This window comes from Numenius arquata, chromosome 1 (assembly GCF_964106895.1).
Source record: "Numenius arquata chromosome 1, bNumArq3.hap1.1, whole genome shotgun sequence".
NCBI classification, from domain to species: domain Eukaryota; kingdom Metazoa; phylum Chordata; class Aves; order Charadriiformes; family Scolopacidae; genus Numenius; species Numenius arquata.
In genome coordinates this window covers 100763723-100829741 of record NC_133576.1, presented here as the reverse complement: position 1 = coordinate 100829741, position 66019 = coordinate 100763723, and the positions used below count along the sequence as shown (strand labels likewise).

The 66019-nt window shown below is 55.6% G+C and overlaps 16 protein-coding genes across 16 annotated transcripts; all 16 read left to right on the top strand.

Moving 5' to 3' along the window:
* Positions 1–16069: 16069 nt before the first annotated feature.
* On the top strand, positions 16070–16957 carry LOC141466136 (inositol 1,4,5-trisphosphate receptor-interacting protein-like 1). The gene has a single exon (XM_074149865.1). It carries the CDS (start codon positions 16070–16072, stop codon positions 16955–16957), a length of 888 nt encoding a protein of 295 aa, XP_074005966.1.
* Positions 16958–19145: 2188 nt separating this feature from the next.
* On the top strand, positions 19146–20033 carry LOC141466125 (inositol 1,4,5-trisphosphate receptor-interacting protein-like 1). The gene has a single exon (XM_074149853.1). It carries the CDS (start codon positions 19146–19148, stop codon positions 20031–20033), a length of 888 nt encoding a protein of 295 aa, XP_074005954.1.
* Positions 20034–22221: 2188 nt separating this feature from the next.
* On the top strand, positions 22222–23109 carry LOC141466115 (inositol 1,4,5-trisphosphate receptor-interacting protein-like 1). The gene has a single exon (XM_074149841.1). It carries the CDS (start codon positions 22222–22224, stop codon positions 23107–23109), a length of 888 nt encoding a protein of 295 aa, XP_074005942.1.
* A 2193-nt stretch (positions 23110–25302) lies between these two features.
* LOC141466104 (inositol 1,4,5-trisphosphate receptor-interacting protein-like 1) lies at positions 25303–26190 on the top strand. Its single transcript, XM_074149831.1, has one exon. The coding sequence runs from the start codon at positions 25303–25305 to the stop codon at positions 26188–26190; it is 888 nt and encodes a 295-aa protein (XP_074005932.1).
* Positions 26191–28368: 2178 nt separating this feature from the next.
* LOC141466093 (inositol 1,4,5-trisphosphate receptor-interacting protein-like 1) lies at positions 28369–29256 on the top strand. Its single transcript, XM_074149820.1, has one exon. It carries the CDS (start codon positions 28369–28371, stop codon positions 29254–29256), a length of 888 nt encoding a protein of 295 aa, XP_074005921.1.
* A 2178-nt stretch (positions 29257–31434) lies between these two features.
* On the top strand, positions 31435–32322 carry LOC141466082 (inositol 1,4,5-trisphosphate receptor-interacting protein-like 1). The gene has a single exon (XM_074149809.1). It carries the CDS (start codon positions 31435–31437, stop codon positions 32320–32322), a length of 888 nt encoding a protein of 295 aa, XP_074005910.1.
* A 2188-nt stretch (positions 32323–34510) lies between these two features.
* On the top strand, positions 34511–35398 carry LOC141466074 (inositol 1,4,5-trisphosphate receptor-interacting protein-like 1). The gene has a single exon (XM_074149797.1). The coding sequence runs from the start codon at positions 34511–34513 to the stop codon at positions 35396–35398; it is 888 nt and encodes a 295-aa protein (XP_074005898.1).
* Positions 35399–37581: 2183 nt separating this feature from the next.
* LOC141466063 (inositol 1,4,5-trisphosphate receptor-interacting protein-like 1) lies at positions 37582–38469 on the top strand. Its single transcript, XM_074149786.1, has one exon. It carries the CDS (start codon positions 37582–37584, stop codon positions 38467–38469), a length of 888 nt encoding a protein of 295 aa, XP_074005887.1.
* A 2183-nt stretch (positions 38470–40652) lies between these two features.
* Positions 40653–41540, top strand: LOC141466056 (inositol 1,4,5-trisphosphate receptor-interacting protein-like 1). Its single transcript, XM_074149772.1, has one exon. The coding sequence runs from the start codon at positions 40653–40655 to the stop codon at positions 41538–41540; it is 888 nt and encodes a 295-aa protein (XP_074005873.1).
* A 2188-nt stretch (positions 41541–43728) lies between these two features.
* On the top strand, positions 43729–44616 carry LOC141466045 (inositol 1,4,5-trisphosphate receptor-interacting protein-like 1). Its single transcript, XM_074149761.1, has one exon. The coding sequence runs from the start codon at positions 43729–43731 to the stop codon at positions 44614–44616; it is 888 nt and encodes a 295-aa protein (XP_074005862.1).
* A 2193-nt stretch (positions 44617–46809) lies between these two features.
* LOC141466036 (inositol 1,4,5-trisphosphate receptor-interacting protein-like 1) lies at positions 46810–47697 on the top strand. Its single transcript, XM_074149750.1, has one exon. The coding sequence runs from the start codon at positions 46810–46812 to the stop codon at positions 47695–47697; it is 888 nt and encodes a 295-aa protein (XP_074005851.1).
* Positions 47698–49885: 2188 nt separating this feature from the next.
* LOC141466024 (inositol 1,4,5-trisphosphate receptor-interacting protein-like 1) lies at positions 49886–50773 on the top strand. Its single transcript, XM_074149739.1, has one exon. It carries the CDS (start codon positions 49886–49888, stop codon positions 50771–50773), a length of 888 nt encoding a protein of 295 aa, XP_074005840.1.
* A 2178-nt stretch (positions 50774–52951) lies between these two features.
* LOC141466015 (inositol 1,4,5-trisphosphate receptor-interacting protein-like 1) lies at positions 52952–53839 on the top strand. The gene has a single exon (XM_074149730.1). It carries the CDS (start codon positions 52952–52954, stop codon positions 53837–53839), a length of 888 nt encoding a protein of 295 aa, XP_074005831.1.
* Positions 53840–56032: 2193 nt separating this feature from the next.
* Positions 56033–56920, top strand: LOC141466006 (inositol 1,4,5-trisphosphate receptor-interacting protein-like 1). The gene has a single exon (XM_074149718.1). It carries the CDS (start codon positions 56033–56035, stop codon positions 56918–56920), a length of 888 nt encoding a protein of 295 aa, XP_074005819.1.
* Positions 56921–59098: 2178 nt separating this feature from the next.
* On the top strand, positions 59099–59986 carry LOC141465997 (inositol 1,4,5-trisphosphate receptor-interacting protein-like 1). Its single transcript, XM_074149707.1, has one exon. The coding sequence runs from the start codon at positions 59099–59101 to the stop codon at positions 59984–59986; it is 888 nt and encodes a 295-aa protein (XP_074005808.1).
* A 2183-nt stretch (positions 59987–62169) lies between these two features.
* Positions 62170–63057, top strand: LOC141465987 (inositol 1,4,5-trisphosphate receptor-interacting protein-like 1). Its single transcript, XM_074149695.1, has one exon. It carries the CDS (start codon positions 62170–62172, stop codon positions 63055–63057), a length of 888 nt encoding a protein of 295 aa, XP_074005796.1.
* The last annotated feature ends 2962 nt before the right edge of the window (positions 63058–66019 follow it).

The following is a 66019-nucleotide window of genomic DNA, read 5'->3' as shown; positions in this document are numbered from 1 at the left end:
ATATTTGTAGTAAAAGGATCAAAGGATAAGTAAAAAGTACTGAAAGGAAGGTGAGAATTGCTGGTGGGTATTGGGAAAAAAGCAGGGGAAAAGGACCAATAACTTAATGAAGAAGGAAAATTTTTAGTGTTGCAAATTGAGCCAGAATGAGAGGACATGCGAGAGAAGAGTAGACAGAGATATAAAAATTTTAAGAAAAAGATTAAAAAATCAAGTAAACCATTATATAAAAAGGAAATTAATAGACTTTAAATGAAAAAAATGAAAAGGAAGTAAAGGTAAAACATAATGAAAATGACTGATATAACTGGTAGTTTCTTGTAGCATATGTCATTGTTATTGATAATTAACAGGAAGAAATTGTCAGTGTGTTGCATGCACCTGCACTGAGTATAGGTGGAAAAGTTTTGGCCACTGTGATGAGAGGCTGGGTATGTCCTGTACTGAACAGCGCCAGTTCCAGTGGTCTCCAGTGGACCCACTGCAGGGCACAGCTGATCCCATCAACAATATTAGTGTCACCTCTGGGAAAAAGTATCTAAGAAATGGTAAAATGCTGCCCAGAAGAGTGAGGAAAAAAAAAAGAAGAACGATGAACAACCCAAGGTCAGGGGAGAAGGAGGGGGATGAGGTGCTCCAGGTGCCAGAGCAGAAATTCCCTTGCAGCCCATAGAGAAGACCATGGTGAAATAAATTGCTCCCCTGCAGCCCATGGACGTCCATGGTAGAGCAGATATCCACACTCAGTCCTTCAAGGACCCCACACTGGAGCAAGTGGACATTCCCTGGAGAGAGCCTGAGGAGAGTCCATGCTGGAGCAGGCTTATCCTAAAGGGCTGCAGTGCATAGGGAGGACCCACACTGGAGAATGGAGAAAGTGTGAGGAGGAAGGAGCAGCAGAGAACTGCTTGCAACCCCCCATTCCCCATCTTCATTCCCCCCAGAGGAAATGAAGTTAAACCATATACATTGGAGGGGTGGGATGGGAGAAGAAGATGAGCCTTGAAAAAAAAGGGGGAAGGTGAAAGGAAAGTGTGTTTTAGTTTTTATTTCTTATCCCCAAACCTATTTTAATTGTCAAGAAATTAAATTAATTTTCTCCATGTCAAATTTGTTTTGCCCGTGTCATGGTATAACCCCAGCCAGCAGCTATGACCATGCAGCCGCTCGTGCAGTTCTTCCCCTTCCCCAAAAGGGCAGGGAGAAGAGGGTGAAAAAGATGGGAAAGAGAAAAAACCTCCTGGGTTGGGATAAAGACAGTTTAATAGAACAATAACAGAAAATGAAAAACAACAACAATAATAACAATAACGGTAAAAAAAATACAAGGCACAAGTCACTCTCATCACCCGGTAAATTGGTGAATTGGCACCTACCCGAGCAGTGATCCTGAATATCCAGAATCACAGAATCACAGAATCTTCTCAGTTGGAAGGGACCTTTGAGATCGAGTCCAACCACAAAAAAAACCCAACCCAACCCAAACCAAACCAAAAACCAAACACCAAAACCAAAATAAAAACAAAAAAAGAAACCACACAAAACAAACACCCACAGCCACACACCACGTACACCCACAAACAGATGCAAACCAACAATCTCGGGCACTAGAGCATGCCATGAAGTGCCACGTCTACGCGTTTCTTAAATACCTCCAGGGATGGCAACTCCACCACCTCCCTGGGCAGGCTGTTCCAGTGCCTGACCACTCTCTCAGTAAAGAAATTCTTCCTAATATCTAATCTCAACCTCCCCTGCCCCAACTTCAGACCATTTCCTCTGGTCCTGCCATTATTCCCTTGGGAGAAGAGGCCAACACCCACCTCTCTACAACCTCCTTTCAGGTAGCTGTAGAGGGCAATGAGGTCCCCCCTCAGCCTCCTCTTCTCCAAACTAAACATGCCCAGTTCCCTCAGCCTCTCCTCATAGGACTTGTTCTCCAGACCCCTCACCAGCTTGGTGGCTCTCCTCTGGACACGCTCCAGCAGTTCAATGTCCTTCCTGTAGTGAGGGGCCCAGAACTGAACACAGTACTCGAGGTGAGGCCTCACCAGGGCCAAGTACAGAGGCACGATGACTTCCCTGCTCCTGCTGGCCACGCAATTCCTGATACAGGCCAGGATGCCGTTGGCCTTCTTGGCTGCCTGGGCACACTGCTGGCTCATGTTCAGCCGGCTGTCCACCAACACCCCCAGGTCCTTTTCTGCCAGCTCCCTGAGTACCCTTGGGTGAATCCCATCCGGCCCCATAGACTTATGCGTGTCCAGGTGCATAAGCAAATCATTAACTACTTCCTCCTGGATTACAGGGGGGTTGTTCTGCTCTCCATCCTTATCTTCCAGCCCAGGAGGCTGAACACCCTGGGGGTAGCTGGTCTGACTATTGAAGACAGAGGCAAAGAAGGCATTAAGTATCTCAGACTTCTCCTCATCCTTGGTCGCAGTGTTTCCCCCCTGCATCCAGTAGGGGATGGAGATTCTCCCTGACTCTCTTTTTGTTGACGTATTTATAAAAACTTTTTTTGTTGTCCCTTATATTAATGGCCAGGTTGAATTCCAGCTGGGCTTTTGCCTTCCTAATTTTTTCTCTGTATAACCTAACAATATCTCTGTACTCCTCCTGAGTTGCCTGTCCCTTCATCCGAAGGTGGTTAACCTTCCTTTTTTCCCCTAAGTCCCATCAAAAGCTCTTTGTTCAACCAGGCCGGCCATTTTCCCCACCTTTTAATTTTGCAACTCATGGGAACAGCCTGCTCCTGGGCCTTTAGGATTTCCTTCTTGAAGAGTATCCAGCCTTCCTGGCCCCCTTTGCCCCGAAGGATTATCTCCCAAGGGACCCTCCCAACCAGGGTTCTGAACAGGTTAAAGTCCACCCTCCAGAAGTTCAAGGTGGAGGTTTTGCTAACCCCCTTCCTTACCTCACTAAGAATTGAAAACTTGACCATTTCATGATCGCTAAGACCAAGATGGCCTCCGACCTCCACATCTCCCACTAGTCATTCTTAGTTTGTGAAAAGTAGGTCTAGCGAGGCACCTCCCCTGGTAGGCTCTCCTACCAGTTGTGTCAGGAAGTTATCTTCCATACACTCAAGGAACCTCCTAGACTGCCTGCTCTCTGCTGTGTTATATTTCCAGCAGATATCCAGTAGGTTGAAGTCCCCAACCAGAACAAGGGCTGGCGATTGCGAGACTTCAGCCAGCCGCTTATAGAATACTTCATCAACTGCTCATCCTGGTTGGGTGGTCTATAGCGGACTCGCAGCACAAAATCCCCCTTGTAAGCCTTCCCCTTCATCCTTACCCATAAACACTCCATCGTCACTGGAATCAAGCTCTATACAGTAGTATCCCCCTCCTCCCAGCTAACCCTGTTTATATATTGAGCATGACTTACATGGTACAGAGTATTCCATTGGGCATTCCATCATTCTACCTATGCTCCTTATCAGCTTCTATGGCAAGCTGAAAAAAGTCCTTGAAAAATATAAACAACAACTGGCAACAACTAAAACAGTGTGCATCATTGATATTCTTTTCCTACCAAATTTGAGCAACTAGGTCCAGTGGGAGGTGTCCCTGCCCATGGCAAGGAGTTGGAACTAGATAATCTTCAATCTTCTAACCTAAACCATTCTATGATACTATGATTCAAATCTGAAACACATCAACCACTAGAAAAAAAAAATAAAAAAAATAACTGTATCCCAGCTGAAACTAGGACAGTCCATGATGACAACTGGTAAGGGATCTCTCTGTCTGTATCTCAGCCCACAAGCCTTTTTATCTTATTTTGTCCCCCTGTCCTGTTGAGGAAGAGGAATGAGAGAGCAGCTGGGTTGGTTTCTGGCAACTGGCCAAGGTCAACCCACCTCAGCACCATATAATTACACAGTGCCACAATGACTAGCTGTGTATTTCCCCCTTTCTCATGTGTGTATGCTGCTTGATCTCATTCTGGGTAGATAAATGCATGTACTAGAAAGCATTTAGATATATTTCTCATCTGCTTTATATTCTACACAGTAAACCAAACCTTTGTTTACATTTACAAGGCACAAGAAATATGTATCCCCCAACTTCACACTTACTGTTCTCTCACACCTGCAGTCAAATTTATCCCTATTTGTAAAATAACATTTGAAGCTGGCTACATAATTAGTGCATAACGACAGATTTGGAGAAGTAAGATGAAATCTTAAGACTGATTCTCTACTGCTTTGTCCATAATGGGATGAAATGCACCACAGCAAAGGCGACAGACCACAGGGAAAACGAAAAGTAACAAAATGCAGCTTCCCACCTTCAGCTGCAAGCTCTGTCTCCCGATTAGATACCATAAAATGATCTATATGAATCTGAGAGATAACATTATTAACACACTGCTAAATTAAAAATTGTTTATGTTGGTCATCTTAAATGAGAGAAAAACATTTTTTACCCATTGGGGGAAGAAAAATTGTCTTTTCTTCAAATGCGTTCAGCATGCCTAGCCTAATCCCTGACTGGGGACTCTACACATTACTACAATTCAAATGTTGAATCATAATAATTATGTTAGAGAATTAAAAAGCAGTATTGGGACTAATTTTGTATCCTTCCACTTGAAAATCCAGGCTCCCTTAGTTATCTTCAGTCAAGCCATACAAGACTCAGAGGGAGCCATAAAAGGAACTAAAAATAACCTTACATAGCTTTTCTAGGCATAAAAATGTCATACTTTCACCTCAGAATCTTCCTGGGACAGAATTAAATTCTGTTTGTGTCCCACTTGGACAATGAAAAATTTCTTTTCTAAAACCTTCTTTCTAGAATTAGATTTTACATACAATTAAGAACAAATGCACATAACCTGCTTTAAACTTTGTGTAGACTCATAAATAAAGTGGCAGTCTGAACAGGTGTCAGTTACAGGTGCGCGAGTGTAGTGAGTCATAAGATGGCTAAGTGGCAAATATTCACAAGCCAAGAGCAAGTGGGGTTCTTCAGTAGGAGTGTGTAAGTAGATATGTTTTATATTAGACTTCAGACCCTTCCTTTGTTGACTTTATTCATCATAATTAAACTGATTTTACATGAAAAAAGAGGATGCTTTTGTGTTAAGCCATGATAACCTTTATGTAAAACCTCTTGAATTTTAAATAGAACTACAATACGATTTATGTTTTCTAAAGATAAACTTCTGCTTTCTCCATGTGAGGGCTAACTGAGCACTACTGTTATACCCTAGTTTTCCATTACTAGAAGTCCTTTGAAATAGTGGAGTTACAGCAACAAAAAATGTTAATGATGAGGAAAATTAACCCCTTATTGGAGCATATATGCTAAAATTTCGATTACTATGTCCTCAAAATATAATATCAGTAAGCACTACAAAATTAATGTATTCATTTTCAAAGGTAAATTATGTTCTAATATTAGTTATTTATCAATATTAATAACAACTATTATAATAATGAAAAAGTAGTCTAGAACCTTAAAAAAAGGTTAAAAAAGCAGAAAGAGAAAGGCAGGACAGAAAAAGGCACATAATATGACTTTGAAGGACAGTCTAATGCTCCAAACACAAAACAACAATGCTTCACACATTTATGCACCATGGCAATTTTATAAACATGTCAGTTTTCCTTCTCATTGCATTCTGTACCTCTCCAAATGAATTTATATTCTTCAATTGTGCTTCATTTCCATTTTGAAAGAGAAAAAGAATTTCCTGCGTGAAAATACTCCAGAAAGACTTCCAGGGCTAGCTTTATGATAAAGACATTTTCAAATCAAACACAATTATTGTAATACATTCCACATTAGATTGTGGTACTTTTGTATCTAGATTAGCATCAAATTAGTTGTATTGAACAGTTTTATTCTGCCAGTTAGAAATTAATCATTATTATTGTGTTGGGTTTTATGATCCCATGAATAGTGCACAAAGTAAGACACGTAAGCCAGTCTCTTCAGGTTAGAATAGAAAATAGCTAATGTATGCAATCTTGCAAGATTGTCCCCCTACCAAGATTAATAGAAGTACTTAGAAAGATTCTTTACAACATGTGAAAACGTTGAGATAGGAGAGGTGGTTTTACCCCGTTCTTCTTCTTCAAAAAAGTATTGTTAAAACCAAAATCTGCTATTTTACATGTAGACTGGTAGATATTAATAGAAATGTTTGTGTGGGTTATTTACATACAAAGTATTGAATTTCCTCATTGGTTTCCAATTCCTTTCAAGTCCAATGTCTTTCTGGGTGGGGTTTTTTTGGTGGAGCTTTATTTTGAAAGAAAAATCTTAGTAATTTTTAAAAGAAAATGAATGCATGCTACACCCTTGAGGAAGAATATTTGAGTAATCTTTCTTTCTTTTTTTTTTTTTTTATTTCTTGTAAGATAGTTTTTACATTTGAAGCTATAAAACTCTGAGACTTTCTTAAAGCATTCAGTCTTTTATTTGCAGATCCTGGGAATTAGGTAGTCCTGAGAATGTAAGGCCTGATTTTTTAAGGCCTTATGATTCATATAATCATTTCCACCTGTAAAAAGGGAATAAAATGTTAGCTTCTGCAGAACAGGTATGATTTTTTTTTCAGTCAGTTATATCAGGACAGTATGCTGCATCCACTTTGAAATCTTTTGCAATAGTCATAATGAATACATAGCCTGCAGTCAAACCCGTAACATTTAAAAAATTGGTACATCCAGCACTTCCATTGAATCTATTAATACGTCTTTGCTGTTTGGCTCAGGTACTGACTTGCAGAGGAGATTATCTCTAGGAGAAGGTGGAAAGAGGTGAGAAAACAGAATCAAAACTTTTATACGTATGTATGTATACATGTATATGTATGAATTTATGAATGTTACTTCTACAAACACCCTCCTAGATACGCAGTTTTCCACCACCTCCAAGTGCCTGCATCTTAAGATCTAATCAACTGGAACATATATTTAGTGTTAGTCAATTTACAGGAATACCGTGGAGATCAATTTATCACAAATTGTTCATTGATTTCCATAATTGACATGCGTTCTCTAAATCATGCAAATGGGAATTACATTACCAGTGTCTTTAGTAGTTTGAACTACTTTCTATAAAAGACAACAGTATAAATAAATTAGCAGTAACACTATTTAAAACTGGTATTACTATAGCACTTTTTCTTGACATTGATAATACAGCATGAGTCATAGTGAGCATCTGAAAACAGTGCATGCCTTAGCTATCTACCTAGAAGTAAGATTATACTACAGTCAAAAGGCCCTTGATTCACTTGCTCACAAATATGAACACTTGAAGTTATTTTTGAGATCTTAGGGTGTTTTCTTGGCTTTTAGCTGCCAGTCCACCACTGCTGGTTTGCTTTCCCTGTCAGCTGCTTACACTGAAAATCTTGTGGGCAAACAGGAAAAAAAATCCAAGAAAGTATTTTTTGTACGATTGAAATCTTGAGAGTTCATCCAAATAGTTATTATTACTTCAGATTCAGTTGTTAAAGAACAAAGAGGGGAAAAAAAAGAAAAGAAGAAATTAGTATTAATATTCAAAAAAAGTTTAATAATAGACAACAGTACTTTGTTCTCTTGATTGTCCTTGAAATGTGTTTTGTCTAATTCTGAGACTATTTAACTGACTATTTGTGAACTGTTTAAACGCATGGTGTCCCCAGTGCTAGCCTGGGCCTCTGGCATTATCGTCTCTTGCCTCTACTCCTCTTTACAGCATTCTGTGTTCCTGTTTTTCAAGGCTTCTGCTATCATAAAAAGACTTCTGTACTACACCACCACATTAGAGTTGTGTCTCACTCTGCACACAATAGTTGCTTGTTTCTCCTATTAAATACAAAACTATGGCTCTGCCATACAAATATAAGCCGAAACAAAACAGTTTAGACATAGCTAAAAACTGTGTTACAGATGAACTATGTAAAAATGAGTTCTAGGTATTTATAAAAGGTTCAGAACAAGAACATCTGACAAGCCTCATTCCTAAAGCCTTGCAAAAGCAGTACAAAGACTAAGAAAGGCAATATTGTATTACTTGATTACATGGATCCATAGCCTTAAATGAAGTCCCCTCCATTTAGGGGTTCTCAGAGGGGTTCAGTGGTGTTCTCAGTATCTGGTTACTATAACATGCCCATGCACAGTGGCAGGTATGTAGGGCTTGGTTCAACTGTCTTGTATGGGAATTTAGTGTCATTTGAGGTATCCTGGATTATGAATCTTGTTATCAACCAGCCAGTGTAGAGGAATGTGGTGGGTTAACCTGGGCTGGCCACCAGGTGCTCAACAAGTCACTCTGTCACTCTCCCTCCTCAACAGAACAGGGGAGAAAATATAATGGGTCAAGATAAAGACACGGAGATCACTCAGCAATTACTGTCACAAGTGAAACAGGTGCTACTTGGGGAAGATTAATTTATTGCCAACTAATAACAGAGTAGGAAAATAAGAAAAAAAGAAAAAATCTAAAAAGCCAGTTTTCCCCCATCTCTCCTTTCTTCCCAGGCTCAACTTTACTCCGCATTCTTCTACCTCTTCCCTCCTGAGCAGTGCAGGGACATGAGGAATGGGGGTTGCAGTCAGATCATTACATGTTGTCTCTTCCGCCCCTTCCTCCTCATGCTTGTTCTCTGCTCCAGCGTGGAGTCCTACCCACAGGATACAGCCCTTCATGAACTGCTCCAGCATGGGTCCCTCAGTGGCCACAGGTCCTGTGAGAAAATCTGCTCCTGCATGGGGTTCTCTCCATGGGCCACAGCTTCTGTCTGGACTCTGCTTTGGCATGGGCTCTTCATGGGCTGCAGTTTCCTTCAGGACACATCCACCTGCTCCACGGTCCTTCACAGGCTGCAGGTGGCTATCTGTTCCACCAGGGACCTCCATGAGCTATAGAGCAACAACCTGCATCACCATGGGTTTCACCACGGGCTGCAGCGGAATCTCTGCTCTGGTGCCTGAGTCTTCTCCTCCCCTTCCTTCTTTGCTTACCTTAGTGTTTGCAGGGCTCTTTCTCTCGCATTTTCTCACTCCTCCCCCCTAGATGCTGTTGTGCAGTGTTTTCTGCCTCTTCTTAAATATGTTATCACAAACGTACTACCAAATTCACTGACTGGCTTAGCTCCACTTGCAGCCAGCTGGAACTGGTTCTGTCAGATATGGAGGGCAGCTTTGCACGGAAGCCACCGCTGCAGCCCTTCCACTACCAAAACCTTGCCACGTAAACTGAATACAAGGTGCAAAGGTTACCACAGAGCCTGCATCATATTTTCCAGTGCCAAGGAGATGTCTTGGATACACTAGGTCACTTTAATTAGCGCTTGACACTTACGATATGGCACAAACAAAGCCCATAGGCAACACGGTTAATGAAAACTGTTTAGCTGACCAAACTTATTTTATGATGAGACAAATAACTCAGGAAGCTCAGTTGGTTATATTGATTAGAGGCTTGGTTTACTTGCCTCAACTTTGGAGGTTAGCGGCATTTTAGATTCTCTGGGCAAATACAAGATACTGCATCGGTTTGGCAGATGTGATAGAGGACCCTCAGTACCTACTTCTTTAATAACCAGGAGTGGAGACTAGTCCTGCTACAGCTGAATAATGTCGGTGCCTTAAAATTGGAAAAGATTCCTTCCTTTCTTTCTTTCTTTCTTTTTTTAAACTCCCTCTTTCCCCAAAATACTTAAATCCAATAATAAAAAGCTCATTAGAATTGAAAGAGGTTATACATCTCTTCCATTTTAGAAGAGTACTCTTACCACCAAGTTATAAAATCAGGCTTACATATGCTCACAAGTCAAGTTAATATTTAATTACTTTATGCATAGTGGAGCCGCTTTCGCATAAGGAATTGAGAGGATATGTCTCTCCTGAATAACCTTCAGACTAATAATTAGTTAATCTCAATGGAAATGTAGTCTCAGGTCCTTGAATTTAAGAACAAAGTGAGCCTATGTCTGTCATGCCTTTCATGATAGCTATCAACATGAACCTATTGGATGAAAAGGTGGTAAGAGTACCATCACATTTTTTTTTTTTTCAGAAAAATACAGAACAGGTTCAATATTTGACTCATGAGAGACAGTTGAAATTGTCCTAAGCATTACTAGCTTGCATGAGTGTGTTTCCTTCCCCACAGTGAGTTTGCTACTAATACAACAGTAATATAATATATACAAAATAACAAGGTATGGATGTATGGACTGCTCTTGAACAGCTTTGTTTGTTAGGAACCAGCAAGTTATATCAGTAATCCCTGATTTACCTTTCAGAGACTTTTTACCACTACAATATTTTTACTGTATACAATACAAGGGGAAAAAGACCTTTCATATGCAATTTCATTTGAGTCTCAAGACTTATTATCAGAATTTTATTCAGCATGTTACTTTGTTTGAAGACAATGGCAAAATACAAACTGATACTGATTTGTGAAACACCACATCAAGCCTTTTAAATCCTTTTTCTTACATTAAATATAATCTTGTAACTTAATGTTCCTAATTCTTCAGTCTAACATACTGTGATTATTTACATCTACAGAAAGTGAGTGTAAAGTGGAAAAAAGTATATACTATCTTCTTTTGCTAGTATGTATACTTTTTTAGGAATAAAAAACTACATGAGACAACAGAGGATTACATTCCCTCTATCTGATTCTGTAATATCTCCCAAGAATTTGTGTTAGATCTTGTAATAATGGATGAGAAGGATTGAGGAACATTAGTCAAGATTGTCAACGTGCAAGGAATCACCAAGGCAAGGTATTATATTCATATTTCATTAAGATAAAAATAGTTCCTTTACACTAAAACTTGTGAAGATTGATCACTAGAGGCAAACTATTTTATGAAAGAGATTTTCAAAGGTATAAACAATTTTATGCTACCGGTTCCCATTTACTTTCAATAAGAGTTAGGTGCCTGGCTGGTCTTTGTGTCTTATAAAAGCTCTAAGTGGTGGTTGCATTTTAGCCCTGCACTACTCTTCAGTCTATTAAATAAAATTTAATTGTCATTCTTATAATCAGTCCAGGTAATTTTGGATATTATTGACTAATGTACTGCCAAGTATTTTTAAGATTGCTATAGGAGTATTCTATGTAAACAAAAGACATCTAATTCTGATAAAGAACCTTTTAGTGACAAGAAATGTATGAAATGTCTATTTTAATCTAATCTGCTTTAATGTAATCTGGTACTTCTGAGAAAGATTACTTTATGGCCATTTACTGGTTTCATTTCCTATGCGTGACTCAAGAGGAGTGGTAAGCAAGCAATAAAGTCAGGATACAGAACTTTCCTTAGATACCCAGTGCAAAGAACAGAAAACCCATGAAAACCATAATATAAACCTATGAAGAATCAAAATGATGAAAGTACAAATAAAAAATATCACATACTTGCATAAATACTTGCATAGAAAATGTTACTAAGTATCATAAAGAATACATTTTTAATCCTCAAGACCAGTAAGCAAATACATAGGAAGCAGCTTTTCTTCAGCACAACATTAATTTCCATTGATTATTCTATGACCGTACATGAGAGTCAGCGCAAAAAGGAGAGCTGACAGTCACTGCTGACATATGCTTTGAGGCAACAGGTGAAAAGGGATGTAGATGAATAAAAAATACATTGAAAATTAATCAGCTGAGGTTAGACCTACAATATTAACATACTTTGACTCTATAGAGATAGACTCCAGTGATGAAGAAGTGGAGTGTTTATGGGTAAGGGTGAAAGGGAAGGCTAACAAAGGTGATTTTGTGCTGGGAGTCTGCTATAGACCACCCAACCAGGATGAGCAGGTTGATGAGGTATTCTATAAGCGGCTGGCTGAAGTCTCGCAAACGCCAGCCCTTGTTCTAGTTGGGGACTTCAACTTACCAGACATCTGCTGGAAATATAACACAGCAGAGAGCAGGCAGTCTAGGAGGTTCCTCGAGTGTATGGAAGATAACTTCCTGACACAAATGGTAGGTGAGCCTACCAGGGGAGGTGCCTTGCTAGACCTACTGTTCACAAACAAAGAAGGGCTAGTTGGGGACGTGGAGGTCGGAGACAGTCTTGGGCTTAGTGATCATGAAATGGTTAAGTTTTCCATTCATAGTGAGGTAAGGAAGGGGATTAACAAAACCTCCATCTTGGACTTCCGGTGGGCAGACTTTAACCTGTTCAGAACCCTGGTTGGGAGAGTCCCGTGGGAGGTAGTCCTGAGAGACAAAGGAGCCCAGGAAAGCTGGACGCTCTTCAAGAGGGAAATCCTAAAGGCCCAGGAGCAGGCTGTCCCCATGAGGCGCAAAATTAAAGGGCGGGGAAAATGGCCGGCCTGGATGAACAAAGAGCTCTTGATGGGACTTAAGGAAAAAAGGAAGGTTTACCACCTTTGGAAGAGGGGACAGGCAACTCGGGAGGAGTACAGAGATTGTGTTAGGTCATACAGAGAAAAAATCAGGAAGGCAAAAGCCCAGCTGGAACTCAACCTGGCCATTAATATAAGGGACAACAAAAAAAGTTTCTATAAATACATCAACAAAAAGAGAGTGACAGAGAATGTCCATCCCTTACTGGATGCGGGGGGAAACCTTGCAACCAAGGATGAGGAGAAGGCTGAGATACTTAATGCCTTCTTTGCCTCTGTCTTTAATAGTCAGACCAGCTACCCCCAGGGTGTTCAGCTTCTTGGGCTGGAAGATAAGAATGGAGAACAGAACAACTCCCCTGTAATCCAGGAGGAAGTAGTTAATGATTTGCTTATGCACCTGGACACGCATAAGTCTATGGGGCCGGATGGGATTCACCCAAAGGTTCTCAGGGAGCTGGCAGGAGAGCTCACCAAGCCTCTCTCCATTATTTATCAACAATCCTGGTCAACAGGAGAGGTGCCAGATGACTGGAGGGTGGCCAATGTGACGCCCATCTACAAGAAGGGCCAGAAGGAGGATCCTGGAAACTACAGGCCTGTCAGCCTGACCTCAGTACTGGGAAAGATCATGGAGAGGATCATCCTGAGTGAGCTCTCAAGGCACGTGCAGGGCAGCCGAGGGATCAGGGCCAGCCAGCATGGGTTTATGAGAGGGAGGTCCTGCTAAACCAACTTGATCTCTTTCTATGACCATGTGACCCGCCTTCTCAATGCGGGGAAGGCTGTGGATGTTGTCTACCTGGACTTTGGTAAGGCCTTCGACACCGTCCCTCACGGCATTCTCCTGGAGAAACTGGAGAATCATGGCATAGACAAGTGTACCCTCCGCTGGATAAAAAACTGGTTGGATGGCCGTGCCCAGAGAGTTGTAACTAATGGGGTGATATCCAGTTGGCAGCCGGTCATCAGTGGTGTCCCTCAGGGCTCAGTTTTGGGGCCAGTCTTGTTTAATATCTTCATTGATGATCTAGATAAGGGGATTGAGTGCACCCTCAGTAAGTTTGCAGATGACACCAAGCTAGGTGGGAGTGTTGATCTGCTTGAGGGTTGGCAGGCTCTACAGAGGGATCTGGACAGGTTGGACCAATGGGCCAAGGCCAATGGGATGAGGTTTAATAAGGCCAAGTGCCAGGTCCTGCATTTCAGCCACAACAACCCCAAGCAATGCTACAGGCTTGGGGCTGAGTGGCTGGAAAGCTGCCCAGCAGAAAAGGATCTGGGAGTGTTAGCGGACAGCCGGCTTAACATGAGCCAGCAGTGTGCCCAGGCAGCCAAGAAGGCCAACGGCATCCTGGCCTGTATCAGGAATTGCGTGGCCAGCAGGAGCAGGGAAGTCATTGTGCCTCTGTACTCGGCCCTGGTGAGGCCTCACCTCGAGTACTGTGTTCAGTTTTGGGCCCCTCACTACAGGAAAGACATTGAAGTGCTGGAGCGTGTCCAGAGGAGAGCCACCAAGATGGTGAGGGGTCTGGAGAACAAGTCCTATGAGGAGAGGCTGAGGGAACTGGGCATGTTTAGTTTGGAGAAGAGGAGGCTGAGGGGAGACCTCATTGCCCTCTACAACTACCTGAAAGGAAACTGTAGAGAGGCGGGGGTTGGCCTCTTCTCCCAAGGGAATAACGACAGGACCAGAGGAAATGGTATGAAGCTGCGGCAAGGGAGGTTTAGATTAGATATTAGGAAGAATTACTTTACTGAAAGAGTGGTCAAGCACTGGAACAGCCTGCCCAGGGAGATGGTGGAGTAACCATCCCTGGAGGTATTTAAGAAGCGTGTAGACGTGGCTCTTCAGGGCATGCTCTAGTGCCTGGGATTGTTGGTTTGTGGTGGGGTGTTGTGTGTGAGGTTGTGGGTGTGGGGTTTAGTTGGTGGGTGCTTTTTTTTTTTCTTTTTTTGGGGGGGGGTGTGTTGTTTGTTTGGTTTTGTGTGTTGTGTTTTTTTGTTTGTGTGTGGGTTTTTTTTTTTTTTTAATGTGGTTGGACTCGATGATCTCAAAGGTCCCTTCCAACCACTAAGATTCTGTGATTCTGTGACATTTCCCAGCCTTGTACAGCCCTCAACATACTAGCCTATCTCAACTGGGAAGGGACCCACAAGGATCACCAAGTCCAACGCTCTGCTCCTCACAGGACCACCTAAACTTCAACCTTAGGACTGAGAGCCTCGTCCAGACGCTCCTTGAACACTGACAGCCTTGGCGCCGTGACCACTCCCCTATGGAGGCTCTTCCAGTGACCGACCCACCACTCGCTTACTCAAGAACCTCTTCCGACAATCCAGTCTGAACTTCCCCCGAGGCAGCTTCATGCCATTGCCTTGTGTCCTATCGCTGCTCACCAGAGCGAGCAGATCAGTAGCTCCCGCTGCGCTGCCCGCCTTGAGCAAGTTGTCGACTGCCATGAGGGCACCCCTCAGCCTTCTCTTCCCCAAGCTGAACGAGCCAAGTGACCTCAGGCGCTCCTCCTAAGTCTTGCCCTCCAGGCCTTTCACCACCTGCGTCACCCTCCTCTGGACGCACTCCCATAGTCTGATGTCCTTCTTATCTTGAGGCCTGATGGCAACAGGCGGGGAGAGCCTAACCCAAAGGGGAAGAAGGATCCTGGCACAAGAGTTAGCAGGGCTCCTTAAAAGGAGGCTTTAAACTAGGTTTGAAGGGGGGCGGGCATGAAACTGGGATTACTGAAGTGGAGCCATGGGGTGACAATTCCGTGACAAAACTGCACAGAAAAACGGAGCGGGGGCCGCACCAGTGCAGTGCAGAGCGGGACGATCCCCTCTCTCGACGAGCCAGCTGGGCTGTGCCTGCTGGATGCAGCCCAGGACACGCTTGGCCCTTTGGGCTTCCACAGCACACTCTGCACTCATCTTCCACTTCTATCATTCTGTCATTCCAGGATTTCTGTTTAAGGTTGCCCGTAGGGAGCCAGGGTTTGGACTTGATGCTCCTCATGCGTCCCCTCCACTCAGGATTGTCTATGATCATGAGGTTGCCATGGGCACGCAGCTGAGAATAAACCCAGACTATAGCCCCACAGCAGCTCCTGCGGAGAGAGGTCCCTCTTAAGCAGGAGCCCAGGGCAGCTGGCAGTCGCTGAGCCGGGCTGGGGGCCATGGCAGGGGCTGGTTGCCGCACGGGACTGTGATGCGCTCTGGCGCCTGGGACACCTGCGGTAACGCGTCACAATGGGGGCGACTATAAAGGGCCCCATCCGGCAGCGCTGAGCCAGTAGAGCCCGGGATGATGGTGAGTGGGCTGGCGGGGGGAGGCTGGGCTGGAACAGGGCCGGGGCGGAGACACCGGCCCCTGGGGCGCGGGGTGGGTTCTCACACGCCAGCGAGGGCCCAGCTGCTGGCGGGAGCCCCTTGAGCACGGTGTCGCCACCGCCGCTGCCGGCTCTGGGCGCAGGCCTTGCTGCCTCCCTGCTGCCTCCCAACTCTCCTACCTTCCTCCCAGCTCCCTGCGGCTCCCGGCCCCGCTCCCCCTGCTGCCAGCTCCCTCCCAGCCCCACTGAGACCCTTCTCTCTCTCCTCCTGCAGGCCATGGCTGCCACAGGGCTGTTGCTCATCCAGGCTCTGCAAAGCTTCTTCCAGCAGATGCTGGGTGCTCGGCTGGACGAGGCCACGCCAGAGCACATGGAGCAGCGCGAGATGTCCCTGCGAGAGCAGGTGACCCAGCTACTGCAGGGGCTGGAGCAGGCTGCCTCTGCCTGGGCAGCCCTGCTCGTCCCTGCTCTGCAGCAATGGCACTTCTGGGCCACCGCTGCACTTCTTCTCCTCCTCCTATTGGGGCTTGGCTGCTGGCTCAGCAAAAGGAGCTGCCGGCCAGGCAACAGCAGCACGGAGGGCACCACCACCGACCAGGCTGAACGAGAGGAGTCACAAGAAAAGGCCAGGGTTGCTCTGCATGGGCGCAGGATTTCGGCCCAGCACCTCCTGGACCTCTCCGAATCCTTCACAATGGTGGAGGAGCTGGTTGATGAACTTCTGCGGATCTGCGGAAAACTCTCGAGGAACAGTTTCATGCCACAGCCGAGGCCAGTCATTGGGGTGAGCAGCACCTTAGGGGCTTGGAGTGGCTGTGAGGAGGATGCCATCTACCGCCTGCTCGTGCCCCTGAAGCCCCCGCGTGGCCATGCCTTCCACGTGGACACGGGCACCGCCAGCAAGGACACGCCAGAGAGGAAGGCCAGCCTCCGCGTAGAGCTGCAGTGCACGTGCATGAGGGAGCAGCTGGCCGAGGACATGCTGTGCTTCCTCCACCACCCCCAGAAGGAGCTGAGGGAAAGACAGGGTCCCAGCCTCCTGGGCACCCTCTGCACCGGCCCCTACCTCGACACAGACAAGACCTCACGCTGGCTGCAGATCTTGCTGAAAAGCGCCTGGGCGGTTATGCCTCAGTCGACACACTGCCGCCTGACGGTGCTGCCCTCCAGGCACTCCTGCAAGCTCCGCCTGACGCATGCTTCCGGCAGCACCATCCTCATCGAGATGCTCTTTGGCGTGAAGCAAGGCGACTCGTATGTCTTCCTGAGCTGAAAGGGGCCATTGCCAGGAGCCTTGCAACACAAACTCACTCCCCTTGCCCCCTGGACTGCAATTGCCCTCCCCGTTCCCGAGTCCCTTCCCTTGGAGACCCTCTGTAAATATGTTTCAATAGATCACTTGTTTGAGCAAACGCTGCCTGTGAGAGTCTGGGCATCACTTGGTCGGCGAAGGCGGGCATAGGCTGCTGGCTGCTCAGCTGCCACAGACTCGGGGAGCGTTTTGCAGAGGAGCGGCTGCAGCGGACGCTGCTTTCCCGACTCCCTGGGCTTTGGCTTGCCAGGGCTGGTGGCTCAATCCCAGTAGCAGCCGGGCATCACGCAGCTGCTCAGTCCCTTGCCCTACTTGGAATGGTGCAGAGAATCTTTGGGGTAAAAGTGGCAAAACTTGTGGGCTCAGCTAAGACGGTCCAGTAGGTAAAGCAAGAGCTACACGCCAAAGCAAAGCAAAGCAAAGCAAAGCAAAGCAAAGCAAAGCAAAAGAATTCATGCCCTACTCCCCTGCTCTGCCGACCAGACCTGCCTTTCTGGGAAGCGTTCTGCCTCCCTGGGGCTCGGGTTACCGTGACATTTCCCAGCCTTGTACAGCCCTCAACATACTAGCCTATCTCAACTGGGAAGGGACCCACAAGGATCACCAAGTCCAACGCTCTGCTCCTCACAGGACCACCTAAACTTCAACCTTAGGACTGAGAGCCTCGTCCAGACGCTCCTTGAACACTGACAGCCTTGGCGCCGTGACCACTCCCCTACGGAGGCTCTTCCAGTGACCGACCCACCACTCGCTTACTCAAGAACCTCTTCCGACAATCCAGTCTGAACTTCCCCCGAGGCAGCTTCATGCCATTGCCTTGTGTCCTATCGCTGCTCACCAGAGCGAGCAGATCAGTAGCTCCCGCTGCGCTGCCCGCCTTGAGCAAGTTGTCGACTGCCATGAGGGCACCCCTCAGCCTTCTCTTCCCCAAGCTGAACGAGCCAAGTGACCTCAGGCGCTCCTCCTAAGTCTTGCCCTCCAGGCCTTTCACCACCTGCGTCACCCTCCTCTGGACGCACTCCCATAGTCTGATGTCCTTCTTATCTTGAGGCCTGATGGCAACAGGCGGGGAGAGCCTAACCCAAAGGGGAAGAAGGATCCTGGCACAAGAGTTAGCAGGGCTCCTTAAAAGGAGGCTTTAAACTAGGTTTGAAGGGGGGCGGGCATGAAACTGGGATTACTGAAGTGGAGCCATGGGGTGACAATTCCGTGACAAAACTGCACAGAAAAACGGAGCGGGGGCCGCACCAGTGCAGTGCAGAGCGGGACGATCCCCTCTCTCGACGAGCCAGCTGGGCTGTGCCTGCTGGATGCAGCCCAGGACACGCTTGGCCCTTTGGGCTTCCACAGCACACTCTGCACTCATCTTCCACTTCTATCATTCTGTCATTCCAGGATTTCTGTTTAAGGTTGCCCGTAGGGAGCCAGGGTTTGGACTTGATGCTCCTCATGCGTCCCCTCCACTCAGGATTGTCTATGATCATGAGGTTGCCATGGGCACGCAGCTGAGAATAAACCCAGACTATAGCCCCACAGCAGCTCCTGCGGAGAGAGGTCCCTCTTAAGCAGGAGCCCAGGGCAGCTGGCAGTCGCTGAGCCGGGCTGGGGGCCATGGCAGGGGCTGGTTGCCGCACGGGACTGTGATGCGCTCTGGCGCCTGGGACACCTGCGGTAACGCGTCACAATGGGGGCGACTATAAAGGGCCCCATCCGGCAGCGCTGAGCCAGTAGAGCCCGGGATGATGGTGAGTGGGCTGGCGGGGGGAGGCTGGGCTGGAACAGGGCCGGGGCGGAGACACCGGCCCCTGGGGCGCGGGGTGGGTTCTCACACGCCAGCGAGGGCCCAGCTGCTGGCGGGAGCCCCTTGAGCACGGTGTCGCCACCGCCGCTGCCGGCTCTGGGCGCAGGCCTTGCTGCCTCCCTGCTGCCTCCCAACTCTCCTACCTTCCTCCCAGCTCCCTGCGGCTCCCGGCCCCGCTCCCCCTGCTGCCAGCTCCCTCCCAGCCCCACTGAGACCCTTCTCTCTCTCCTCCTGCAGGCCATGGCTGCCACAGGGCTGTTGCTCATCCAGGCTCTGCAAAGCTTCTTCCAGCAGATGCTGGGTGCTCGGCTGGACGAGGCCACGCCAGAGCACATGGAGCAGCGCGAGATGTCCCTGCGAGAGCAGGTGACCCAGCTACTGCAGGGGCTGGAGCAGGCTGCCTCTGCCTGGGCAGCCCTGCTCGTCCCTGCTCTGCAGCAATGGCACTTCTGGGCCACCGCTGCACTTCTTCTCCTCCTCCTATTGGGGCTTGGCTGCTGGCTCAGCAAAAGGAGCTGCCGGCCAGGCAACAGCAGCACGGAGGGCACCACCACCGACCAGGCTGAACGAGAGGAGTCACAAGAAAAGGCCAGGGTTGCTCTGCATGGGCGCAGGATTTCGGCCCAGCACCTCCTGGACCTCTCCGAATCCTTCACAATGGTGGAGGAGCTGGTTGATGAACTTCTGCGGATCTGCGGAAAACTCTCGAGGAACAGTTTCATGCCACAGCCGAGGCCAGTCATTGGGGTGAGCAGCACCTTAGGGGCTTGGAGTGGCTGTGAGGAGGATGCCATCTACCGCCTGCTCGTGCCCCTGAAGCCCCCGCGTGGCCATGCCTTCCACGTGGACACGGGCACCGCCAGCAAGGACACGCCAGAGAGGAAGGCCAGCCTCCGCGTAGAGCTGCAGTGCACGTGCATGAGGGAGCAGCTGGCCGAGGACATGCTGTGCTTCCTCCACCACCCCCAGAAGGAGCTGAGGGAAAGACAGGGTCCCAGCCTCCTGGGCACCCTCTGCACCGGCCCCTACCTCGACACAGACAAGACCTCACGCTGGCTGCAGATCTTGCTGAAAAGCGCCTGGGCGGTTATGCCTCAGTCGACACACTGCCGCCTGACGGTGCTGCCCTCCAGGCACTCCTGCAAGCTCCGCCTGACGCATGCTTCCGGCAGCACCATCCTCATCGAGATGCTCTTTGGCGTGAAGCAAGGCGACTCGTATGTCTTCCTGAGCTGAAAGGGGCCATTGCCAGGAGCCTTGCAACACAAACTCACTCCCCTTGCCCCCTGGACTGCAATTGCCCTCCCCGTTCCCGAGTCCCTTCCCTTGGAGACCCTCTGTAAATATGTTTCAATAGATCACTTGTTTGAGCAAACGCTGCCTGTGAGAGTCTGGGCATCACTTGGTCGGCGAAGGCGGGCATAGGCTGCTGGCTGCTCAGCTGCCACAGACTCGGGGAGCGTTTTGCAGAGGAGCGGCTGCAGCGGACGCTGCTTTCCCGACTCCCTGGGCTTTGGCTTGCCAGGGCTGGTGGCTCAATCCCAGTAGCAGCCGGGCATCACGCAGCTGCTCAGTCCCTTGCCCTACTTGGAATGGTGCAGAGAATCTTTGGGGTAAAAGTGGCAAAACTTGTGGGCTCAGCTAAGACGGTCCAGTAGGTAAAGCAAGAGCTACACGCCAAAGCAAAGCAAAGCAAAGCAAAGCAAAGCAAAGCAAAGCAAAAGAATTCATGCCCTACTCCCCTGCTCTGCCGACCAGACCTGCCTTTCTGGGAAGCGTTCTGCCTCCCTGGGGCTCGGGTTACCGTGACATTTCCCAGCCTTGTACAGCCCTCAACATACTAGCCTATCTCAACTGGGAAGGGACCCACAAGGATCACCAAGTCCAACGCTCTGCTCCTCACAGGACCACCTAAACTTCAACCTTAGGACTGAGAGCCTCGTCCAGACGCTCCTTGAACACTGACAGCCTTGGCGCCGTGACCACTCCCCTACGGAGGCTCTTCCAGTGACCGACCCACCACTCGCTTACTCAAGAACCTCTTCCGACAATCCAGTCTGAACTTCCCCCGAGGCAGCTTCATGCCATTGCCTTGTGTCCTATCGCTGCTCACCAGAGCGAGCAGATCAGTAGCTCCCGCTGCGCTGCCCGCCTTGAGCAAGTTGTCGACTGCCATGAGGGCACCCCTCAGCCTTCTCTTCCCCAAGCTGAACGAGCCAAGTGACCTCAGGCGCTCCTCCTAAGTCTTGCCCTCCAGGCCTTTCACCACCTGCGTCACCCTCCTCTGGACGCACTCCCATAGTCTGATGTCCTTCTTATCTTGAGGCCTGATGGCAACAGGCGGGGAGAGCCTAACCCAAAGGGGAAGAAGGATCCTGGCACAAGAGTTAGCAGGGCTCCTTAAAAGGAGGCTTTAAACTAGGTTTGAAGGGGGGCGGGCATGAAACTGGGATTACTGAAGTGGAGCCATGGGGTGACAATTCCGTGACAAAACTGCACAGAAAAACGGAGCGGGGGCCGCACCAGTGCAGTGCAGAGCGGGACGATCCCCTCTCTCGACGAGCCAGCTGGGCTGTGCCTGCTGGATGCAGCCCAGGACACGCTTGGCCCTTTGGGCTTCCACAGCACACTCTGCACTCATCTTCCACTTCTATCATTCTGTCATTCCAGGATTTCTGTTTAAGGTTGCCCGTAGGGAGCCAGGGTTTGGACTTGATGCTCCTCATGCGTCCCCTCCACTCAGGATTGTCTATGATCATGAGGTTGCCATGGGCACGCAGCTGAGAATAAACCCAGACTATAGCCCCACAGCAGCTCCTGTGGAGAGAGGTCCCTCTTAAGCAGGAGCCCAGGGCAGCTGGCAGTCGCTGAGCCGGGCTGGGGGCCATGGCAGGGGCTGGTTGCCGCACGGGACTGTGATGCGCTCTGGCGCCTGGGACACCTGCGGTAACGCGTCACAATGGGGGCGACTATAAAGGGCCCCATCCGGCAGCGCTGAGCCAGTAGAGCCCGGGATGATGGTGAGTGGGCTGGCGGGGGGAGGCTGGGCTGGAACAGGGCCGGGGCGGAGACACCGGCCCCTGGGGCGCGGGGTGGGTTCTCACACGCCAGCGAGGGCCCAGCTGCTGGCGGGAGCCCCTTGAGCACGGTGTCGCCACCGCCGCTGCCGGCTCTGGGCGCAGGCCTTGCTGCCTCCCTGCTGCCTCCCAACTCTCCTACCTTCCTCCCAGCTCCCTGCGGCTCCCGGCCCCGCTCCCCCTGCTGCCAGCTCCCTCCCAGCCCCACTGAGACCCTTCTCTCTCTCCTCCTGCAGGCCATGGCTGCCACAGGGCTGTTGCTCATCCAGGCTCTGCAAAGCTTCTTCCAGCAGATGCTGGGTGCTCGGCTGGACGAGGCCACGCCAGAGCACATGGAGCAGCGCGAGATGTCCCTGCGAGAGCAGGTGACCCAGCTACTGCAGGGGCTGGAGCAGGCTGCCTCTGCCTGGGCAGCCCTGCTCGTCCCTGCTCTGCAGCAATGGCACTTCTGGGCCACCGCTGCACTTCTTCTCCTCCTCCTATTGGGGCTTGGCTGCTGGCTCAGCAAAAGGAGCTGCCGGCCAGGCAACAGCAGCACGGAGGGCACCACCACCGACCAGGCTGAACGAGAGGAGTCACAAGAAAAGGCCAGGGTTGCTCTGCATGGGCGCAGGATTTCGGCCCAGCACCTCCTGGACCTCTCCGAATCCTTCACAATGGTGGAGGAGCTGGTTGATGAACTTCTGCGGATCTGCGGAAAACTCTCGAGGAACAGTTTCATGCCACAGCCGAGGCCAGTCATTGGGGTGAGCAGCACCTTAGGGGCTTGGAGTGGCTGTGAGGAGGATGCCATCTACCGCCTGCTCGTGCCCCTGAAGCCCCCGCGTGGCCATGCCTTCCACGTGGACACGGGCACCGCCAGCAAGGACACGCCAGAGAGGAAGGCCAGCCTCCGCGTAGAGCTGCAGTGCACGTGCATGAGGGAGCAGCTGGCCGAGGACATGCTGTGCTTCCTCCACCACCCCCAGAAGGAGCTGAGGGAAAGACAGGGTCCCAGCCTCCTGGGCACCCTCTGCACCGGCCCCTACCTCGACACAGACAAGACCTCACGCTGGCTGCAGATCTTGCTGAAAAGCGCCTGGGCGGTTATGCCTCAGTCGACACACTGCCGCCTGACGGTGCTGCCCTCCAGGCACTCCTGCAAGCTCCGCCTGACGCATGCTTCCGGCAGCACCATCCTCATCGAGATGCTCTTTGGCGTGAAGCAAGGCGACTCGTATGTCTTCCTGAGCTGAAAGGGGCCATTGCCAGGAGCCTTGCAACACAAACTCACTCCCCTTGCCCCCTGGACTGCAATTGCCCTCCCCGTTCCCGAGTCCCTTCCCTTGGAGACCCTCTGTAAATATGTTTCAATAGATCACTTGTTTGAGCAAACGCTGCCTGTGAGAGTCTGGGCATCACTTGGTCGGCGAAGGCGGGCATAGGCTGCTGGCTGCTCAGCTGCCACAGACTCGGGGAGCGTTTTGCAGAGGAGCGGCTGCAGCGGACGCTGCTTTCCCGACTCCCTGGGCTTTGGCTTGCCAGGGCTGGTGGCTCAATCCCAGTAGCAGCCGGGCATCACGCAGCTGCTCAGTCCCTTGCCCTACTTGGGATGGTGCAGAGAATCTTTGGGGTAAAAGTGGCAAAACTTGTGGGCTCAGCTAAGATGGTCCAGTAGGTAAAGCAAGAGCTACACGCCAAAGCAAAGCAAAGCAAAGCAAAGCAAAGCAAAGCAAAGCAAAGCAAAAGAATTCATGCCCTACTCCCCTGCTCTGCCGACCAGACCTGCCTTTCTGGGAAGCGTTCTGCCTCCCTGGGGCTCGGGTTACCGTGACATTTCCCAGCCTTGTACAGCCCTCAACATACTAGCCTATCTCAACTGGGAAGGGACCCACAAGGATCACCAAGTCCAACGCTCTGCTCCTCACAGGACCACCTAAACTTCAACCTTAGGACTGAGAGCCTCGTCCAGACGCTCCTTGAACACTGACAGCCTTGGCGCCGTGACCACTCCCCTATGGAGGCTCTTCCAGTGACCGACCCACCACTCGCTTACTCAAGAACCTCTTCCGACAATCCAGTCTGAACTTCCCCCGAGGCAGCTTCATGCCATTGCCTTGTGTCCTATCGCTGCTCACCAGAGCGAGCAGATCAGTAGCTCCCGCTGCGCTGCCCGCCTTGAGCAAGTTGTCGACTGCCATGAGGGCACCCCTCAGCCTTCTCTTCCCCAAGCTGAACGAGCCAAGTGACCTCAGGCGCTCCTCCTAAGTCTTGCCCTCCAGGCCTTTCACCACCTGCGTCACCCTCCTCTGGACGCACTCCCATAGTCTGATGTCCTTCTTATCTTGAGGCCTGATGGCAACAGGCGGGGAGAGCCTAACCCAAAGGGGAAGAAGGATCCTGGCACAAGAGTTAGCAGGGCTCCTTAAAAGGAGGCTTTAAACTAGGTTTGAAGGGGGGCGGGCATGAAACTGGGATTACTGAAGTGGAGCCATGGGGTGACAATTCCGTGACAAAACTGCACAGAAAAACGGAGCGGGGGCCGCACCAGTGCAGTGCAGAGCGGGACGATCCCCTCTCTCGACGAGCCAGCTGGGCTGTGCCTGCTGGATGCAGCCCAGGACACGCTTGGCCCTTTGGGCTTCCACAGCACACTCTGCACTCATCTTCCACTTCTATCATTCTGTCATTCCAGGATTTCTGTTTAAGGTTGCCCGTAGGGAGCCAGGGTTTGGACTTGATGCTCCTCATGCGTCCCCTCCACTCAGGATTGTCTATGATCATGAGGTTGCCATGGGCACGCAGCTGAGAATAAACCCAGACTATAGCCCCACAGCAGCTCCTGCGGAGAGAGGTCCCTCTTAAGCAGGAGCCCAGGGCAGCTGGCAGTCGCTGAGCCGGGCTGGGGGCCATGGCAGGGGCTGGTTGCCGCACGGGACTGTGATGCGCTCTGGCGCCTGGGACACCTGCGGTAACGCGTCACAATGGGGGCGACTATAAAGGGCCCCATCCGGCAGCGCTGAGCCAGTAGAGCCCGGGATGATGGTGAGTGGGCTGGCGGGGGGAGGCTGGGCTGGAACAGGGCCGGGGCGGAGACACCGGCCCCTGGGGCGCGGGGTGGGTTCTCACACGCCAGCGAGGGCCCAGCTGCTGGCGGGAGCCCCTTGAGCACGGTGTCGCCACCGCCGCTGCCGGCTCTGGGCGCAGGCCTTGCTGCCTCCCTGCTGCCTCCCAACTCTCCTACCTTCCTCCCAGCTCCCTGCGGCTCCCGGCCCCGCTCCCCCTGCTGCCAGCTCCCTCCCAGCCCCACTGAGACCCTTCTCTCTCTCCTCCTGCAGGCCATGGCTGCCACAGGGCTGTTGCTCATCCAGGCTCTGCAAAGCTTCTTCCAGCAGATGCTGGGTGCTCGGCTGGACGAGGCCACGCCAGAGCACATGGAGCAGCGCGAGATGTCCCTGCGAGAGCAGGTGACCCAGCTACTGCAGGGGCTGGAGCAGGCTGCCTCTGCCTGGGCAGCCCTGCTCGTCCCTGCTCTGCAGCAATGGCACTTCTGGGCCACCGCTGCACTTCTTCTCCTCCTCCTATTGGGGCTTGGCTGCTGGCTCAGCAAAAGGAGCTGCCGGCCAGGCAACAGCAGCACGGAGGGCACCACCACTGACCAGGCTGAACGAGAGGAGTCACAAGAAAAGGCCAGGGTTGCTCTGCATGGGCGCAGGATTTCGGCCCAGCACCTCCTGGACCTCTCCGAATCCTTCACAATGGTGGAGGAGCTGGTTGATGAACTTCTGCGGATCTGCGGAAAACTCTCGAGGAACAGTTTCATGCCACAGCCGAGGCCAGTCATTGGGGTGAGCAGCACCTTAGGGGCTTGGAGTGGCTGTGAGGAGGATGCCATCTACCGCCTGCTCGTGCCCCTGAAGCCCCCGCGTGGCCATGCCTTCCACGTGGACACGGGCACCGCCAGCAAGGACACGCCAGAGAGGAAGGCCAGCCTCCGCGTAGAGCTGCAGTGCACGTGCATGAGGGAGCAGCTGGCCGAGGACATGCTGTGCTTCCTCCACCACCCCCAGAAGGAGCTGAGGGAAAGACAGGGTCCCAGCCTCCTGGGCACCCTCTGCACCGGCCCCTACCTCGACACAGACAAGACCTCACGCTGGCTGCAGATCTTGCTGAAAAGCGCCTGGGCGGTTATGCCTCAGTCGACACACTGCCGCCTGACGGTGCTGCCCTCCAGGCACTCCTGCAAGCTCCGCCTGATGCATGCTTCCGGCAGCACCATCCTCATCGAGATGCTCTTTGGCGTGAAGCAAGGCGACTCGTATGTCTTCCTGAGCTGAAAGGGGCCATTGCCAGGAGCCTTGCAACACAAACTCACTCCCCTTGCCCCCTGGACTGCAATTGCCCTCCCCGTTCCCGAGTCCCTTCCCTTGGAGACCCTCTGTAAATATGTTTCAATAGATCACTTGTTTGAGCAAACGCTGCCTGTGAGAGTCTGGGCATCACTTGGTCGGCGAAGGCGGGCATAGGCTGCTGGCTGCTCAGCTGCCACAGACTCGGGGAGCGTTTTGCAGAGGAGCGGCTGCAGCGGACGCTGCTTTCCCGACTCCCTGGGCTTTGGCTTGCCAGGGCTGGTGGCTCAATCCCAGTAGCAGCCGGGCATCACGCAGCTGCTCAGTCCCTTGCCCTACTTGGGATGGTGCAGAGAATCTTTGGGGTAAAAGTGGCAAAACTTGTGGGCTCAGCTAAGACGGTCCAGTAGGTAAAGCAAGAGCTACACGCCAAAGCAAAGCAAAGCAAAGCAAAGCAAAGCAAAAGAATTCATGCCCTACTCCCCTGCTCTGCCGACCAGACCTGCCTTTCTGGGAAGCGTTCTGCCTCCCTGGGGCTCGGGTTACCGTGACATTTCCCAGCCTTGTACAGCCCTCAACATACTAGCCTATCTCAACTGGGAAGGGACCCACAAGGATCACCAAGTCCAACGCTCTGCTCCTCACAGGACCACCTAAACTTCAACCTTAGGACTGAGAGCCTCGTCCAGACGCTCCTTGAACACTGACAGCCTTGGCGCCGTGACCACTCCCCTATGGAGGCTCTTCCAGTGACCGACCCACCACTCGCTTACTCAAGAACCTCTTCCGACAATCCAGTCTGAACTTCCCCCGAGGCAGCTTCATGCCATTGCCTTGTGTCCTATCGCTGCTCACCAGAGCGAGCAGATCAGTAGCTCCCGCTGCGCTGCCCGCCTTGAGCAAGTTGTCGACTGCCATGAGGGCACCCCTCAGCCTTCTCTTCCCCAAGCTGAACGAGCCAAGTGACCTCAGGCGCTCCTCCTAAGTCTTGCCCTCCAGGCCTTTCACCACCTGCGTCACCCTCCTCTGGACGCACTCCCATAGTCTGATGTCCTTCTTATCTTGAGGCCTGATGGCAACAGGCGGGGAGAGCCTAACCCAAAGGGGAAGAAGGATCCTGGCACAAGAGTTAGCAGGGCTCCTTAAAAGGAGGCTTTAAACTAGGTTTGAAGGGGGGCGGGCATGAAACTGGGATTACTGAAGTGGAGCCATGGGGTGACAATTCCGTGACAAAACTGCACAGAAAAACGGAGCGGGGGCCGCACCAGTGCAGTGCAGAGCGGGACGATCCCCTCTCTCGACGAGCCAGCTGGGCTGTGCCTGCTGGATGCAGCCCAGGACACGCTTGGCCCTTTGGGCTTCCACAGCACACTCTGCACTCATCTTCCACTTCTATCATTCTGTCATTCCAGGATTTCTGTTTAAGGTTGCCCGTAGGGAGCCAGGGTTTGGACTTGATGCTCCTCATGCGTCCCCTCCACTCAGGATTGTCTATGATCATGAGGTTGCCATGGGCACGCAGCTGAGAATAAACCCAGACTATAGCCCCACAGCAGCTCCTGCGGAGAGAGGTCCCTCTTAAGCAGGAGCCCAGGGCAGCTGGCAGTCGCTGAGCCGGGCTGGGGGCCATGGCAGGGGCTGGTTGCCGCACGGGACTGTGATGCGCTCTGGCGCCTGGGACACCTGCGGTAACGCGTCACAATGGGGGCGACTATAAAGGGCCCCATCCGGCAGCGCTGAGCCAGTAGAGCCCGGGATGATGGTGAGTGGGCTGGCGGGGGGAGGCTGGGCTGGAACAGGGCCGGGGCGGAGACACCGGCCCCTGGGGCGCGGGGTGGGTTCTCACACGCCAGCGAGGGCCCAGCTGCTGGCGGGAGCCCCTTGAGCACGGTGTCGCCACCGCCGCTGCCGGCTCTGGGCGCAGGCCTTGCTGCCTCCCTGCTGCCTCCCAACTCTCCTACCTTCCTCCCAGCTCCCTGCGGCTCCCGGCCCCGCTCCCCCTGCTGCCAGCTCCCTCCCAGCCCCACTGAGACCCTTCTCTCTCTCCTCCTGCAGGCCATGGCTGCCACAGGGCTGTTGCTCATCCAGGCTCTGCAAAGCTTCTTCCAGCAGATGCTGGGTGCTCGGCTGGACGAGGCCACGCCAGAGCACATGGAGCAGCGCGAGATGTCCCTGCGAGAGCAGGTGACCCAGCTACTGCAGGGGCTGGAGCAGGCTGCCTCTGCCTGGGCAGCCCTGCTCGTCCCTGCTCTGCAGCAATGGCACTTCTGGGCCACCGCTGCACTTCTTCTCCTCCTCCTATTGGGGCTTGGCTGCTGGCTCAGCAAAAGGAGCTGCCGGCCAGGCAACAGCAGCACGGAGGGCACCACCACCGACCAGGCTGAACGAGAGGAGTCACAAGAAAAGGCCAGGGTTGCTCTGCATGGGCACAGGATTTCGGCCCAGCACCTCCTGGACCTCTCCGAATCCTTCACAATGGTGGAGGAGCTGGTTGATGAACTTCTGCGGATCTGCGGAAAACTCTCGAGGAACAGTTTCATGCCACAGCCGAGGCCAGTCATTGGGGTGAGCAGCACCTTAGGGGCTTGGAGTGGCTGTGAGGAGGATGCCATCTACCGCCTGCTCGTGCCCCTGAAGCCCCCGCGTGGCCATGCCTTCCACGTGGACACGGGCACCGCCAGCAAGGACACGCCAGAGAGGAAGGCCAGCCTCCGCGTAGAGCTGCAGTGCACGTGCATGAGGGAGCAGCTGGCCGAGGACATGCTGTGCTTCCTCCACCACCCCCAGAAGGAGCTGAGGGAAAGACAGGGTCCCAGCCTCCTGGGCACCCTCTGCACCGGCCCCTACCTCGACACAGACAAGACCTCACGCTGGCTGCAGATCTTGCTGAAAAGCGCCTGGGCGGTTATGCCTCAGTCGACACACTGCCGCCTGACGGTGCTGCCCTCCAGGCACTCCTGCAAGCTCCGCCTGATGCATGCTTCCGGCAGCACCATCCTCATCGAGATGCTCTTTGGCGTGAAGCAAGGCGACTCGTATGTCTTCCTGAGCTGAAAGGGGCCATTGCCAGGAGCCTTGCAACACAAACTCACTCCCCTTGCCCCCTGGACTGCAATTGCCCTCCCCGTTCCCGAGTCCCTTCCCTTGGAGACCCTCTGTAAATATGTTTCAATAGATCACTTGTTTGAGCAAACGCTGCCTGTGAGAGTCTGGGCATCACTTGGTCGGCGAAGGCGGGCATAGGCTGCTGGCTGCTCAGCTGCCACAGACTCGGGGAGCGTTTTGCAGAGGAGCGGCTGCAGCGGACGCTGCTTTCCCGACTCCCTGGGCTTTGGCTTGCCAGGGCTGGTGGCTCAATCCCAGTAGCAGCCGGGCATCACGCAGCTGCTCAGTCCCTTGCCCTACTTGGGATGGTGCAGAGAATCTTTGGGGTAAAAGTGGCAAAACTTGTGGGCTCAGCTAAGACGGTCCAGTAGGTAAAGCAAGAGCTACACGCCAAAGCAAAGCAAAGCAAAGCAAAGCAAAGCAAAAGAATTCATGCCCTACTCCCCTGCTCTGCCGACCAGACCTGCCTTTCTGGGAAGCGTTCTGCCTCCCTGGGGCTCGGGTTACCGTGACATTTCCCAGCCTTGTACAGCCCTCAACATACTAGCCTATCTCAACTGGGAAGGGACCCACAAGGATCACCAAGTCCAACGCTCTGCTCCTCACAGGACCACCTAAACTTCAACCTTAGGACTGAGAGCCTCGTCCAGACGCTCCTTGAACACTGACAGCCTTGGCGCCGTGACCACTCCCCTATGGAGGCTCTTCCAGTGACCGACCCACCACTCGCTTACTCAAGAACCTCTTCCGACAATCCAGTCTGAACTTCCCCCGAGGCAGCTTCATGCCATTGCCTTGTGTCCTATCGCTGCTCACCAGAGCGAGCAGATCAGTAGCTCCCGCTGCGCTGCCCGCCTTGAGCAAGTTGTCGACTGCCATGAGGGCACCCCTCAGCCTTCTCTTCCCCAAGCTGAACGAGCCAAGTGACCTCAGGCGCTCCTCCTAAGTCTTGCCCTCCAGGCCTTTCACCACCTGCGTCACCCTCCTCTGGACGCACTCCCATAGTCTGATGTCCTTCTTATCTTGAGGCCTGATGGCAACAGGCGGGGAGAGCCTAACCCAAAGGGGAAGAAGGATCCTGGCACAAGAGTTAGCAGGGCTCCTTAAAAGGAGGCTTTAAACTAGGTTTGAAGGGGGGCGGGCATGAAACTGGGATTACTGAAGTGGAGCCATGGGGTGACAATTCCGTGACAAAACTGCACAGAAAAACGGAGCGGGGGCCGCACCAGTGCAGTGCAGAGCGGGACGATCCCCTCTCTCGACGAGCCAGCTGGGCTGTGCCTGCTGGATGCAGCCCAGGACACGCTTGGCCCTTTGGGCTTCCACAGCACACTCTGCACTCATCTTCCACTTCTATCATTCTGTCATTCCAGGATTTCTGTTTAAGGTTGCCCGTAGGGAGCCAGGGTTTGGACTTGATGCTCCTCATGCGTCCCCTCCACTCAGGATTGTCTATGATCATGAGGTTGCCATGGGCACGCAGCTGAGAATAAACCCAGACTATAGCCCCACAGCAGCTCCTGCGGAGAGAGGTCCCTCTTAAGCAGGAGCCCAGGGCAGCTGGCAGTCGCTGAGCCGGGCTGGGGGCCATGGCAGGGGCTGGTTGCCGCACGGGACTGTGATGCGCTCTGGCGCCTGGGACACCTGCGGTAACGCGTCACAATGGGGGCGACTATAAAGGGCCCCATCCGGCAGCGCTGAGCCAGTAGAGCCCGGGATGATGGTGAGTGGGCTGGCGGGGGGAGGCTGGGCTGGAACAGGGCCGGGGCGGAGACACCGGCCCCTGGGGCGCGGGGTGGGTTCTCACACGCCAGCGAGGGCCCAGCTGCTGGCGGGAGCCCCTTGAGCACGGTGTCGCCACCGCCGCTGCCGGCTCTGGGCGCAGGCCTTGCTGCCTCCCTGCTGCCTCCCAACTCTCCTACCTTCCTCCCAGCTCCCTGCGGCTCCCGGCCCCGCTCCCCCTGCTGCCAGCTCCCTCCCAGCCCCACTGAGACCCTTCTCTCTCTCCTCCTGCAGGCCATGGCTGCCACAGGGCTGTTGCTCATCCAGGCTCTGCAAAGCTTCTTCCAGCAGATGCTGGGTGCTCGGCTGGACGAGGCCACGCCAGAGCACATGGAGCAGCGCGAGATGTCCCTGCGAGAGCAGGTGACCCAGCTACTGCAGGGGCTGGAGCAGGCTGCCTCTGCCTGGGCAGCCCTGCTCGTCCCTGCTCTGCAGCAATGGCACTTCTGGGCCACCGCTGCACTTCTTCTCCTCCTCCTATTGGGGCTTGGCTGCTGGCTCAGCAAAAGGAGCTGCCGGCCAGGCAACAGCAGCACGGAGGGCACCACCACCGACCAGGCTGAACGAGAGGAGTCACAAGAAAAGGCCAGGGTTGCTCTGCATGGGCGCAGGATTTCGGCCCAGCACCTCCTGGACCTCTCCGAATCCTTCACAATGGTGGAGGAGCTGGTTGATGAACTTCTGCGGATCTGCGGAAAACTCTCGAGGAACAGTTTCATGCCACAGCCGAGGCCAGTCATTGGGGTGAGCAGCACCTTAGGGGCTTGGAGTGGCTGTGAGGAGGATGCCATCTACCGCCTGCTCGTGCCCCTGAAGCCCCCGCGTGGCCATGCCTTCCACGTGGACACGGGCACCGCCAGCAAGGACACGCCAGAGAGGAAGGCCAGCCTCCGCGTAGAGCTGCAGTGCACGTGCATGAGGGAGCAGCTGGCCGAGGACATGCTGTGCTTCCTCCACCACCCCCAGAAGGAGCTGAGGGAAAGACAGGGTCCCAGCCTCCTGGGCACCCTCTGCACCGGCCCCTACCTCGACACAGACAAGACCTCACGCTGGCTGCAGATCTTGCTGAAAAGCGCCTGGGCGGTTATGCCTCAGTCGACACACTGCCGCCTGACGGTGCTGCCCTCCAGGCACTCCTGCAAGCTCCGCCTGACGCATGCTTCCGGCAGCACCATCCTCATCGAGATGCTCTTTGGCGTGAAGCAAGGCGACTCGTATGTCTTCCTGAGCTGAAAGGGGCCATTGCCAGGAGCCTTGCAACACAAACTCACTCCCCTTGCCCCCTGGACTGCAATTGCCCTCCCCGTTCCCGAGTCCCTTCCCTTGGAGACCCTCTGTAAATATGTTTCAATAGATCACTTGTTTGAGCAAACGCTGCCTGTGAGAGTCTGGGCATCACTTGGTCGGCGAAGGCGGGCATAGGCTGCTGGCTGCTCAGCTGCCACAGACTCGGGGAGCGTTTTGCAGAGGAGCGGCTGCAGCGGACGCTGCTTTCCCGACTCCCTGGGCTTTGGCTTGCCAGGGCTGGTGGCTCAATCCCAGTAGCAGCCGGGCATCACGCAGCTGCTCAGTCCCTTGCCCTACTTGGGATGGTGCAGAGAATCTTTGGGGTAAAAGTGGCAAAACTTGTGGGCTCAGCTAAGACGGTCCAGTAGGTAAAGCAAGAGCTACACGCCAAAGCAAAGCAAAGCAAAGCAAAGCAAAGCAAAGCAAAGCAAAAGAATTCATGCCCTACTCCCCTGCTCTGCCGACCAGACCTGCCTTTCTGGGAAGCGTTCTGCCTCCCTGGGGCTCGGGTTACCGTGACATTTCCCAGCCTTGTACAGCCCTCAACATACTAGCCTATCTCAACTGGGAAGGGACCCACAAGGATCACCAAGTCCAACGCTCTGCTCCTCACAGGACCACCTAAACTTCAACCTTAGGACTGAGAGCCTCGTCCAGACGCTCCTTGAACACTGACAGCCTTGGCGCCGTGACCACTCCCCTACGGAGGCTCTTCCAGTGACCGACCCACCACTCGCTTACTCAAGAACCTCTTCCGACAATCCAGTCTGAACTTCCCCCGAGGCAGCTTCATGCCATTGCCTTGTGTCCTATCGCTGCTCACCAGAGCGAGCAGATCAGTAGCTCCCGCTGCGCTGCCCGCCTTGAGCAAGTTGTCGACTGCCATGAGGGCACCCCTCAGCCTTCTCTTCCCCAAGCTGAACGAGCCAAGTGACCTCAGGCGCTCCTCCTAAGTCTTGCCCTCCAGGCCTTTCACCACCTGCGTCACCCTCCTCTGGACGCACTCCCATAGTCTGATGTCCTTCTTATCTTGAGGCCTGATGGCAACAGGCGGGGAGAGCCTAACCCAAAGGGGAAGAAGGATCCTGGCACAAGAGTTAGCAGGGCTCCTTAAAAGGAGGCTTTAAACTAGGTTTGAAGGGGGGCGGGCATGAAACTGGGATTACTGAAGTGGAGCCATGGGGTGACAATTCCGTGACAAAACTGCACAGAAAAACGGAGCGGGGGCCGCACCAGTGCAGTGCAGAGCGGGACGATCCCCTCTCTCGACGAGCCAGCTGGGCTGTGCCTGCTGGATGCAGCCCAGGACACGCTTGGCCCTTTGGGCTTCCACAGCACACTCTGCACTCATCTTCCACTTCTATCATTCTGTCATTCCAGGATTTCTGTTTAAGGTTGCCCGTAGGGAGCCAGGGTTTGGACTTGATGCTCCTCATGCGTCCCCTCCACTCAGGATTGTCTATGATCATGAGGTTGCCATGGGCACGCAGCTGAGAATAAACCCAGACTATAGCCCCACAGCAGCTCCTGCGGAGAGAGGTCCCTCTTAAGCAGGAGCCCAGGGCAGCTGGCAGTCGCTGAGCCGGGCTGGGGGCCATGGCAGGGGCTGGTTGCCGCACGGGACTGTGATGCGCTCTGGCGCCTGGGACACCTGCGGTAACGCGTCACAATGGGGGCGACTATAAAGGGCCCCATCCGGCAGCGCTGAGCCAGTAGAGCCCGGGATGATGGTGAGTGGGCTGGCGGGGGGAGGCTGGGCTGGAACAGGGCCGGGGCGGAGACACCGGCCCCTGGGGCGCGGGGTGGGTTCTCACACGCCAGCGAGGGCCCAGCTGCTGGCGGGAGCCCCTTGAGCACGGTGTCGCCACCGCCGCTGCCGGCTCTGGGCGCAGGCCTTGCTGCCTCCCTGCTGCCTCCCAACTCTCCTACCTTCCTCCCAGCTCCCTGCGGCTCCCGGCCCCGCTCCCCCTGCTGCCAGCTCCCTCCCAGCCCCACTGAGACCCTTCTCTCTCTCCTCCTGCAGGCCATGGCTGCCACAGGGCTGTTGCTCATCCAGGCTCTGCAAAGCTTCTTCCAGCAGATGCTGGGTGCTCGGCTGGACGAGGCCACGCCAGAGCACATGGAGCAGCGCGAGATGTCCCTGCGAGAGCAGGTGACCCAGCTACTGCAGGGGCTGGAGCAGGCTGCCTCTGCCTGGGCAGCCCTGCTCGTCCCTGCTCTGCAGCAATGGCACTTCTGGGCCACCGCTGCACTTCTTCTCCTCCTCCTATTGGGGCTTGGCTGCTGGCTCAGCAAAAGGAGCTGCCGGCCAGGCAACAGCAGCACGGAGGGCACCACCACCGACCAGGCTGAACGAGAGGAGTCACAAGAAAAGGCCAGGGTTGCTCTGCATGGGCGCAGGATTTCGGCCCAGCACCTCCTGGACCTCTCCGAATCCTTCACAATGGTGGAGGAGCTGGTTGATGAACTTCTGCGGATCTGCGGAAAACTCTCGAGGAACAGTTTCATGCCACAGCCGAGGCCAGTCATTGGGGTGAGCAGCACCTTAGGGGCTTGGAGTGGCTGTGAGGAGGATGCCATCTACCGCCTGCTTGTGCCCCTGAAGCCCCCGCGTGGCCATGCCTTCCACGTGGACACGGGCACCGCCAGCAAGGACACGCCAGAGAGGAAGGCCAGCCTCCGCGTAGAGCTGCAGTGCACGTGCATGAGGGAGCAGCTGGCCGAGGACATGCTGTGCTTCCTCCACCACCCCCAGAAGGAGCTGAGGGAAAGACAGGGTCCCAGCCTCCTGGGCACCCTCTGCACCGGCCCCTACCTCGACACAGACAAGACCTCACGCTGGCTGCAGATCTTGCTGAAAAGCGCCTGGGCGGTTATGCCTCAGTCGACACACTGCCGCCTGACGGTGCTGCCCTCCAGGCACTCCTGCAAGCTCCGCCTGACGCATGCTTCCGGCAGCACCATCCTCATCGAGATGCTCTTTGGCGTGAAGCAAGGCGACTCGTATGTCTTCCTGAGCTGAAAGGGGCCATTGCCAGGAGCCTTGCAACACAAACTCACTCCCCTTGCCCCCTGGACTGCAATTGCCCTCCCCGTTCCCGAGTCCCTTCCCTTGGAGACCCTCTGTAAATATGTTTCAATAGATCACTTGTTTGAGCAAACGCTGCCTGTGAGAGTCTGGGCATCACTTGGTCGGCGAAGGCGGGCATAGGCTGCTGGCTGCTCAGCTGCCACAGACTCGGGGAGCGTTTTGCAGAGGAGCGGCTGCAGCGGACGCTGCTTTCCCGACTCCCTGGGCTTTGGCTTGCCAGGGCTGGTGGCTCAATCCCAGTAGCAGCCGGGCATCATGCAGCTGCTCAGTCCCTTGCCCTACTTGGAATGGTGCAGAGAATCTTTGGGGTAAAAGTGGCAAAACTTGTGGGCTCAGCTAAGACGGTCCAGTAGGTAAAGCAAGAGCTACACGCCAAAGCAAAGCAAAGCAAAGCAAAGCAAAGCAAAGCAAAAGAATTCATGCCCTACTCCCCTGCTCTGCCGACCAGACCTGCCTTTCTGGGAAGCGTTCTGCCTCCCTGGGGCTCGGGTTACCGTGACATTTCCCAGCCTTGTACAGCCCTCAACATACTAGCCTATCTCAACTGGGAAGGGACCCACAAGGATCACCAAGTCCAACGCTCTGCTCCTCACAGGACCACCTAAACTTCAACCTTAGGACTGAGAGCCTCGTCCAGACGCTCCTTGAACACTGACAGCCTTGGCGCCGTGACCACTCCCCTATGGAGGCTCTTCCAGTGACCGACCCACCACTCGCTTACTCAAGAACCTCTTCCGACAATCCAGTCTGAACTTCCCCCGAGGCAGCTTCATGCCATTGCCTTGTGTCCTATCGCTGCTCACCAGAGCGAGCAGATCAGTAGCTCCCGCTGCGCTGCCCGCCTTGAGCAAGTTGTCGACTGCCATGAGGGCACCCCTCAGCCTTCTCTTCCCCAAGCTGAACGAGCCAAGTGACCTCAGGCGCTCCTCCTAAGTCTTGCCCTCCAGGCCTTTCACCACCTGCGTCACCCTCCTCTGGACGCACTCCCATAGTCTGATGTCCTTCTTATCTTGAGGCCTGATGGCAACAGGCGGGGAGAGCCTAACCCAAAGGGGAAGAAGGATCCTGGCACAAGAGTTAGCAGGGCTCCTTAAAAGGAGGCTTTAAACTAGGTTTGAAGGGGGGCGGGCATGAAACTGGGATTACTGAAGTGGAGCCATGGGGTGACAATTCCGTGACAAAACTGCACAGAAAAACGGAGCGGGGGCCGCACCAGTGCAGTGCAGAGCGGGACGATCCCCTCTCTCGACGAGCCAGCTGGGCTGTGCCTGCTGGATGCAGCCCAGGACACGCTTGGCCCTTTGGGCTTCCACAGCACACTCTGCACTCATCTTCCACTTCTATCATTCTGTCATTCCAGGATTTCTGTTTAAGGTTGCCCGTAGGGAGCCAGGGTTTGGACTTGATGCTCCTCATGCGTCCCCTCCACTCAGGATTGTCTATGATCATGAGGTTGCCATGGGCACGCAGCTGAGAATAAACCCAGACTATAGCCCCACAGCAGCTCCTGCGGAGAGAGGTCCCTCTTAAGCAGGAGCCCAGGGCAGCTGGCAGTCGCTGAGCCGGGCTGGGGGCCATGGCAGGGGCTGGTTGCCGCACGGGACTGTGATGCGCTCTGGCGCCTGGGACACCTGCGGTAACGCGTCACAATGGGGGCGACTATAAAGGGCCCCATCCGGCAGCGCTGAGCCAGTAGAGCCCGGGATGATGGTGAGTGGGCTGGCGGGGGGAGGCTGGGCTGGAACAGGGCCGGGGCGGAGACACCGGCCCCTGGGGCGCGGGGTGGGTTCTCACACGCCAGCGAGGGCCCAGCTGCTGGCGGGAGCCCCTTGAGCACGGTGTCGCCACCGCCGCTGCCGGCTCTGGGCGCAGGCCTTGCTGCCTCCCTGCTGCCTCCCAACTCTCCTACCTTCCTCCCAGCTCCCTGCGGCTCCCGGCCCCGCTCCCCCTGCTGCCAGCTCCCTCCCAGCCCCACTGAGACCCTTCTCTCTCTCCTCCTGCAGGCCATGGCTGCCACAGGGCTGTTGCTCATCCAGGCTCTGCAAAGCTTCTTCCAGCAGATGCTGGGTGCTCGGCTGGACGAGGCCACGCCAGAGCACATGGAGCAGCGCGAGATGTCCCTGCGAGAGCAGGTGACCCAGCTACTGCAGGGGCTGGAGCAGGCTGCCTCTGCCTGGGCAGCCCTGCTCGTCCCTGCTCTGCAGCAATGGCACTTCTGGGCCACCGCTGCACTTCTTCTCCTCCTCCTATTGGGGCTTGGCTGCTGGCTCAGCAAAAGGAGCTGCCGGCCAGGCAACAGCAGCACGGAGGGCACCACCACCGACCAGGCTGAACGAGAGGAGTCACAAGAAAAGGCCAGGGTTGCTCTGCATGGGCGCAGGATTTCGGCCCAGCACCTCCTGGACCTCTCCGAATCCTTCACAATGGTGGAGGAGCTGGTTGATGAACTTCTGCGGATCTGCGGAAAACTCTCGAGGAACAGTTTCATGCCACAGCCGAGGCCAGTCATTGGGGTGAGCAGCACCTTAGGGGCTTGGAGTGGCTGTGAGGAGGATGCCATCTACCGCCTGCTCGTGCCCCTGAAGCCCCCGCGTGGCCATGCCTTCCACGTGGACACGGGCACCGCCAGCAAGGACACGCCAGAGAGGAAGGCCAGCCTCCGCGTAGAGCTGCAGTGCACGTGCATGAGGGAGCAGCTGGCCGAGGACATGCTGTGCTTCCTCCACCACCCCCAGAAGGAGCTGAGGGAAAGACAGGGTCCCAGCCTCCTGGGCACCCTCTGCACCGGCCCCTACCTCGACACAGACAAGACCTCACGCTGGCTGCAGATCTTGCTGAAAAGCGCCTGGGCGGTTATGCCTCAGTCGACACACTGCCGCCTGACGGTGCTGCCCTCCAGGCACTCCTGCAAGCTCCGCCTGACGCATGCTTCCGGCAGCACCATCCTCATCGAGATGCTCTTTGGCGTGAAGCAAGGCGACTCGTATGTCTTCCTGAGCTGAAAGGGGCCATTGCCAGGAGCCTTGCAACACAAACTCACTCCCCTTGCCCCCTGGACTGCAATTGCCCTCCCCATTCCCGAGTCCCTTCCCTTGGAGACCCTCTGTAAATATGTTTCAATAGATCACTTGTTTGAGCAAACGCTGCCTGTGAGAGTCTGGGCATCACTTGGTCGGCGAAGGCGGGCATAGGCTGCTGGCTGCTCAGCTGCCACAGACTCGGGGAGCGTTTTGCAGAGGAGCGGCTGCAGCGGACGCTGCTTTCCCGACTCCCTGGGCTTTGGCTTGCCAGGGCTGGTGGCTCAATCCCAGTAGCAGCCGGGCATCACGCAGCTGCTCAGTCCCTTGCCCTACTTGGGATGGTGCAGAGAATCTTTGGGGTAAAAGTGGCAAAACTTGTGGGCTCAGCTAAGACGGTCCAGTAGGTAAAGCAAGAGCTACACGCCAAAGCAAAGCAAAGCAAAGCAAAGCAAAGCAAAGCAAAAGAATTCATGCCCTACTCCCCTGCTCTGCCGACCAGACCTGCCTTTCTGGGAAGCGTTCTGCCTCCCTGGGGCTCGGGTTACCGTGACATTTCCCAGCCTTGTACAGCACTCAACATACTAGCCTATCTCAACTGGGAAGGGACCCACAAGGATCACCAAGTCCAACGCTCTGCTCCTCACAGGACCACCTAAACTTCAACCTTAGGACTGAGAGCCTCGTCCAGACGCTCCTTGAACACTGACAGCCTTGGCGCCGTGACCACTCCCCTATGGAGGCTCTTCCAGTGACCGACCCACCACTCGCTTACTCAAGAACCTCTTCCGACAATCCAGTCTGAACTTCCCCCGAGGCAGCTTCATGCCATTGCCTTGTGTCCTATCGCTGCTCACCAGAGCGAGCAGATCAGTAGCTCCCGCTGCGCTGCCCGCCTTGAGCAAGTTGTCGACTGCCATGAGGGCACCCCTCAGCCTTCTCTTCCCCAAGCTGAACGAGCCAAGTGACCTCAGGCGCTCCTCCTAAGTCTTGCCCTCCAGGCCTTTCACCACCTGCGTCACCCTCCTCTGGACGCACTCCCATAGTCTGATGTCCTTCTTATCTTGAGGCCTGATGGCAACAGGCGGGGAGAGCCTAACCCAAAGGGGAAGAAGGATCCTGGCACAAGAGTTAGCAGGGCTCCTTAAAAGGAGGCTTTAAACTAGGTTTGAAGGGGGGCGGGCATGAAACTGGGATTACTGAAGTGGAGCCATGGGGTGACAATTCCGTGACAAAACTGCACAGAAAAACGGAGCGGGGGCCGCACCAGTGCAGTGCAGAGCGGGACGATCCCCTCTCTCGACGAGCCAGCTGGGCTGTGCCTGCTGGATGCAGCCCAGGACACGCTTGGCCCTTTGGGCTTCCACAGCACACTCTGCACTCATCTTCCACTTCTATCATTCTGTCATTCCAGGATTTCTGTTTAAGGTTGCCCGTAGGGAGCCAGGGTTTGGACTTGATGCTCCTCATGCGTCCCCTCCACTCAGGATTGTCTATGATCATGAGGTTGCCATGGGCACGCAGCTGAGAATAAACCCAGACTATAGCCCCACAGCAGCTCCTGCGGAGAGAGGTCCCTCTTAAGCAGGAGCCCAGGGCAGCTGGCAGTCGCTGAGCCGGGCTGGGGGCCATGGCAGGGGCTGGTTGCCGCACGGGACTGTGATGCGCTCTGGCGCCTGGGACACCTGCGGTAACGCGTCACAATGGGGGCGACTATAAAGGGCCCCATCCGGCAGCGCTGAGCCAGTAGAGCCCGGGATGATGGTGAGTGGGCTGGCGGGGGGAGGCTGGGCTGGAACAGGGCCGGGGCGGAGACACCGGCCCCTGGGGCGCGGGGTGGGTTCTCACACGCCAGCGAGGGCCCAGCTGCTGGCGGGAGCCCCTTGAGCACGGTGTCGCCACCGCCGCTGCCGGCTCTGGGCGCAGGCCTTGCTGCCTCCCTGCTGCCTCCCAACTCTCCTACCTTCCTCCCAGCTCCCTGCGGCTCCCGGCCCCGCTCCCCCTGCTGCCAGCTCCCTCCCAGCCCCACTGAGACCCTTCTCTCTCTCCTCCTGCAGGCCATGGCTGCCACAGGGCTGTTGCTCATCCAGGCTCTGCAAAGCTTCTTCCAGCAGATGCTGGGTGCTCGGCTGGACGAGGCCACGCCAGAGCACATGGAGCAGCGCGAGATGTCCCTGCGAGAGCAGGTGACCCAGCTACTGCAGGGGCTGGAGCAGGCTGCCTCTGCCTGGGCAGCCCTGCTCGTCCCTGCTCTGCAGCAATGGCACTTCTGGGCCACCGCTGCACTTCTTCTCCTCCTCCTATTGGGGCTTGGCTGCTGGCTCAGCAAAAGGAGCTGCCGGCCAGGCAACAGCAGCACGGAGGGCACCACCACCGACCAGGCTGAACGAGAGGAGTCACAAGAAAAGGCCAGGGTTGCTCTGCATGGGCGCAGGATTTCGGCCCAGCACCTCCTGGACCTCTCCGAATCCTTCACAATGGTGGAGGAGCTGGTTGATGAACTTCTGCGGATCTGCGGAAAACTCTCGAGGAACAGTTTCATGCCACAGCCGAGGCCAGTCATTGGGGTGAGCAGCACCTTAGGGGCTTGGAGTGGCTGTGAGGAGGATGCCATCTACCGCCTGCTCGTGCCCCTGAAGCCCCCGCGTGGCCATGCCTTCCACGTGGACACGGGCACCGCCAGCAAGGACACGCCAGAGAGGAAGGCCAGCCTCCGCGTAGAGCTGCAGTGCACGTGCATGAGGGAGCAGCTGGCCGAGGACATGCTGTGCTTCCTCCACCACCCCCAGAAGGAGCTGAGGGAAAGACAGGGTCCCAGCCTCCTGGGCACCCTCTGCACCGGCCCCTACCTCGACACAGACAAGACCTCACGCTGGCTGCAGATCTTGCTGAAAAGCGCCTGGGCGGTTATGCCTCAGTCGACACACTGCCGCCTGACGGTGCTGCCCTCCAGGCACTCCTGCAAGCTCCGCCTGACGCATGCTTCCGGCAGCACCATCCTCATCGAGATGCTCTTTGGCGTGAAGCAAGGCGACTCGTATGTCTTCCTGAGCTGAAAGGGGCCATTGCCAGGAGCCTTGCAACACAAACTCACTCCCCTTGCCCCCTGGACTGCAATTGCCCTCCCCGTTCCCGAGTCCCTTCCCTTGGAGACCCTCTGTAAATATGTTTCAATAGATCACTTGTTTGAGCAAACGCTGCCTGTGAGAGTCTGGGCATCACTTGGTCGGCGAAGGCGGGCATAGGCTGCTGGCTGCTCAGCTGCCACAGACTCGGGGAGCGTTTTGCAGAGGAGCGGCTGCAGCGGACGCTGCTTTCCCGACTCCCTGGGCTTTGGCTTGCCAGGGCTGGTGGCTCAATCCCAGTAGCAGCCGGGCATCACGCAGCTGCTCAGTCCCTTGCCCTACTTGGGATGGTGCAGAGAATCTTTGGGGTAAAAGTGGCAAAACTTGTGGGCTCAGCTAAGATGGTCCAGTAGGTAAAGCAAGAGCTACACGCCAAAGCAAAGCAAAGCAAAGCAAAGCAAAGCAAAGCAAAGCAAAAGAATTCATGCCCTACTCCCCTGCTCTGCCGACCAGACCTGCCTTTCTGGGAAGCGTTCTGCCTCCCTGGGGCTCGGGTTACCGTGACATTTCCCAGCCTTGTACAGCCCTCAACATACTAGCCTATCTCAACTGGGAAGGGACCCACAAGGATCACCAAGTCCAACGCTCTGCTCCTCACAGGACCACCTAAACTTCAACCTTAGGACTGAGAGCCTCGTCCAGACGCTCCTTGAACACTGACAGCCTTGGCGCCGTGACCACTCCCCTATGGAGGCTCTTCCAGTGACCGACCCACCACTCGCTTACTCAAGAACCTCTTCCGACAATCCAGTCTGAACTTCCCCCGAGGCAGCTTCATGCCATTGCCTTGTGTCCTATCGCTGCTCACCAGAGCGAGCAGATCAGTAGCTCCCGCTGCGCTGCCCGCCTTGAGCAAGTTGTCGACTGCCATGAGGGCACCCCTCAGCCTTCTCTTCCCCAAGCTGAACGAGCCAAGTGACCTCAGGCGCTCCTCCTAAGTCTTGCCCTCCAGGCCTTTCACCACCTGCGTCACCCTCCTCTGGACGCACTCCCATAGTCTGATGTCCTTCTTATCTTGAGGCCTGATGGCAACAGGCGGGGAGAGCCTAACCCAAAGGGGAAGAAGGATCCTGGCACAAGAGTTAGCAGGGCTCCTTAAAAGGAGGCTTTAAACTAGGTTTGAAGGGGGGCGGGCATGAAACTGGGATTACTGAAGTGGAGCCATGGGGTGACAATTCCGTGACAAAACTGCACAGAAAAACGGAGCGGGGGCCGCACCAGTGCAGTGCAGAGCGGGACGATCCCCTCTCTCGACGAGCCAGCTGGGCTGTGCCTGCTGGATGCAGCCCAGGACACGCTTGGCCCTTTGGGCTTCCACAGCACACTCTGCACTCATCTTCCACTTCTATCATTCTGTCATTCCAGGATTTCTGTTTAAGGTTGCCCGTAGGGAGCCAGGGTTTGGACTTGATGCTCCTCATGCGTCCCCTCCACTCAGGATTGTCTATGATCATGAGGTTGCCATGGGCACGCAGCTGAGAATAAACCCAGACTATAGCCCCACAGCAGCTCCTGCGGAGAGAGGTCCCTCTTAAGCAGGAGCCCAGGGCAGCTGGCAGTCGCTGAGCCGGGCTGGGGGCCATGGCAGGGGCTGGTTGCCGCACGGGACTGTGATGCGCTCTGGCGCCTGGGACACCTGCGGTAACGCGTCACAATGGGGGCGACTATAAAGGGCCCCATCCGGCAGCGCTGAGCCAGTAGAGCCCGGGATGATGGTGAGTGGGCTGGCGGGGGGAGGCTGGGCTGGAACAGGGCCGGGGCGGAGACACCGGCCCCTGGGGCGCGGGGTGGGTTCTCACACGCCAGCGAGGGCCCAGCTGCTGGCGGGAGCCCCTTGAGCACGGTGTCGCCACCGCCGCTGCCGGCTCTGGGCGCAGGCCTTGCTGCCTCCCTGCTGCCTCCCAACTCTCCTACCTTCCTCCCAGCTCCCTGCGGCTCCCGGCCCCGCTCCCCCTGCTGCCAGCTCCCTCCCAGCCCCACTGAGACCCTTCTCTCTCTCCTCCTGCAGGCCATGGCTGCCACAGGGCTGTTGCTCATCCAGGCTCTGCAAAGCTTCTTCCAGCAGATGCTGGGTGCTCGGCTGGACGAGGCCACGCCAGAGCACATGGAGCAGCGCGAGATGTCCCTGCGAGAGCAGGTGACCCAGCTACTGCAGGGGCTGGAGCAGGCTGCCTCTGCCTGGGCAGCCCTGCTCGTCCCTGCTCTGCAGCAATGGCACTTCTGGGCCACCGCTGCACTTCTTCTCCTCCTCCTATTGGGGCTTGGCTGCTGGCTCAGCAAAAGGAGCTGCCGGCCAGGCAACAGCAGCACGGAGGGCACCACCACCGACCAGGCTGAACGAGAGGAGTCACAAGAAAAGGCCAGGGTTGCTCTGCATGGGCACAGGATTTCGGCCCAGCACCTCCTGGACCTCTCCGAATCCTTCACAATGGTGGAGGAGCTGGTTGATGAACTTCTGCGGATCTGCGGAAAACTCTCGAGGAACAGTTTCATGCCACAGCCGAGGCCAGTCATTGGGGTGAGCAGCACCTTAGGGGCTTGGAGTGGCTGTGAGGAGGATGCCATCTACCGCCTGCTCGTGCCCCTGAAGCCCCCGCGTGGCCATGCCTTCCACGTGGACACGGGCACCGCCAGCAAGGACACGCCAGAGAGGAAGGCCAGCCTCCGCGTAGAGCTGCAGTGCACGTGCATGAGGGAGCAGCTGGCCGAGGACATGCTGTGCTTCCTCCACCACCCCCAGAAGGAGCTGAGGGAAAGACAGGGTCCCAGCCTCCTGGGCACCCTCTGCACCGGCCCCTACCTCGACACAGACAAGACCTCACGCTGGCTGCAGATCTTGCTGAAAAGCGCCTGGGCGGTTATGCCTCAGTCGACACACTGCCGCCTGACGGTGCTGCCCTCCAGGCACTCCTGCAAGCTCCGCCTGACGCATGCTTCCGGCAGCACCATCCTCATCGAGATGCTCTTTGGCGTGAAGCAAGGCGACTCGTATGTCTTCCTGAGCTGAAAGGGGCCATTGCCAGGAGCCTTGCAACACAAACTCACTCCCCTTGCCCCCTGGACTGCAATTGCCCTCCCCGTTCCCGAGTCCCTTCCCTTGGAGACCCTCTGTAAATATGTTTCAATAGATCACTTGTTTGAGCAAACGCTGCCTGTGAGAGTCTGGGCATCACTTGGTCGGCGAAGGCGGGCATAGGCTGCTGGCTGCTCAGCTGCCACAGACTCGGGGAGCGTTTTGCAGAGGAGCGGCTGCAGCGGACGCTGCTTTCCCGACTCCCTGGGCTTTGGCTTGCCAGGGCTGGTGGCTCAATCCCAGTAGCAGCCGGGCATCACGCAGCTGCTCAGTCCCTTGCCCTACTTGGGATGGTGCAGAGAATCTTTGGGGTAAAAGTGGCAAAACTTGTGGGCTCAGCTAAGATGGTCCAGTAGGTAAAGCAAGAGCTACACGCCAAAGCAAAGCAAAGCAAAGCAAAGCAAAGCAAAGCAAAGCAAAGCAAAAGAATTCATGCCCTACTCCCCTGCTCTGCCGACCAGACCTGCCTTTCTGGGAAGCGTTCTGCCTCCCTGGGGCTCGGGTTACCGTGACATTTCCCAGCCTTGTACAGCCCTCAACATACTAGCCTATCTCAACTGGGAAGGGACCCACAAGGATCACCAAGTCCAACGCTCTGCTCCTCACAGGACCACCTAAACTTCAACCTTAGGACTGAGAGCCTCGTCCAGACGCTCCTTGAACACTGACAGCCTTGGCGCCGTGACCACTCCCCTATGGAGGCTCTTCCAGTGACCGACCCACCACTCGCTTACTCAAGAACCTCTTCCGACAATCCAGTCTGAACTTCCCCCGAGGCAGCTTCATGCCATTGCCTTGTGTCCTATCGCTGCTCACCAGAGCGAGCAGATCAGTAGCTCCCGCTGCGCTGCCCGCCTTGAGCAAGTTGTCGACTGCCATGAGGGCACCCCTCAGCCTTCTCTTCCCCAAGCTGAACGAGCCAAGTGACCTCAGGCGCTCCTCCTAAGTCTTGCCCTCCAGGCCTTTCACCACCTGCGTCACCCTCCTCTGGACGCACTCCCATAGTCTGATGTCCTTCTTATCTTGAGGCCTGATGGCAACAGGCGGGGAGAGCCTAACCCAAAGGGGAAGAAGGATCCTGGCACAAGAGTTAGCAGGGCTCCTTAAAAGGAGGCTTTAAACTAGGTTTGAAGGGGGGCGGGCATGAAACTGGGATTACTGAAGTGGAGCCATGGGGTGACAATTCCGTGACAAAACTGCACAGAAAAACGGAGCGGGGGCCGCACCAGTGCAGTGCAGAGCGGGACGATCCCCTCTCTCGACGAGCCAGCTGGGCTGTGCCTGCTGGATGCAGCCCAGGACACGCTTGGCCCTTTGGGCTTCCACAGCACACTCTGCACTCATCTTCCACTTCTATCATTCTGTCATTCCAGGATTTCTGTTTAAGGTTGCCCGTAGGGAGCCAGGGTTTGGACTTGATGCTCCTCATGCGTCCCCTCCACTCAGGATTGTCTATGATCATGAGGTTGCCATGGGCACGCAGCTGAGAATAAACCCAGACTATAGCCCCACAGCAGCTCCTGCGGAGAGAGGTCCCTCTTAAGCAGGAGCCCAGGGCAGCTGGCAGTCGCTGAGCCGGGCTGGGGGCCATGGCAGGGGCTGGTTGCCGCACGGGACTGTGATGCGCTCTGGCGCCTGGGACACCTGCGGTAACGCGTCACAATGGGGGCGACTATAAAGGGCCCCATCCGGCAGCGCTGAGCCAGTAGAGCCCGGGATGATGGTGAGTGGGCTGGCGGGGGGAGGCTGGGCTGGAACAGGGCCGGGGCGGAGACACCGGCCCCTGGGGCGCGGGGTGGGTTCTCACACGCCAGCGAGGGCCCAGCTGCTGGCGGGAGCCCCTTGAGCACGGTGTCGCCACCGCCGCTGCCGGCTCTGGGCGCAGGCCTTGCTGCCTCCCTGCTGCCTCCCAACTCTCCTACCTTCCTCCCAGCTCCCTGCGGCTCCCGGCCCCGCTCCCCCTGCTGCCAGCTCCCTCCCAGCCCCACTGAGACCCTTCTCTCTCTCCTCCTGCAGGCCATGGCTGCCACAGGGCTGTTGCTCATCCAGGCTCTGCAAAGCTTCTTCCAGCAGATGCTGGGTGCTCGGCTGGACGAGGCCACGCCAGAGCACATGGAGCAGCGCGAGATGTCCCTGCGAGAGCAGGTGACCCAGCTACTGCAGGGGCTGGAGCAGGCTGCCTCTGCCTGGGCAGCCCTGCTCGTCCCTGCTCTGCAGCAATGGCACTTCTGGGCCACCGCTGCACTTCTTCTCCTCCTCCTATTGGGGCTTGGCTGCTGGCTCAGCAAAAGGAGCTGCCGGCCAGGCAACAGCAGCACGGAGGGCACCACCACCGACCAGGCTGAACGAGAGGAGTCACAAGAAAAGGCCAGGGTTGCTCTGCATGGGCGCAGGATTTCGGCCCAGCACCTCCTGGACCTCTCCGAATCCTTCACAATGGTGGAGGAGCTGGTTGATGAACTTCTGCGGATCTGCGGAAAACTCTCGAGGAACAGTTTCATGCCACAGCCGAGGCCAGTCATTGGGGTGAGCAGCACCTTAGGGGCTTGGAGTGGCTGTGAGGAGGATGCCATCTACCGCCTGCTCGTGCCCCTGAAGCCCCCGCGTGGCCATGCCTTCCACGTGGACACGGGCACCGCCAGCAAGGACACGCCAGAGAGGAAGGCCAGCCTCCGCGTAGAGCTGCAGTGCACGTGCATGAGGGAGCAGCTGGCCGAGGACATGCTGTGCTTCCTCCACCACCCCCAGAAGGAGCTGAGGGAAAGACAGGGTCCCAGCCTCCTGGGCACCCTCTGCACCGGCCCCTACCTCGACACAGACAAGACCTCACGCTGGCTGCAGATCTTGCTGAAAAGCGCCTGGGCGGTTATGCCTCAGTCGACACACTGCCGCCTGACGGTGCTGCCCTCCAGGCACTCCTGCAAGCTCCGCCTGACGCATGCTTCCGGCAGCACCATCCTCATCGAGATGCTCTTTGGCGTGAAGCAAGGCGACTCGTATGTCTTCCTGAGCTGAAAGGGGCCATTGCCAGGAGCCTTGCAACACAAACTCACTCCCCTTGCCCCCTGGACTGCAATTGCCCTCCCCATTCCCGAGTCCCTTCCCTTGGAGACCCTCTGTAAATATGTTTCAATAGATCACTTGTTTGAGCAAACGCTGCCTGTGAGAGTCTGGGCATCACTTGGTCGGCGAAGGCGGGCATAGGCTGCTGGCTGCTCAGCTGCCACAGACTCGGGGAGCGTTTTGCAGAGGAGCGGCTGCAGCGGACGCTGCTTTCCCGACTCCCTGGGCTTTGGCTTGCCAGGGCTGGTGGCTCAATCCCAGTAGCAGCCGGGCATCACGCAGCTGCTCAGTCCCTTGCCCTACTTGGGATGGTGCAGAGAATCTTTGGGGTAAAAGTGGCAAAACTTGTGGGCTCAGCTAAGATGGTCCAGTAGGTAAAGCAAGAGCTACACGCCAAAGCAAAGCAAAGCAAAGCAAAGCAAAGCAAAGCAAAGCAAAAGAATTCATGCCCTACTCCCCTGCTCTGCCGACCAGACCTGCCTTTCTGGGAAGCGTTCTGCCTCCCTGGGGCTCGGGTTACCGTGACATTTCCCAGCCTTGTACAGCCCTCAACATACTAGCCTATCTCAACTGGGAAGGGACCCACAAGGATCACCAAGTCCAACGCTCTGCTCCTCACAGGACCACCTAAACTTCAACCTTAGGACTGAGAGCCTCGTCCAGACGCTCCTTGAACACTGACAGCCTTGGCGCCGTGACCACTCCCCTATGGAGGCTCTTCCAGTGACCGACCCACCACTCGCTTACTCAAGAACCTCTTCCGACAATCCAGTCTGAACTTCCCCCGAGGCAGCTTCATGCCATTGCCTTGTGTCCTATCGCTGCTCACCAGAGCGAGCAGATCAGTAGCTCCCGCTGCGCTGCCCGCCTTGAGCAAGTTGTCGACTGCCATGAGGGCACCCCTCAGCCTTCTCTTCCCCAAGCTGAACGAGCCAAGTGACCTCAGGCGCTCCTCCTAAGTCTTGCCCTCCAGGCCTTTCACCACCTGCGTCACCCTCCTCTGGACGCACTCCCATAGTCTGATGTCCTTCTTATCTTGAGGCCTGATGGCAACAGGCGGGGAGAGCCTAACCCAAAGGGGAAGAAGGATCCTGGCACAAGAGTTAGCAGGGCTCCTTAAAAGGAGGCTTTAAACTAGGTTTGAAGGGGGGCGGGCATGAAACTGGGATTACTGAAGTGGAGCCATGGGGTGACAATTCCGTGACAAAACTGCACAGAAAAACGGAGCGGGGGCCGCACCAGTGCAGTGCAGAGCGGGACGATCCCCTCTCTCGACGAGCCAGCTGGGCTGTGCCTGCTGGATGCAGCCCAGGACACGCTTGGCCCTTTGGGCTTCCACAGCACACTCTGCACTCATCTTCCACTTCTATCATTCTGTCATTCCAGGATTTCTGTTTAAGGTTGCCCGTAGGGAGCCAGGGTTTGGACTTGATGCTCCTCATGCGTCCCCTCCACTCAGGATTGTCTATGATCATGAGGTTGCCATGGGCACGCAGCTGAGAATAAACCCAGACTATAGCCCCACAGCAGCTCCTGCGGAGAGAGGTCCCTCTTAAGCAGGAGCCCAGGGCAGCTGGCAGTCGCTGAGCCGGGCTGGGGGCCATGGCAGGGGCTGGTTGCCGCACGGGACTGTGATGCGCTCTGGCGCCTGGGACACCTGCGGTAACGCGTCACAATGGGGGCGACTATAAAGGGCCCCATCCGGCAGCGCTGAGCCAGTAGAGCCCGGGATGATGGTGAGTGGGCTGGCGGGGGGAGGCTGGGCTGGAACAGGGCCGGGGCGGAGACACCGGCCCCTGGGGCGCGGGGTGGGTTCTCACACGCCAGCGAGGGCCCAGCTGCTGGCGGGAGCCCCTTGAGCACGGTGTCGCCACCGCCGCTGCCGGCTCTGGGCGCAGGCCTTGCTGCCTCCCTGCTGCCTCCCAACTCTCCTACCTTCCTCCCAGCTCCCTGCGGCTCCCGGCCCCGCTCCCCCTGCTGCCAGCTCCCTCCCAGCCCCACTGAGACCCTTCTCTCTCTCCTCCTGCAGGCCATGGCTGCCACAGGGCTGTTGCTCATCCAGGCTCTGCAAAGCTTCTTCCAGCAGATGCTGGGTGCTCGGCTGGACGAGGCCACGCCAGAGCACATGGAGCAGCGCGAGATGTCCCTGCGAGAGCAGGTGACCCAGCTACTGCAGGGGCTGGAGCAGGCTGCCTCTGCCTGGGCAGCCCTGCTCGTCCCTGCTCTGCAGCAATGGCACTTCTGGGCCACCGCTGCACTTCTTCTCCTCCTCCTATTGGGGCTTGGCTGCTGGCTCAGCAAAAGGAGCTGCCGGCCAGGCAACAGCAGCACGGAGGGCACCACCACCGACCAGGCTGAACGAGAGGAGTCACAAGAAAAGGCCAGGGTTGCTCTGCATGGGCGCAGGATTTCGGCCCAGCACCTCCTGGACCTCTCCGAATCCTTCACAATGGTGGAGGAGCTGGTTGATGAACTTCTGCGGATCTGCGGAAAACTCTCGAGGAACAGTTTCATGCCACAGCCGAGGCCAGTCATTGGGGTGAGCAGCACCTTAGGGGCTTGGAGTGGCTGTGAGGAGGATGCCATCTACCGCCTGCTCGTGCCCCTGAAGCCCCCGCGTGGCCATGCCTTCCACGTGGACACGGGCACCGCCAGCAAGGACACGCCAGAGAGGAAGGCCAGCCTCCGCGTAGAGCTGCAGTGCACGTGCATGAGGGAGCAGCTGGCCGAGGACATGCTGTGCTTCCTCCACCACCCCCAGAAGGAGCTGAGGGAAAGACAGGGTCCCAGCCTCCTGGGCACCCTCTGCACCGGCCCCTACCTCGACACAGACAAGACCTCACGCTGGCTGCAGATCTTGCTGAAAAGCGCCTGGGCGGTTATGCCTCAGTCGACACACTGCCGCCTGACGGTGCTGCCCTCCAGGCACTCCTGCAAGCTCCGCCTGACGCATGCTTCCGGCAGCACCATCCTCATCGAGATGCTCTTTGGCGTGAAGCAAGGCGACTCGTATGTCTTCCTGAGCTGAAAGGGGCCATTGCCAGGAGCCTTGCAACACAAACTCACTCCCCTTGCCCCCTGGACTGCAATTGCCCTCCCCGTTCCCGAGTCCCTTCCCTTGGAGACCCTCTGTAAATATGTTTCAATAGATCACTTGTTTGAGCAAACGCTGCCTGTGAGAGTCTGGGCATCACTTGGTCGGCGAAGGCGGGCATAGGCTGCTGGCTGCTCAGCTGCCACAGACTCGGGGAGCGTTTTGCAGAGGAGCGGCTGCAGCGGACGCTGCTTTCCCGACTCCCTGGGCTTTGGCTTGCCAGGGCTGGTGGCTCAATCCCAGTAGCAGCCGGGCATCACGCAGCTGCTCAGTCCCTTGCCCTACTTGGGATGGTGCAGAGAATCTTTGGGGTAAAAGTGGCAAAACTTGTGGGCTCAGCTAAGACGGTCCAGTAGGTAAAGCAAGAGCTACACGCCAAAGCAAAGCAAAGCAAAGCAAAGCAAAGCAAAAGAATTCATGCCCTACTCCCCTGCTCTGCCGACCAGACCTGCCTTTCTGGGAAGCGTTCTGCCTCCCTGGGGCTCGGGTTACCGTGACATTTCCCAGCCTTGTACAGCCCTCAACATACTAGCCTATCTCAACTGGGAAGGGACCCACAAGGATCACCAAGTCCAACGCTCTGCTCCTCACAGGACCACCTAAACTTCAACCTTAGGACTGAGAGCCTCGTCCAGACGCTCCTTGAACACTGACAGCCTTGGCGCCGTGACCACTCCCCTATGGAGGCTCTTCCAGTGACCGACCCACCACTCGCTTACTCAAGAACCTCTTCCGACAATCCAGTCTGAACTTCCCCCGAGGCAGCTTCATGCCATTGCCTTGTGTCCTATCGCTGCTCACCAGAGCGAGCAGATCAGTAGCTCCCGCTGCGCTGCCCGCCTTGAGCAAGTTGTCGACTGCCATGAGGGCACCCCTCAGCCTTCTCTTCCCCAAGCTGAACGAGCCAAGTGACCTCAGGCGCTCCTCCTAAGTCTTGCCCTCCAGGCCTTTCACCACCTGCGTCACCCTCCTCTGGACGCACTCCCATAGTCTGATGTCCTTCTTATCTTGAGGCCTGATGGCAACAGGCGGGGAGAGCCTAACCCAAAGGGGAAGAAGGATCCTGGCACAAGAGTTAGCAGGGCTCCTTAAAAGGAGGCTTTAAACTAGGTTTGAAGGGGGGCGGGCATGAAACTGGGATTACTGAAGTGGAGCCATGGGGTGACAATTCCGTGACAAAACTGCACAGAAAAACGGAGCGGGGGCCGCACCAGTGCAGTGCAGAGCGGGACGATCCCCTCTCTCGACGAGCCAGCTGGGCTGTGCCTGCTGGATGCAGCCCAGGACACGCTTGGCCCTTTGGGCTTCCACAGCACACTCTGCACTCATCTTCCACTTCTATCATTCTGTCATTCCAGGATTTCTGTTTAAGGTTGCCCGTAGGGAGCCAGGGTTTGGACTTGATGCTCCTCATGCGTCCCCTCCACTCAGGATTGTCTATGATCATGAGGTTGCCATGGGCACGCAGCTGAGAATAAACCCAGACTATAGCCCCACAGCAGCTCCTGCGGAGAGAGGTCCCTCTTAAGCAGGAGCCCAGGGCAGCTGGCAGTCGCTGAGCCGGGCTGGGGGCCATGGCAGGGGCTGGTTGCCGCACGGGACTGTGATGCGCTCTGGCGCCTGGGACACCTGCGGTAACGCGTCACAATGGGGGCGACTATAAAGGGCCCCATCCGGCAGCGCTGAGCCAGTAGAGCCCGGGATGATGGTGAGTGGGCTGGCGGGGGGAGGCTGGGCTGGAACAGGGCCGGGGCGGAGACACCGGCCCCTGGGGCGCGGGGTGGGTTCTCACACGCCAGCGAGGGCCCAGCTGCTGGCGGGAGCCCCTTGAGCACGGTGTCGCCACCGCCGCTGCCGGCTCTGGGCGCAGGCCTTGCTGCCTCCCTGCTGCCTCCCAACTCTCCTACCTTCCTCCCAGCTCCCTGCGGCTCCCGGCCCCGCTCCCCCTGCTGCCAGCTCCCTCCCAGCCCCACTGAGACCCTTCTCTCTCTCCTCCTGCAGGCCATGGCTGCCACAGGGCTGTTGCTCATCCAGGCTCTGCAAAGCTTCTTCCAGCAGATGCTGGGTGCTCGGCTGGACGAGGCCACGCCAGAGCACATGGAGCAGCGCGAGATGTCCCTGCGAGAGCAGGTGACCCAGCTACTGCAGGGGCTGGAGCAGGCTGCCTCTGCCTGGGCAGCCCTGCTCGTCCCTGCTCTGCAGCAATGGCACTTCTGGGCCACCGCTGCACTTCTTCTCCTCCTCCTATTGGGGCTTGGCTGCTGGCTCAGCAAAAGGAGCTGCCGGCCAGGCAACAGCAGCACGGAGGGCACCACCACCGACCAGGCTGAACGAGAGGAGTCACAAGAAAAGGCCAGGGTTGCTCTGCATGGGCACAGGATTTCGGCCCAGCACCTCCTGGACCTCTCCGAATCCTTCACAATGGTGGAGGAGCTGGTTGATGAACTTCTGCGGATCTGCGGAAAACTCTCGAGGAACAGTTTCATGCCACAGCCGAGGCCAGTCATTGGGGTGAGCAGCACCTTAGGGGCTTGGAGTGGCTGTGAGGAGGATGCCATCTACCGCCTGCTCGTGCCCCTGAAGCCCCCGCGTGGCCATGCCTTCCACGTGGACACGGGCACCGCCAGCAAGGACACGCCAGAGAGGAAGGCCAGCCTCCGCGTAGAGCTGCAGTGCACGTGCATGAGGGAGCAGCTGGCCGAGGACATGCTGTGCTTCCTCCACCACCCCCAGAAGGAGCTGAGGGAAAGACAGGGTCCCAGCCTCCTGGGCACCCTCTGCACCGGCCCCTACCTCGACACAGACAAGACCTCACGCTGGCTGCAGATCTTGCTGAAAAGCGCCTGGGCGGTTATGCCTCAGTCGACACACTGCCGCCTGACGGTGCTGCCCTCCAGGCACTCCTGCAAGCTCCGCCTGACGCATGCTTCCGGCAGCACCATCCTCATCGAGATGCTCTTTGGCGTGAAGCAAGGCGACTCGTATGTCTTCCTGAGCTGAAAGGGGCCATTGCCAGGAGCCTTGCAACACAAACTCACTCCCCTTGCCCCCTGGACTGCAATTGCCCTCCCCGTTCCCGAGTCCCTTCCCTTGGAGACCCTCTGTAAATATGTTTCAATAGATCACTTGTTTGAGCAAACGCTGCCTGTGAGAGTCTGGGCATCACTTGGTCGGCGAAGGCGGGCATAGGCTGCTGGCTGCTCAGCTGCCACAGACTCGGGGAGCGTTTTGCAGAGGAGCGGCTGCAGCGGACGCTGCTTTCCCGACTCCCTGGGCTTTGGCTTGCCAGGGCTGGTGGCTCAATCCCAGTAGCAGCCGGGCATCACGCAGCTGCTCAGTCCCTTGCCCTACTTGGGATGGTGCAGAGAATCTTTGGGGTAAAAGTGGCAAAACTTGTGGGCTCAGCTAAGATGGTCCAGTAGGTAAAGCAAGAGCTACACGCCAAAGCAAAGCAAAGCAAAGCAAAGCAAAGCAAAGCAAAGCAAAGCAAAAGAATTCATGCCCTACTCCCCTGCTCTGCCGACCAGACCTGCCTTTCTGGGAAGCGTTCTGCCTCCCTGGGGCTCGGGTTACCGTGACATTTCCCAGCCTTGTACAGCCCTCAACATACTAGCCTATCTCAACTGGGAAGGGACCCACAAGGATCACCAAGTCCAACGCTCTGCTCCTCACAGGACCACCTAAACTTCAACCTTAGGACTGAGAGCCTCGTCCAGACGCTCCTTGAACACTGACAGCCTTGGCGCCGTGACCACTCCCCTATGGAGGCTCTTCCAGTGACCGACCCACCACTCGCTTACTCAAGAACCTCTTCCGACAATCCAGTCTGAACTTCCCCCGAGGCAGCTTCATGCCATTGCCTTGTGTCCTATCGCTGCTCACCAGAGCGAGCAGATCAGTAGCTCCCGCTGCGCTGCCCGCCTTGAGCAAGTTGTCGACTGCCATGAGGGCACCCCTCAGCCTTCTCTTCCCCAAGCTGAACGAGCCAAGTGACCTCAGGCGCTCCTCCTAAGTCTTGCCCTCCAGGCCTTTCACCACCTGCGTCACCCTCCTCTGGACGCACTCCCATAGTCTGATGTCCTTCTTATCTTGAGGCCTGATGGCAACAGGCGGGGAGAGCCTAACCCAAAGGGGAAGAAGGATCCTGGCACAAGAGTTAGCAGGGCTCCTTAAAAGGAGGCTTTAAACTAGGTTTGAAGGGGGGCGGGCATGAAACTGGGATTACTGAAGTGGAGCCATGGGGTGACAATTCCGTGACAAAACTGCACAGAAAAACGGAGCGGGGGCCGCACCAGTGCAGTGCAGAGCGGGACGATCCCCTCTCTCGACGAGCCAGCTGGGCTGTGCCTGCTGGATGCAGCCCAGGACACGCTTGGCCCTTTGGGCTTCCACAGCACACTCTGCACTCATCTTCCACTTCTATCATTCTGTCATTCCAGGATTTCTGTTTAAGGTTGCCCGTAGGGAGCCAGGGTTTGGACTTGATGCTCCTCATGCGTCCCCTCCACTCAGGATTGTCTATGATCATGAGGTTGCCATGGGCACGCAGCTGAGAATAAACCCAGACTATAGCCCCACAGCAGCTCCTGCGGAGAGAGGTCCCTCTTAAGCAGGAGCCCAGGGCAGCTGGCAGTCGCTGAGCCGGGCTGGGGGCCATGGCAGGGGCTGGTTGCCGCACGGGACTGTGATGCGCTCTGGCGCCTGGGACACCTGCGGTAACGCGTCACAATGGGGGCGACTATAAAGGGCCCCATCCGGCAGCGCTGAGCCAGTAGAGCCCGGGATGATGGTGAGTGGGCTGGCGGGGGGAGGCTGGGCTGGAACAGGGCCGGGGCGGAGACACCGGCCCCTGGGGCGCGGGGTGGGTTCTCACACGCCAGCGAGGGCCCAGCTGCTGGCGGGAGCCCCTTGAGCACGGTGTCGCCACCGCCGCTGCCGGCTCTGGGCGCAGGCCTTGCTGCCTCCCTGCTGCCTCCCAACTCTCCTACCTTCCTCCCAGCTCCCTGCGGCTCCCGGCCCCGCTCCCCCTGCTGCCAGCTCCCTCCCAGCCCCACTGAGACCCTTCTCTCTCTCCTCCTGCAGGCCATGGCTGCCACAGGGCTGTTGCTCATCCAGGCTCTGCAAAGCTTCTTCCAGCAGATGCTGGGTGCTCGGCTGGACGAGGCCACGCCAGAGCACATGGAGCAGCGCGAGATGTCCCTGCGAGAGCAGGTGACCCAGCTACTGCAGGGGCTGGAGCAGGCTGCCTCTGCCTGGGCAGCCCTGCTCGTCCCTGCTCTGCAGCAATGGCACTTCTGGGCCACCGCTGCACTTCTTCTCCTCCTCCTATTGGGGCTTGGCTGCTGGCTCAGCAAAAGGAGCTGCCGGCCAGGCAACAGCAGCACGGAGGGCACCACCACCGACCAGGCTGAACGAGAGGAGTCACAAGAAAAGGCCAGGGTTGCTCTGCATGGGCGCAGGATTTCGGCCCAGCACCTCCTGGACCTCTCCGAATCCTTCACAATGGTGGAGGAGCTGGTTGATGAACTTCTGCGGATCTGCGGAAAACTCTCGAGGAACAGTTTCATGCCACAGCCGAGGCCAGTCATTGGGGTGAGCAGCACCTTAGGGGCTTGGAGTGGCTGTGAGGAGGATGCCATCTACCGCCTGCTCGTGCCCCTGAAGCCCCCGCGTGGCCATGCCTTCCACGTGGACACGGGCACCGCCAGCAAGGACACGCCAGAGAGGAAGGCCAGCCTCCGCGTAGAGCTGCAGTGCACGTGCATGAGGGAGCAGCTGGCCGAGGACATGCTGTGCTTCCTCCACCACCCCCAGAAGGAGCTGAGGGAAAGACAGGGTCCCAGCCTCCTGGGCACCCTCTGCACCGGCCCCTACCTCGACACAGACAAGACCTCACGCTGGCTGCAGATCTTGCTGAAAAGCGCCTGGGCGGTTATGCCTCAGTCGACACACTGCCGCCTGACGGTGCTGCCCTCCAGGCACTCCTGCAAGCTCCGCCTGACGCATGCTTCCGGCAGCACCATCCTCATCGAGATGCTCTTTGGCGTGAAGCAAGGCGACTCGTATGTCTTCCTGAGCTGAAAGGGGCCATTGCCAGGAGCCTTGCAACACAAACTCACTCCCCTTGCCCCCTGGACTGCAATTGCCCTCCCCGTTCCCGAGTCCCTTCCCTTGGAGACCCTCTGTAAATATGTTTCAATAGATCACTTGTTTGAGCAAACGCTGCCTGTGAGAGTCTGGGCATCACTTGGTCGGCGAAGGCGGGCATAGGCTGCTGGCTGCTCAGCTGCCACAGACTCGGGGAGCGTTTTGCAGAGGAGCGGCTGCAGCGGACGCTGCTTTCCCGACTCCCTGGGCTTTGGCTTGCCAGGGCTGGTGGCTCAATCCCAGTAGCAGCCGGGCATCACGCAGCTGCTCAGTCCCTTGCCCTACTTGGGATGGTGCAGAGAATCTTTGGGGTAAAAGTGGCAAAACTTGTGGGCTCAGCTAAGACGGTCCAGTAGGTAAAGCAAGAGCTACACGCCAAAGCAAAGCAAAGCAAAGCAAAGCAAAGCAAAAGAATTCATGCCCTACTCCCCTGCTCTGCCGACCAGACCTGCCTTTCTGGGAAGCGTTCTGCCTCCCTGGGGCTCGGGTTACCGTGACATTTCCCAGCCTTGTACAGCCCTCAACATACTAGCCTATCTCAACTGGGAAGGGACCCACAAGGATCACCAAGTCCAACGCTCTGCTCCTCACAGGACCACCTAAACTTCAACCTTAGGACTGAGAGCCTCGTCCAGACGCTCCTTGAACACTGACAGCCTTGGCGCCGTGACCACTCCCCTATGGAGGCTCTTCCAGTGACCGACCCACCACTCGCTTACTCAAGAACCTCTTCCGACAATCCAGTCTGAACTTCCCCCGAGGCAGCTTCATGCCATTGCCTTGTGTCCTATCGCTGCTCACCAGAGCGAGCAGATCAGTAGCTCCCGCTGCGCTGCCCGCCTTGAGCAAGTTGTCGACTGCCATGAGGGCACCCCTCAGCCTTCTCTTCCCCAAGCTGAACGAGCCAAGTGACCTCAGGCGCTCCTCCTAAGTCTTGCCCTCCAGGCCTTTCACCACCTGCGTCACCCTCCTCTGGACGCACTCCCATAGTCTGATGTCCTTCTTATCTTGAGGCCTGATGGCAACAGGCGGGGAGAGCCTAACCCAAAGGGGAAGAAGGATCCTGGCACAAGAGTTAGCAGGGCTCCTTAAAAGGAGGCTTTAAACTAGGTTTGAAGGGGGGCGGGCATGAAACTGGGATTACTGAAGTGGAGCCATGGGGTGACAATTCCGTGACAAAACTGCACAGAAAAACGGAGCGGGGGCCGCACCAGTGCAGTGCAGAGCGGGACGATCCCCTCTCTCGACGAGCCAGCTGGGCTGTGCCTGCTGGATGCAGCCCAGGACACGCTTGGCCCTTTGGGCTTCCACAGCACACTCTGCACTCATCTTCCACTTCTATCATTCTGTCATTCCAGGATTTCTGTTTAAGGTTGCCCGTAGGGAGCCAGGGTTTGGACTTGATGCTCCTCATGCGTCCCCTCCACTCAGGATTGTCTATGATCATGAGGTTGCCATGGGCACGCAGCTGAGAATAAACCCAGACTATAGCCCCACAGCAGCTCCTGCGGAGAGAGGTCCCTCTTAAGCAGGAGCCCAGGGCAGCTGGCAGTCGCTGAGCCGGGCTGGGGGCCATGGCAGGGGCTGGTTGCCGCACGGGACTGTGATGCGCTCTGGCGCCTGGGACACCTGCGGTAACGCGTCACAATGGGGGCGACTATAAAGGGCCCCATCCGGCAGCGCTGAGCCAGTAGAGCCCGGGATGATGGTGAGTGGGCTGGCGGGGGGAGGCTGGGCTGGAACAGGGCCGGGGCGGAGACACCGGCCCCTGGGGCGCGGGGTGGGTTCTCACACACCAGCGAGGGCCCAGCTGCTGGCGGGAGCCCCTTGAGCACGGTGTCGCCACCGCCGCTGCCGGCTCTGGGCGCAGGCCTTGCTGCCTCCCTGCTGCCTCCCAACTCTCCTACCTTCCTCCCAGCTCCCTGCGGCTCCCGGCCCCGCTCCCCCTGCTGCCAGCTCCCTCCCAGCCCCACTGAGACCCTTCTCTCTCTCCTCCTGCAGGCCATGGCTGCCACAGGGCTGTTGCTCATCCAGGCTCTGCAAAGCTTCTTCCAGCAGATGCTGGGTGCTCGGCTGGACGAGGCCACGCCAGAGCACATGGAGCAGCGCGAGATGTCCCTGCGAGAGCAGGTGACCCAGCTACTGCAGGGGCTGGAGCAGGCTGCCTCTGCCTGGGCAGCCCTGCTCGTCCCTGCTCTGCAGCAATGGCACTTCTGGGCCACCGCTGCACTTCTTCTCCTCCTCCTATTGGGGCTTGGCTGCTGGCTCAGCAAAAGGAGCTGCCGGCCAGGCAACAGCAGCACGGAGGGCACCACCACCGACCAGGCTGAACGAGAGGAGTCACAAGAAAAGGCCAGGGTTGCTCTGCATGGGCACAGGATTTCGGCCCAGCACCTCCTGGACCTCTCCGAATCCTTCACAATGGTGGAGGAGCTGGTTGATGAACTTCTGCGGATCTGCGGAAAACTCTCGAGGAACAGTTTCATGCCACAGCCGAGGCCAGTCATTGGGGTGAGCAGCACCTTAGGGGCTTGGAGTGGCTGTGAGGAGGATGCCATCTACCGCCTGCTCGTGCCCCTGAAGCCCCCGCGTGGCCATGCCTTCCACGTGGACACGGGCACCGCCAGCAAGGACACGCCAGAGAGGAAGGCCAGCCTCCGCGTAGAGCTGCAGTGCACGTGCATGAGGGAGCAGCTGGCCGAGGACATGCTGTGCTTCCTCCACCACCCCCAGAAGGAGCTGAGGGAAAGACAGGGTCCCAGCCTCCTGGGCACCCTCTGCACCGGCCCCTACCTCGACACAGACAAGACCTCACGCTGGCTGCAGATCTTGCTGAAAAGCGCCTGGGCGGTTATGCCTCAGTCGACACACTGCCGCCTGACGGTGCTGCCCTCCAGGCACTCCTGCAAGCTCCGCCTGACGCATGCTTCCGGCAGCACCATCCTCATCGAGATGCTCTTTGGCGTGAAGCAAGGCGACTCGTATGTCTTCCTGAGCTGAAAGGGGCCATTGCCAGGAGCCTTGCAACACAAACTCACTCCCCTTGCCCCCTGGACTGCAATTGCCCTCCCCGTTCCCGAGTCCCTTCCCTTGGAGACCCTCTGTAAATATGTTTCAATAGATCACTTGTTTGAGCAAACGCTGCCTGTGAGAGTCTGGGCATCACTTGGTCGGCGAAGGCGGGCATAGGCTGCTGGCTGCTCAGCTGCCACAGACTCGGGGAGCGTTTTGCAGAGGAGCGGCTGCAGCGGACGCTGCTTTCCCGACTCCCTGGGCTTTGGCTTGCCAGGGCTGGTGGCTCAATCCCAGTAGCAGCCGGGCATCACGCAGCTGCTCAGTCCCTTGCCCTACTTGGGATGGTGCAGAGAATCTTTGGGGTAAAAGTGGCAAAACTTGTGGGCTCAGCTAAGATGGTCCAGTAGGTAAAGCAAGAGCTACACGCCAAAGCAAAGCAAAGCAAAGCAAAGCAAAGCAAAGCAAAAGAATTCATGCCCTACTCCCCTGCTCTGCCGACCAGACCTGCCTTTCTGGGAAGCGTTCTGCCTCCCTGGGGCTCGGGTTACCGTGACATTTCCCAGCCTTGTACAGCCCTCAACATACTAGCCTATCTCAACTGGGAAGGGACCCACAAGGATCACCAAGTCCAACGCTCTGCTCCTCACAGGACCACCTAAACTTCAACCTTAGGACTGAGAGCCTCGTCCAGACGCTCCTTGAACACTGACAGCCTTGGCGCCGTGACCACTCCCCTATGGAGGCTCTTCCAGTGACCGACCCACCACTCGCTTACTCAAGAACCTCTTCCGACAATCCAGTCTGAACTTCCCCCGAGGCAGCTTCATGCCATTGCCTTGTGTCCTATCGCTGCTCACCAGAGCGAGCAGATCAGTAGCTCCCGCTGCGCTGCCCGCCTTGAGCAAGTTGTCGACTGCCATGAGGGCACCCCTCAGCCTTCTCTTCCCCAAGCTGAACGAGCCAAGTGACCTCAGGCGCTCCTCCTAAGTCTTGCCCTCCAGGCCTTTCACCACCTGCGTCACCCTCCTCTGGACGCACTCCCATAGTCTGATGTCCTTCTTATCTTGAGGCCTGATGGCAACAGGCGGGGAGAGCCTAACCCAAAGGGGAAGAAGGATCCTGGCACAAGAGTTAGCAGGGCTCCTTAAAAGGAGGCTTTAAACTAGGTTTGAAGGGGGGCGGGCATGAAACTGGGATTACTGAAGTGGAGCCATGGGGTGACAATTCCGTGACAAAACTGCACAGAAAAACGGAGCGGGGGCCGCACCAGTGCAGTGCAGAGCGGGACGATCCCCTCTCTCGACGAGCCAGCTGGGCTGTGCCTGCTGGATGCAGCCCAGGACACGCTTGGCCCTTTGGGCTTCCACAGCACACTCTGCACTCATCTTCCACTTCTATCATTCTGTCATTCCAGGATTTCTGTTTAAGGTTGCCCGTAGGGAGCCAGGGTTTGGACTTGATGCTCCTCATGCGTCCCCTCCACTCAGGATTGTCTATGATCATGAGGTTGCCATGGGCACGCAGCTGAGAATAAACCCAGACTATAGCCCCACAGCAGCTCCTGCGGAGAGAGGTCCCTCTTAAGCAGGAGCCCAGGGCAGCTGGCAGTCGCTGAGCCGGGCTGGGGGCCATGGCAGGGGCTGGTTGCCGCACGGGACTGTGATGCGCTCTGGCGCCTGGGACACCTGCGGTAACGCGTCACAATGGGGGCGACTATAAAGGGCCCCATCCGGCAGCGCTGAGCCAGTAGAGCCCGGGATGATGGTGAGTGGGCTGGCGGGGGGAGGCTGGGCTGGAACAGGGCCGGGGCGGAGACACCGGCCCCTGGGGCGCGGGGTGGGTTCTCACACGCCAGCGAGGGCCCAGCTGCTGGCGGGAGCCCCTTGAGCACGGTGTCGCCACCGCCGCTGCCGGCTCTGGGCGCAGGCCTTGCTGCCTCCCTGCTGCCTCCCAACTCTCCTACCTTCCTCCCAGCTCCCTGCGGCTCCCGGCCCCGCTCCCCCTGCTGCCAGCTCCCTCCCAGCCCCACTGAGACCCTTCTCTCTCTCCTCCTGCAGGCCATGGCTGCCACAGGGCTGTTGCTCATCCAGGCTCTGCAAAGCTTCTTCCAGCAGATGCTGGGTGCTCGGCTGGACGAGGCCACGCCAGAGCACATGGAGCAGCGCGAGATGTCCCTGCGAGAGCAGGTGACCCAGCTACTGCAGGGGCTGGAGCAGGCTGCCTCTGCCTGGGCAGCCCTGCTCGTCCCTGCTCTGCAGCAATGGCACTTCTGGGCCACTGCTGCACTTCTTCTCCTCCTCCTATTGCGGCTTGGCTGCTGGCTCAGCAAAAGGAGCTGCCGGCCAGGCAACAGCAGCACGGAGGGCACCACCACCGACCAGGCTGAACGAGAGGAGTCACAAGAAAAGGCCAGGGTTGCTCTGCATGGGCGCAGGATTTCAGCCCAGCACCTCCTGGACCTCTCCGAATCCTTCACAATGGTGGAGGAGCTGGTTGATGAACTTCTGCGGATCTGCGGAAAACTCTCGAGGAACAGTTTCATGCCACAGCCGAGGCCAGTCATTGGGGTGAGCAGCACCTTAGGGGCTTGGAGTGGCTGTGAGGAGGATGCCATCTACCGCCTGCTCGTGCCCCTGAAGCCCCCGCGTGGCCATGCCTTCCACGTGGACACGGGCACCGCCAGCAAGGACACGCCAGAGAGGAAGGCCAGCCTCCGCGTAGAGCTGCAGTGCACGTGCATGAGGGAGCAGCTGGCCGAGGACATGCTGTGCTTCCTCCACCACCCCCAGAAGGAGCTGAGGGAAAGACAGGGTCCCAGCCTCCTGGGCACCCTCTGCACCGGCCCCTACCTCGACACAGACAAGACCTCACGCTGGCTGCAGATCTTGCTGAAAAGCGCCTGGGCGGTTATGCCTCAGTCGACACACTGCCGCCTGACGGTGCTGCCCTCCAGGCACTCCTGCAAGCTCCGCCTGACGCATGCTTCCGGCAGCACCATCCTCATCGAGATGCTCTTTGGCGTGAAGCAAGGCGACTCGTATGTCTTCCTGAGCTGAAAGGGGCCATTGCCAGGAGCCTTGCAACACAAACTCACTCCCCTTGCCCCCTGGACTGCAATTGCCCTCCCCGTTCCCGAGTCCCTTCCCTTGGAGACCCTCTGTAAATATGTTTCAATAGATCACTTGTTTGAGCAAACGCTGCCTGTGAGAGTCTGGGCATCACTTGGTCGGCGAAGGCGGGCATAGGCTGCTGGCTGCTCAGCTGCCACAGACTCGGGGAGCGTTTTGCAGAGGAGCGGCTGCAGCGGACGCTGCTTTCCCGACTCCCTGGGCTTTGGCTTGCCAGGGCTGGTGGCTCAATCCCAGTAGCAGCCGGGCATCACGCAGCTGCTCAGTCCCTTGCCCTACTTGGAATGGTGCAGAGAATCTTTGGGGTAAAAGTGGCAAAACTTGTGGGCTCAGCTAAGACGGTCCAGTAGGTAAAGCAAGAGCTACACGCCAAAGCAAAGCAAAGCAAAGCAAAGCAAAGCAAAGCAAAGCAAAGCAAAAGAATTCATGCCCTACTCCCCTGCTCTGCCGACCAGACCTGCCTTTCTGGGAAGCGTTCTGCCTCCCTGGGGCTCGGGTTACCGTGACATTTCCCAGCCTTGTACAGCCCTCAACATACTAGCCTATCTCAACTGGGAAGGGACCAGTTAATAATTCTGGTCCCTTAATTATAATAATTAATCATTATTATATAATAATATATAATATTATAATAATAATATAAATAATAATTATTTAATAATAAAAAATAATTCTGTGATTATTTAATAAGAGTATCCTAGCCCTGATAGAAAAATATATTCTTTCCCTTGTTTCCCTTCTTAACTAAGAACAAGAGGAGGCTTTGTGAATGACACAAAGATTTTTCCTAATCAGTCTTTTTCTTTTCTGAGCCGCTGCCTCGCTCTTTAACCCTATCCATCAGGTAGCTTGCTTCATGATAAAAAACCGCATTCTGCTCAGCCAAATTTATTGAATACCTTCTAAGACTATGATAAGTTGTAAAGGATGACAAAGGAAACCTGTGAAACACACAGGTGCCCCAAAAGTATAAACACAAGAAACGAACAAAGGCACCAAATGTATAAGCACAAATCACGGATGGTCAATTACTGGACAATGAAGGAACACAGCCTTTGGAGCTGGGTAAAACTAGTTTTAGTAATAAAGAAAACACCGAACAAGTCTTCAACATATAAAAATACAATAAATGTTGATCTAACAGGGAATTTCAAAGCCACATAGAAAAAGCAAGTAAGCAGTCCATGTTAACAAACAAAAATAATCTCAAGCAGACCTTGCATGAGGAGGAAGAAACCGTCAATGTTAACAACACACTACCCTCAGAAAAGAACTTGGGACACTGAAGACGCTGCAACCTTCTACATTTTCTCTCTAAAGAAACAGAACACACAGGAGCAGTGCAGAGGTCAGAATAACACCAAAGAAAGGTGTAAATGCTGGAAACTCTCTGTATAGTAGTATTGGAAATTAGATGTAATAGCTGCGTAATTTGGAGTAGAAGCATTAGCATCGTTGTCAGTGGACTAATAATTCTTTGATTAGACTACTAAAGTTTTAATTAGACTAATGCTAGAATCTTGGGTTTGAATATAAGGTGTATTTCTTCATCTCACCTAAATTTCATGGGATCAGGTACCTCGTACTTGAGTATTTGCTGTTAAAATTTGTGAAACAACATCTGAGATTTCATATAGAAAGAACTTTATGACTGGTATAAAATGCATAAATTCAGATTTAAAATTAGGGCCTTTGGAGATATAAGGTTCTGGGAAAGTCTTTCAGTAAAGGTAAGAAGGAAAAAAACTTTAATGTTTCAATATGAAGTATGCAAAGTGATGCTTGTTGTTACAAGGAACTGACTTGATTACCAAAGATTTTCTCCTCACCTATGTTTTTTTTTAGAATACTACAAACTGTTGCATTTTGTCTTACGAATACATCCAATAATTTCGTCAAATATTTCTACAACAAAGCAACTTTTAGATGCAAAAGGATCTGTAATACCTAGCTTGCAGATAATAGGATATGTATTATGCAGACTTGGCAATTCAAAATATTTCATACATATATAAAAAGCAACACCATATTTCTATGTGATTTGACAATTTTTTTTCTTATAAAGGTAACAGAGAGCTGAATAAAACCTCTTCTCTATTTCCCACCTTATCACCTACCTATTAATATGATAATTGAATTGACTTGTCTTGTCAGAGAATCTTAAAACATTTACAGCAAAGCAGTCCATATAGTTTGCATTCTACTGGTATGCAGATGACATTCCAATATCTCAATTAAACCTGTGTTCAAATCCCTATTAAGCCCACAGAAAAAGACCCTCACTGAAAAAGAATGATCTTTTGAGAAGTTTAAATTCGTAATATCTTTATATACATGCATAATTTTTTTTTTCTCCTGACTCTCAAAGAATAATAGGGTCTGTTACTATCACCACATTATGCAGTTACTTTAAATAATATTTAAGATATTAATCTATCCTAAATAATGAATTACTGTTTTCCAGAGAGCTTCAAAGAATAGTAGTATTAGACAAGTCAAGAGGTAAGACACGTTTCTTAAATCCTGTTAGAATTACAATCAGGAATACAGGAATGACACAGATTCGGTACCAGCAGGAACCTTTTTATTCACTTCACAATGATTTTAATTGTATTAAATACTATCTTCTACTTTGCTATTGATAACAGTGAAAGATTTCTGTTCATTCTCAGTTCTCCCTAGAATGTTTCTTCATACATCTCAAATTACACAGAATGTGTTATGCCAAGGTCTATGAAATTTAAGTTATAACAGTTTTATAAAGATGAAATTAATGTTTGTCTTAACATTATAACAACTGTGTACCTGTGTGTCTGTGTGCAAGCCCAGTGCATTTAGCCCAAATCTTTAGGTGGTCCCAAGCAGCAATGCAGGTAGTCTCCTACCAGTA

Excerpts from the sequence above, each read along its gene's own strand:
- LOC141466045 (XM_074149761.1), top strand. The coding sequence starts at position 43,729 with ATGTCCCTGCGAGAGCAGGTGACCCAGCTACTGCAGGGGCTGGAGCAG.
- LOC141466024 (XM_074149739.1), top strand. The coding sequence starts at position 49,886 with ATGTCCCTGCGAGAGCAGGTGACCCAGCTACTGCAGGGGCTGGAGCAG.
- LOC141466082 (XM_074149809.1), top strand. The coding sequence starts at position 31,435 with ATGTCCCTGCGAGAGCAGGTGACCCAGCTACTGCAGGGGCTGGAGCAG.
- LOC141465997 (XM_074149707.1), top strand. The coding sequence starts at position 59,099 with ATGTCCCTGCGAGAGCAGGTGACCCAGCTACTGCAGGGGCTGGAGCAG.
- LOC141466036 (XM_074149750.1), top strand. The coding sequence starts at position 46,810 with ATGTCCCTGCGAGAGCAGGTGACCCAGCTACTGCAGGGGCTGGAGCAG.
- LOC141466093 (XM_074149820.1), top strand. The coding sequence starts at position 28,369 with ATGTCCCTGCGAGAGCAGGTGACCCAGCTACTGCAGGGGCTGGAGCAG.
- LOC141465987 (XM_074149695.1), top strand. The coding sequence starts at position 62,170 with ATGTCCCTGCGAGAGCAGGTGACCCAGCTACTGCAGGGGCTGGAGCAG.
- LOC141466015 (XM_074149730.1), top strand. The coding sequence starts at position 52,952 with ATGTCCCTGCGAGAGCAGGTGACCCAGCTACTGCAGGGGCTGGAGCAG.
- LOC141466063 (XM_074149786.1), top strand. The coding sequence starts at position 37,582 with ATGTCCCTGCGAGAGCAGGTGACCCAGCTACTGCAGGGGCTGGAGCAG.
- LOC141466104 (XM_074149831.1), top strand. The coding sequence starts at position 25,303 with ATGTCCCTGCGAGAGCAGGTGACCCAGCTACTGCAGGGGCTGGAGCAG.
- LOC141466074 (XM_074149797.1), top strand. The coding sequence starts at position 34,511 with ATGTCCCTGCGAGAGCAGGTGACCCAGCTACTGCAGGGGCTGGAGCAG.
- LOC141466115 (XM_074149841.1), top strand. The coding sequence starts at position 22,222 with ATGTCCCTGCGAGAGCAGGTGACCCAGCTACTGCAGGGGCTGGAGCAG.
- LOC141466056 (XM_074149772.1), top strand. The coding sequence starts at position 40,653 with ATGTCCCTGCGAGAGCAGGTGACCCAGCTACTGCAGGGGCTGGAGCAG.
- LOC141466006 (XM_074149718.1), top strand. The coding sequence starts at position 56,033 with ATGTCCCTGCGAGAGCAGGTGACCCAGCTACTGCAGGGGCTGGAGCAG.
- LOC141466136 (XM_074149865.1), top strand. The coding sequence starts at position 16,070 with ATGTCCCTGCGAGAGCAGGTGACCCAGCTACTGCAGGGGCTGGAGCAG.
- LOC141466125 (XM_074149853.1), top strand. The coding sequence starts at position 19,146 with ATGTCCCTGCGAGAGCAGGTGACCCAGCTACTGCAGGGGCTGGAGCAG.